Source organism: Prunus avium, chromosome 3, assembly GCF_965620075.1.
Source record: "Prunus avium chromosome 3, drPruAviu1.hap1.1, whole genome shotgun sequence".
Classification (NCBI taxonomy): domain Eukaryota; kingdom Viridiplantae; phylum Streptophyta; class Magnoliopsida; order Rosales; family Rosaceae; genus Prunus; species Prunus avium.
Window position 1 is genome coordinate 12,604,159 of NC_142286.1, and position 70,904 is coordinate 12,675,062.

Below are 70,904 nucleotides of genomic sequence, written 5' to 3' on the forward strand. Positions count from 1 at the left end.
CATCATTTCAGTCTTGAAATCAATCAGTAATTCTCTAGAACTTCCAGTGTAGATAATGTCATCTACATAGAGTGAAACAATAAGAATGCCACTCTTTGCAGATTTCACATATAGAGTTGCCTCACTAAGACTCCTTTTAAAACCAGCCTTGTCAAAATAGGAATTGATCTCTTCATACCAAGCTCTTGGAGCTTGTTTAAGGCCATACAAAGCCTTCTTCAGTCTGTAAACTCCATCTTCCTTGATTTTACTCACAAAGCCAGGTGGTTGGTCAACATAAACTTCTTCATGTAACACTCCATTCAAGAATGCTGATTTCACATCAAGCTGGAACAGCTTCCATCTTTTCTGTGCTGCCAAAGCCACCAAAATCCGAATTGTATCTAGCCTTGTCACTGGTGCAAAGGTCTCATTGAAGTCTATTCCAGGCTTTTGAGAGTAACCTTTTGCTACCAGTCGTGCTTTATTCTTCTGAACAGAACCATCCAAGTTCAACTTAGTTTTATACACCCACTTAACTCCAATAACTGGTTTATCAGAGGGCCTATCAACCAATTCCCAAGTGTTATTCTTCTCTATCATTTCAATCTCATTTTTCATTGCTTTCTTCCATGAGACATCCTTAACAGCTTCTTCAAATGACTCAGGCTCAATGATGCATACATTGCATCTTTCATAGACTTCAGCTATACTCTTGTATTTCCGAGGAGTATGATCAAGATCCTGTGGACCTGTGACAGTTTCAGAGTGTTCTTCTTCATTAATCTCTGACATTTCTGCTTGAGCCCCATGTGACTCATCAATCTGTTTTTCTTTCTTAGCAGCACCATCAGGAAATGAAACTGAAATGCTGCACTCTTGTTGTGCATTCCAATCCCAACTAGCCTCCTCCTTGAAAACAACATCTCTAGAGATGACCACTTTGCATGATTCAAGATTGTACACTCTGTAACCCTTTTCACAGCTGCCATATCCAAGAAATACACACCTGGTGCTAGTCTGATCAAGCTTCTGTCTCTGCTGCTCTGGAACTTGTGCATAACACAAGGAACCAAACACTCTTAGGTGCTTAATTCCTGGTTTTCTTCCACTATATGCTTCAAAAGGTGTTTTCTTCTCTAAAGCTTTAGTGGGGCATCTATTCAGAACATATACAGCAGTGTTAACTGCTTCAGCCCAAAATTCCAGAGGCATTTTCTTCTCAACCATCATACACTTTGCCATTTCAACAATTGATCTATTCTTCCTTTCAGCTACTCCGTTCTGCTGTGGAGAATAGGCAACTGTAAGCTGTCTTTCCATTCCCATTTCCTCACAAAATTTGCTAAATTCAGAAGATGTATACTCACCTCCTCTATCACTTCTCAACTTCTTCAGTTTATAGCCACTTTGCAATTCAACCATGGCTTTAAACTTTTTGAACACATTGAATACTTCAGACTTATACCTCAGAAAATAAATCCAACACATTCGAGTACTGTCATCTATGAAGGTAAGAAAATATTTATTTCCTGCTTTTGTAATAGTTTGCATTGGTCCACACACATCTGTGTGCACCAATTCAAGTGGAGTTGTAGCTCTGCTTGTTGCTTCTTTTGGAAAAGACCCCCTGCTATGCTTTCCAAAGATGCAGCCTTCACACACATCACTTGTGGCTTTAATATCTATCAGACCTATCACCATTCCCTCATCTTGCAGCAATCTCAAGCTTTTGAGATTTAAGTGTCCCAACCTCCTATGCCAAAGCAATGTTGATTGACACACACTTGCCTTTAATGCCAGATGTAAATCTGTATGAAGATTCAAGGGAAAACTTCTATTTCCTTTCATTTGCACTCTAGCCACCAGATTAGATAATGAGCAATTATCATAGATATCTGCTTTGTTGTCTCCAAAGATCAGAAAGTATCCATGCTCCATCATCTGTCCAACACTGAGTAAATTCTCCTTGAGACCAGCTACAAGCATCACTTCTTTGATGTATCTCTTTCCCAACTTTGTTTCAACTACCAAACTTCCTTTTCCTAGAACATTAGCCAACTGTCCTGTTCCCATTGCAACCTTTGCCGTTATGCTTCTGTCAATTTCAATCAAGACATCCTCCCTTCCAGTCATATGGTTACTACAGCCACTGTCCAGGTACCATACATCTTGCAGAGGTCTCTTATCAGTTGCACTGTTGACAAAGAACATGGTTGGTGTAATAGGAGTTTGAGTTGCATAGTTCAGCTGTTGTTGTGCAGGTTTCTTGCTGTAGCAGTCTTTTGCAATATGTCCAAATTTGTCACAGTTGTAACACTTTGGCTTGCCTTTAAATCGACATTCACCAAAATGTAGCTTTCCACAATGCTTACACGCATTCTTGGCACCATTAGTGGGTTTATTATCCCATTTCTTGTCATTTGTTTTCCAATCCTTTTGATCTTTAGCACCTTGCTTTCCAGTGAATTTATCTGTTTTGGAATTCACACTGAGACTAGCAAATGCTTTCTCAGTTTTAGGCTCAGTGTGTCTCTCCAACCTCTGTGCAAATCCTTTCAAGGAGGCAACAACCTCTTGAACCTCAATTTTGTCTATGTCCCTTGAATGCTCAATCACAGAACATATAGGATCATACATAGCAGGTAAGCTAATCAACAATTTCTGCACTACTTTTTCCTTAGGTAAATTTTCTCCATAACTTCTCATTTGATTTATAAGATCAAACAGTTTTGCAAGATAGGCAGATAAAGATTCATCATCTCTCATTTTAGTATATTCAAAATCCCTACGTAAGCTTTGTAATTTTACACTTCTCACCTGTTTGTCTCCATGAAATTCACTCATCAAGAGATTCCAGACTCCCTTTGATGTTTCTTCATGAGCGATCCTCGGAAAAATTTCCCCAGAGACTGCTCCCTGGATCAGCCCAAGAGCTTTAGCATCTTTCATCAATACCTCCGTGAGAGATATCTTCTCTGCCTCACTTGATTCCTCCTTGTCCTTCTTCTTTTTATCAGATTCATCGGCTCCCTTCAAAACTGAGTTCTGTACACCTTTTTCAACCAGATCCCACAATCCATGAGATCTGAAAATAGTTTTCATCCTTATACTCCAGAACTCATAGTTCTCGCCATTGAAGATCGGTGCTCGTAGCTCACCACCGCTTGATCCAGCCATATTAGACACAAATCGCAAGATTCCAAGCTCAACGTCAAGAACTTCAGCTCACGTAACTCACAGATTCAAGAACGCCCAGTAGAAGACAATCGAACCTGGCTCTGATACCATGTTGAAGTTTTCAGACTATGATCTGATTAGGTTTTGGATTATTGATGAAGGAGCTCAGAAATTAAAGAAAGGGGAAAGAACACAGAGAAATTAGAGAGAACAATCGCAGCAAGAATGAGTCTGTTATCTCACTCTTCTACCAAACACACGCACACCATGTGCTTGTTATTAAACCGTTAGGAATAAGAATATTCCTACTTACATCAGCTCAATCTAACCATCCATTCATCTATCCTATGAGATAGAGACACATGGCACAATCTTACATTTTTCCTACGATTACACCTTAGCTGTCCATTGGACTATAATCCAATGGCTCACATTTAACCATACAGAAAATACAATCTGAGCTGACTTAACAAATATTTCAGCTAACACTTATATTTCAACATTACTTCCTACCAGGTATTTATTAGCTAGAGGGCAATCCTTGTTTCAAACTAGGGAGAGTTTGAGGTTGTCTAAAGTTGAGCAACGATAAGCTGCTGTTGGTCTTGCTGTGGCAGTAAAACATAGCAAATCCATCTTTGCTTATGGCAGGTAACAGCTATGTCGCCTCCCAGCTTCTTCAATCATGGCAAGACTGTATAGTTGTGCACCACCTTTTACAAGTACCTTGGTAGAGACTGTTGGCAAGTCCTTAGTTAGGACTAGCAAAGGTGCCCGCGCTTTGCTGCGGGTTTTAAAGCATCTAAATAATGGCATAATGTTTTATTTAGCAAGTTTAAGTTACAAAAACTAGACTTATAATTGTCGTGTTAAAATATTGACCATATTTTAATAAACCAAGTAGTAATGAAAACATCAAAATAGCAGTAGTTTTGAGCTCTAATTGTTCAAAAGAGTTTGGAAGGGGATTCATTGTTTTGATATCTGTTGGAAGGGGATCTATCTCTTGCTGGCTCTATTGTAGAGGTGCGGCTTCTGTTTTTCCTTGTCCTCAGTAGGGATTTTAACTTTGTTGGTACAAATTTGCAAAATGACAAGTGTTAGTGTAGATAAATGGAAAATTTTGTGTGAAAACAGTAACTATTATCACATAATGAAGTTCAAAAATCCAACAGGACAAACAATAGTTTAGATACATCAGATCATAGAACCCAAAAGTAAGATTTCCCTCCCTGTTCATAGGAAAAGTTCCTTCAACTTTTAACTGTTCTTCAGTAACCCTTTTCAGTAGGTAGAAACAACGTAAGCAATTGCAGTCTCACCGATGTGGCCATGTTTTAGGCTAAAAGTTTAAGAAAGAATATCACAGAATTTACAGGGTAGCCAAGAAAGAAAAGAACAAAAGAGTAAGGACAAAATTCAAATCTGTGCTCACAAACACGTGATGCTAATTGGCATATATTTTTGCTATTATTAATAATTATTGTATAATTTATATTTCACAAAACTAAATAAAGATGTCGAATAATAATATCATTAAATAAATAAAAACAAATGCAAAGATGGATAGGACGATGTTTCACAAAAAATTTCCTCTATCTTGAAATCCAACACACCAAATTTGAAATTTAACTAAGGCTTCAGGTGGAGCATGTTATGATTTTTCCAATTTGAGAAATAACCTTGATCAAAGTGTTAATTTTTCTTTTTTTTTGGTCGAAAAGTTAATTTTTTTCAAAGTGTTAAATTTTTAGCCTTGATCAAATTTAAATGAGGTGGCGTGTGGAGAAGAGAAGTCAAGCAGATTATGACAGAGAAAAACCAAGTAGAGAACCCGGATCCCTATATAAGAGCATATATTGGTTAGAATAATTATAGTAGGCTAAGATTCTATCCTCTCCAATGTAACCAAATTGATTATAACGGCAAACTTATTGTCCTAAACAACAAAAGATGATAGACCTACACCTTCTATAAAATGTTTTACCACGGATAATCCCTCAATTATACGAAACTCATCATTTTGGTCCTTCAAATTGAGCAACGTAATGAATTTGACTTAATTGTTCTTTTAGTGAATTTGGGACGTGACACATTGGCTAGATATTGCACATAATTGAAACAACTATACCCAAAACACAAATTGCATCAATTCCAAAGGTCTCTTGGAGAAAAAAAGAGAAATATAAATAACTCAAAATGATTAATGGTTTTGAGTAAAACATGTTCGAATGATCGAACTAAGCTTCAATTTAATTTTGAAAATAAATGCATGGATTATGCTTCTATTTATATGATATGTATAGTACAGTTTGTCTTATTTGTAGTAGTAACCATGTTATAATAATTAGAAATTTTTATTAGTTTCCTCTTCAGATGATAGCTAATTATATTTAATTGGTGTTTAAACTCTAAATCTTCTTCTTTGGATGTTACAATATTATGGGAAGACATCCACGATGGGGACTACGCCTGCTTACCATCAGGAGCAATAAACATATACTCTGGAGAAGTTGATGGGTTCGTTGCAAGATTCCAAACAATTATTTGAATCCTCACAAATTCAACTCAGCCTGCTGACGCTGATGATGTAGAGTCAAAAGGTTATGTAACGCTTTTAATATAAAGTAGAAAGGCAGAATTCTCACCTTTGCTGTTTTACTCCAATTGACAGATAAAGAAGATGTGTAATCAAATAAGGGCTGCTGGCATTCTTTATACGCAAATCAAAGAGGCGCTGCAACTGCAACTGGATGTCGAGAGGCGTCTTTCGTGAACAATTACAGGTGCATAGATGAGATCCATCTCACTATCTCAGTGGTGTCTCAAGATTATATGATTTTATATATGCTAGATCCATTGAATTTCTTGTTTCCGCATTGTATTTTACTCTGCATTAGAGTCCTTGTTGGGCTTAATAACTGTAAACTGGTTTGCAACTCATAACATTAGCCAAATCAGTTATAGGAATTCTCAGGGCTTGTCTTTGTGCCAATAAAAAGAGATCTCTGAACTTGGAGGACTAATAGAAAACACAACGCCAAGTACCTCTGGTTACATTCTAATATTTCAATTTCACTTATTTACCTGCACCAACAGATTCAGCGAAATTTAAAGTTGCGAATTGATGAACAAGGGAAGCAGCTGAAGAAGATGTTTGATCTGCAACAACAAAAAAACAAGTAATAACCTGTTGAAGACTCATGCAGTTCTCTTTAGTCTTTGGTGATAAAAGAAAAGGTGGCAGATTTTAACCAAACCATTACAAAGAAAAAGAAAGATGTACAACAATCTCATGCAGTTGAAGCACTCATGTGAAGAGCTACTAAGGATGCATAAGATCCATCCGAGATATTCATCAAAGTATCATGCTTGCCTCTCTCTACGATAACCCCATTTTTTACCACTGCGATCACATCAGCATTCTTGATTGTGGATAGTCTATGGGCAACCACCACTGTGGTCCGGTTTACCATCACTCCATCTAATGCATCTTGAACCACTCTCTCAGATTCAGCATCGAGTGCACTTGTAGCTTCATCTAACAGTAATATCTTGGGGCTCTGGATTATAGCACGCGCAATGGCTATGCGTTGCTTCTGTCCCCCGGACAATTGCACTCCTCGTTCTCCTACTACGGTGTCAAACCCCTGCATAATGCATTTGGATTAATGTTGCAACTAAGATTAGTTGACTTGTACAGAATTACCCCAAAAAAATTATTATATGCATTAATGTTCTAACCTGTCCTAAGCTACTAATGAACCTGTAGGCATTGGCCAACTCTGATGCAGCTATAATTTCAGCCTCAGTTGCATCTCCTTCTTTTCCATATGCAATGTTGGCGCGGATGGTGTTGTTAAATAAAGCAGGTTCTTGGCTCACAAGCCCCATCTGTTGCCTTAACCATTTCAATTGGAATTTTCCAAGTTCAATTCCATCAAGTGTGATATGACCTGAATCCGGATCATAAAATCTTTGCAACAATGCTATTACTGAGGATTTTCCGCTCCCACTTTCTCCAACCAAGGCAACTGTCTGCAAAAGAGATTCACAAAAGAACCACTATATGAAGACCTAAACTTCATCATCATGTTATCAAACTAAAATATTATAAGATAATAAATTTATTTATTTATTTATTTTTAAAAAAAACAGAATTGAAATCCAAATCAATGATGAAATGCTTACATTGCCACAGTGAATAGTCAAACTTAAGTCTCGGAAAATCTGTATGTCTGGCCTAGATGGATATTTAAAGATTACATGGTGAAGCTCAATCTCTCCCTTTACGCTGTCCAATTTCACACCAGACTCGTCACTAGAGTCTATCTTTGACTTCCTGTCTATCATTGCAAATATGGAAGCAGCAGCATTCTTGGCTTTACTAGAATCAACAGCAAAGGAGCTCGACTGAGAAATTCCCATGGCTGCCATGGTTAAAGCATAGAAAACCTGCAGGCCAAATACACGTCTTAAAACCATCTGCATATGCTTTGGTCTTGTTTTTAAAAACTATTCGATTAATGGAGGGAATAATTACTTGGAAAACGTGTGGAAATGTTGTTTTTCCAGCCTCAACAAGTTTAGCTCCCGCATAGAAACAGGTTGCATAGACACAAAACAGAGAGAAGAAAGATATTCCAAATCCTATTCCGCTGATCAAGCCTTGTCTTTTCGCTGCCTCCGTAGGGCCTTCACATTTCCTTCTGTATAGGTCCATTACCTTTTCTTCAGCACAGAAAGAAGCAACTGTTCTTATGCTCCCAACTGCATCATTTGCAACTTGGCTTGCTTCCTCATACATCATCTGCAACCATTTAATTATACATCTTGATCGTTAGAAGAAAGAAGGGATTTGAATTTACAAATTGTGAAATGTTCTAATAATCCAGAATTGCCACTTGAAATTGTTAATGTGGACAAACTCTAACTGCATTTAAATGAGAAAGCTTTTACTTTTAGGGAGCTCTAGATCATACCTTTGCATCTGCACTGAATCCTTTCATGAACTTTGCTTGAACATATCCGTTAATTCCGATCAGAGGAATCAATGCGAGTAAAATGAATGCCAGCTGCCAACATGCAGTAAAACCAATGAACAAACCTGCAGCTGCAGTGGCAATGCTACCAACCATCTGAGCTAGTGTGTCTCCTACTAGGGCCCGCACTAGAGCGGCATCTGCTGAGAGCCTGGCACCAATTGCACCACTTGAGTTCTCAGCCTCATCAAACCACCCAACCTCCATGTGAACCACTCTCTCAAAACAAATCAATCTGATACGTTCAATTAACTTACTACCAGCCACAGAAAAGAAGTATTCTCTTGCTGGGATCACCAATAACGATGCCACACCAAGGGTCATAAACATAATTGCCCAAAACTCTGAATCTTTCTTTTGTTGAAGAGGTGGTTCATAGAAAGTCTTTACTACCTTGGACAAAAGCAAACCAAAAATTGGAATCATAACACCACTGATGATTGCAGCTACAGTTCCAATAAGAAGCACTGGAATCTCAGGCTTATTGAGGACAGCAAGACGGCGCAGTGAGATCTTTGGAGGTTGCTCTAATGGCAGCACAGGGGCTTCTGGGTCTGCCTGCAATGTATTGTTCTCACGCATGCTACCAACGGAGGAATTCCGACTTAAGGATCTTACTAACACCATCCTTTGACTCAACTGTCTAAAACATTTCGTAGTAATTTCAGATTTGTTTTGAGCTTCTGCTGTTTGTTCTGATCCCTTGTTTACTTCTTGCAAGCGTATAAGGTGAGAGTATGCTCCTTCAGGATCCTTGAGTAAGTCTGAGTGCGAGCCTGATCGGTTGACAAAAAGTTACTGTTAATTGATATATACAGAAAGTACTGATCAGAGCTAACAGCCTTTGTGTATATCTTTCCATTGTGAATATATACTGATGTTTATTGATATACACAGAAAGTACTGATTAGAGCTAACAGCCTTTGTGTATATCTTTCCATTGTGAATATATACTGATGTTTCTCTTCACCCTAGTAGATAAAAATATACCAGATCAACATAATAATTAACTGCAGCAGCAGTGGACTTCCTGTCGCCTTTCACATTATTTATAAGCCGTACGTCTGCACTCTAAGTGCCAATCCCCAACTAGTCTATCCACAGAAAAGATGTATAGATGGGAAAGAAGCAGGAAATGCATATTAGGCATGCAGTTTGATTTTGTATACAATCTTAAACAAAATGACAAAATGATTTTCTTTTGCAGTAAATTAATTCTTAGTTGTAGGTTAGTTATTAATCTGTTTGGCTCTATTTACATCATCCTCTAAGTTAATTGTGCAGAAATAATTATGACATAATGTGCATAAAACAGCAGAATTTAATTTGCTGCAATCTCCAAACAATGGGTGGGAGAATAAAAAGAATGTGCTATGAATGGCCTTACTAGATAGAATACCTCTTTCAACCATCTTTCCTTTATGAATGATAGCAATTGTATCTGCGTTCCTCACCGTGCTCAAACGATGAGCAACAATAACACTAGTTCGGTTGACCATAATCCTATCCAATGCTTCTTGAACTATCCTTTCAGATTCTGCATCAAGTGCACTTGTAGCTTCATCCAGAAGTAAAATTCGTGGATCTTTCAAAACTGCTCTTGCTATAGCAATTCTCTGCTTCTGCCCACCAGACAGCTGAGTTCCATGCTCACCCACCATGGTGTCAAACCCCTGAACACGAAATATATGCGCAATTCCAAAGTGAAGTAAGCCTATATTATATTCTTATGATGATCATGCGTGTATATATATATAGTTCAATCAAAATGAGCTAGCTAGAGCAAATAAATTAGAACCTGGGGCAGTTTATCAATAAATTTAGCAGCATTTGCAAGTTGAGCTGCTGCTTTTATCTCTTCAAGAGTAGCACCATCTTTTCCATAGGCAATATTTTCCTTAATGTTGGATGCAAACAGCACAGGTTCCTGGCTGACAAGACCAATTTTACTCCGAATCCATTTGAGCTGAAATTCTTTCAGGTTTATACCATCTATCAAAACTTCACCAGCTCTTGGATCATAAAACCGCTCTATCAGACTGATGACTGTTGACTTCCCACTTCCACTTTCTCCAACCAAAGCTGCGGTGGTGCCACTAGGGATATAAAGTGAGAACCCGTTGAATATTTGTTCATCTGGTCTGGCTGGATAACTGAAAAATACGTCTCTCAACTCTATATCTCCACGAATGTCATTCAATGTCTTTCCTTTTTTGTCATAGGCGTCAATCTCTGGCCTCCTACTGATAGTCTCAAACATCTTAAATGCTGCAACTTGACCAGCGGCGAATGCACTTAAGCACGTTGATGCCTGCCCCAGAGACCTAACTCATATCCCAAATATTTCCACAAGAACGAAAATTATCAAATTATTAAGGAAAAAAACAAATTAGAAAATAAAGGGAAGAAATTTGAAAGTTAAGAGTGTAGCTTACATGGATGCAGTCAAAACAGCAAGAATCACATTCAGCACATCACCCCCGGAATATCCTTTTTCCCTTATCATTCTTGAACCAAACCATACAGCCAAGGCATAAGAGAAGAACAGAACTAGCATAACCAAACCATAACCTATTCCAGCAGCCGAACCTTCATGAACACCTGATTTGTAAGCATCCACAAGATTTTTATTGTAACTTGTAATAGCTTTCTTCTCTCCAGTAAAGGATGCAACCTGGATATATAATATAGGAAACAACCAAATGAAAAACATTATCATATATATTCTTGGTTGGTCACACATAAATAAATAAAAAGAAATTAATTATTCCAATAGCTAGCTCTAAGGCGAATAAATGTACGTTATGTGACTACATACTGTTCTAATGGAGCCTATCGTCTGATCAAGAACGTTTGCTGCTTTTGCGTAAGCACTTTGTCCACGGGATCCCATCTTGGTTACAATGAAGGATATAGATGCACCAGCTGCCACAAGCACAGGAACACAGGATAACATGACAAGGGTAAGAAGCCGCACTTTGATGAATGCTATTATAAACCCTGCAATGAATGTTGAAAATAGCTGGACAAATTTCCCAACCTGCACCAACAAGTTGTTGTTACATTATAATAAGAAGAAGAACGCATTTCAAGGTTTCTATTCTTCCATTCCATTTCCAGGTGATTTTTTGTACTAGTACACGTACCTTCTCACCCATGGCATTTTGTATGAGAACAGTGTCGCTGGCCATTCTCCCAATGACCTCTCCACTGTTTGTTTCCATATCAAAGAAAGCAACATCTTGCCTCAATATTGTTTTCAAATACAAAGCCCTTATCCTTGCAGCTTGTCTTTCCCCTGTTACCATCCAGCAACCGACCTCTATCGAACAAAAAAAAAAAAAAAAAGAGGTTTATCAATCAGTTCAAATGCTCAATCAATATATAGAAAAAAGAATTTCTCCATGCATGATGCATTGCATTGTCAAAAACAAAAACTTATGATATGTACTTACGAAGAGTTGCAGCCACAGCTGCCCAGATAGCCAAATACACAAATTTTAGAGAGACCTACAATTTTCCAAGATAAGTAAGTGATCATCAAAATGTTCAACGAATCAATAGAGGAAGAGATCTTGTTATAATTATGATATGAATACCTTGAAACAAAATATATGTATAAAAAAACAACTGGGCTCCAGAAGCCAACAGGATTTTCTGGAACTTAAATATTTCACCTCATAAATTAAAAAGAAGTTGATAATGTAATTAAAACTAGACGTTTTTCCAGTGACGAAGGTTAAAACTCAGGTTGTAACTTGTATGTAGACTTGTGAAACATAAGTTTACCTTGGAAACAACACTAAGTCCTACGTGTGTTTTGTTTTGATTAGTTCCAAAAGAATCACTCATCTCCCCGACCAGTATCGTCATAATCGGCATACATGAACCGTTCCCCATTGCACCAATCGTGCCGACGAGCATCAACATAATATCAGTCTTATCTGCAAACGAAAATAACTTTATAAATGCAACTTTTTCAGTTTTCTCGTCTCCTCCATTGCTGCTCTTGTCATGATCCCTGTTCGTCATGCTAGACCTCCTCTCTTCTTCTTCTTCTTCTACTACTACTTGGTCTTTTGATGTTGTATTATTATTACCAACCAACCACCAGAATTTTGATGTCTCAGTAAGTAGGGGTATTGATTTTTTATTGTTACCAAATCAAGGATTTGATTTAATTAGCAGATTTTGTATATCACCATTCACTCAATTTCAGCTGTATATATATAGTTTCCTCATAAGTCCTGTAATATACATCACACTAATTATTGTATACAATACACTCTAATATTCATACTGCACAAATATATGAATTCCCTCTTTGAGAACTCAACCTAATTAAGTTAAAAACAGGAATTTAATTTCACATACCAACTACATCCATCTATCAATACATAGCATCACATTAATTCAAACTCAAAATTCTTCACCAAATGTGGTAATGCTATTCTTACCATATTCTCATACTGCCTTATGTGGCAGATATAGTGGACAATCACATCAATTAAAAAGTGTCAATAAATCATAAAAGAAAATGTTAAACTAATTTTAATTGATATGGATGTCCACTTCATCTGCCACATAAGTTGGTATTGGAATGTGGTATACAAATATAATAAGAGTAACATTATTCCAAAAGAAAAACAGCTAAAAAAGGAAAAGATTTTCTTTAATGAGAAAAAAGCATCGTTGCCCCTCCTCCCCCTCCTCTTTTCCTTTTAGGTTAATGAATAAGTCAACTGGGACGTTTTGAATAAAAAGCCCCTTGTGGTGGTTTCTTTTAAGCCAAGGTTAGATTGAAGTTCCCCATCACCCATTTTAGTCTATGTTCTCCACTATTGATAGGTGCAACTTATGTTCTATGTTAAGCTCATAATTTCATACATATACATGCCCAAATTTACTTACTTCTTTTGCTTAGTTTCCTATAATTTTGAGTTATTTGCCTCCCTTTGTGTGTTTTGTAGGCCAAAAGAGAAAGAGAGCATAATTCATGCAATTCAAGCATGTTTAGGCCTGATTTGGATGAACGGAAGAAGAGCTTAAAGACAAACTCATTGTGGCTACAGGCCCCTGCCAGTCCAGTTCCGTAGGTCATATTGCAAGCTTTGTTTCAGCAACCTACACAGCTCGGATGAGGCAGCATTCTTCATGAAAGTTGTTCCAATGGGTGTGTCCTATAACATATCCAAAATTCAGCCCCATTGGATAAATCTGGAGTCCGTTACCTAGCAAACACAGAACCATACTCAGGATGGATTTTGTCAGCGAGCAAAACGAGTTAGCAATTTGTTTTGGCCTTAACTTCTTCATCCGAGCTTGGATTGGGCCAATACTTGTGTGGTTGGATCAAACACATTCTGAACTTCACAATAGACATCTTAAAGTCATCATTTGATTCAGCCTAGCCCAATTCGTAAGCCCAAGAAGTTGCTGGTCATGCTGACATGAGGATGAGCTGGTTGGAAGCTTGGCCATGGTGACATGAAGATGAGCTAGGGCTGCTGGTGGGATTTATTGGTGAAGTGCATCAACCAATTCAGATTTTATAATGCAAGTGTTGTATGCATTAGTGAAGTGCATCAACCAATTCATCTTTTATAATGCAAGTGTTGTATGCATTAGCCATATTGAATTCAGATTTATCACTCCCCTCTCCCTATAAATACCACATCCATTCCACATTCAAGACACAACAAATCCTGGGATTCACAACCCCACAATTCACTCCAACCATCCTCAAACACTCTCACAATCCCAAACACTCCAACAATCACCAAAACAACTCCAGCAAACTTCTCTTCCATTTCCCTACGAATTTCATCTTCCTTAGCCATCACCACTCACTCAAACTCATCCCAAATAACCTCCATATCCTTCATACATCTTTCTAGAAGTGGGGAAGCTCTTGGAGAAGCATTAGAAGTGGAGAAGCACTTGGAGAAGCCTTGGACACCACAAGAACTTCAGAAAAAGGGTTTTTCTATTCTTATTGGATTCATTATGTTTTCTCATTTCTGTTCAAGTCTCTTTTCCATTATGAGTAGCTAAATCCATAACTAGGGCTTCGATGTAACCTAACATGAATATTCTGGGTTTATAAGTTTGGAGTTTCAAGTTTGATTCATGATTCATGTTCTTATTCATTATGCTTATAAGTTAACATGCTTGTTTGAATGATTGATCACCATTAGAACTTGTTTGTTAACTATCTTGGTTTGAATTAAGAGTATACACCATGCTTTAATTCGAATTGAACTATGAATAGGAAGAGTATGTATGGACATTCGACAACAGGGATTAGATACATACTTGGTTGTTTAAAATGTTCTTCTATGCTTAATGGGTTCCTAATGCTTAATTTTAGGTTAGACAACAAATGATCAAATTAGGGAATTAGGAACACAAGGTTAGGACCAAACACCATGGCCTAATCATACTTTAGCTAGAATCAATCTTTGAATCTGAATTAGACTTGTTACTTGAATCTTTATAACCCAGAATTGAATTGTTATGGTGATTCGAATGCCCTAGTCTCAAAATCTGTTTTCCAACTCTTAAAACCACTCTTTGTTACATTTGTTTACTTGTTTTTGTTTGCAATTTCATTTTGCTTCTTTTGTTCAACAATCACAACCACTCTTGTTTTAAATTCTGTTTTAGACATAACCTCCTACTTTCTTGAATTTGGTAATCTAAGTACATAACTAGTTTTAACTTCTCAGTCTTCGTGGGTACGACCTCGTACTTGTCTTGCTATACTACTAATTGCCCCGTACAATTGCGAGTTAACATAATATTAACAACATTCTACAAGCTAAAATATTGCACTATGCCAAGCTCTCCATTGGCAAATCTCTCTTTTTGAAATTGAGGATGATTCTCAATTGCTGATACAAATGAACCCCCTTTAGTCTATCTTCATTTGTATCATCAATTGAAAAATCATCCTCAATTTTAAGAAGAGAAATTTGCCGATGGAGAGCTTGGCATAGTGCAAAAGTTTCATCTTGTAGAACATAAGTTGCACCTATCGATAGTGGCAGAGCCATAATTTTGTATGTGGGGGATAAAAAAATATTTAAATTTATGTAATGAAGTTTTTAATACTTAATAAACAAAGGGTGGCAAATATAGGATTTGAAAGCTGATTTGGCAAAATTTACATGCTAAATTCCACGATACAAGTGAATTTCTTAAAATCAAAGTCCTAATTCATTTCAGCAATTTGTTGAAATACTCCCTGTGGTTTCCAAATTGTCTCAGTTTGCCCCCTGACGATTTAAATGACTCAATATCCCCTCTAAACTTCCATTCTGTTACCAAGGTTGCCCCATTCCGTTAATTTTTGGATGAAAATCGTTAATTTCGCTAACGTGGCATGGGTAGCTTTAAAATAAATATTTTTTCCTTGGGGAAATTATTTTAAATGTTTATGTTCCCCATCTAGCATGTGCTCATGACAGAACTTGTTAACAATGAAACAATCAGTCAGATTGATACGGAGATTAAGGACTTGCAGGAAAAACAGGTGAAGCTGATGTCAATTGATGTGGCCAAAGGTTCTAAAATTAGCAAGCTGCAATCAAAAGCAAATGCTATAACTGAAGGCATTCATAGCATCCATCGTGATTTTGAGAAATTAGCTGCTGCAGCATGGTGATTCTTATGGATGACTCAAAATTAGCTGCTGCAGCATGATGATTATGACTCTTCAGATTACCACTATTTTTGCTAACCTTTGCAGCATCATGATGGATGACCCTTCATATTACCCTTTTGAATGTAGTAATGAAAGTGATACCAAACTGTTATGTAGTACTTTTTTGTTATAACAGTCATTAGCCCTAGAATGCTGGTAACAATTATATGTACTACTATAAAACTTACCTGAAGCTACTTTGATCAGTAATCCACCTCTATATCCCAGACTTAATGCTGCCAGCTGTAAATAATTTTGATTTGCTTTTCCTCTTTCCTTCCGTACTATATACCTTGATCCACTTTGCCCCTTTGAACCAAACATCTTTATTAACTCAAAAACTTAATATTATCCATTTTATGAAAAAGGGTAATCTGCTGAATTGCCCCCTGAACTTGTACATAACTCTCAATTGACCACCTGACCTTTTTTTTTAGCGAATTAAGGGCTCAAATTAAAATTTATTATCAATGTTCCCCCCACCGTCAAAATTCGAACATTTCATCCATTATTCCGTCCATTTGACTCACGTTGACTCTTTTGTTAGGGTTATTTTCGTCATTCAGCGCGGATTCAATTACCAACCTCTCTCACACACTTTGCACATCGCTTTCACTTTGGTAGGGTTCGAAAGGGACTGAACTGAGGGCGCGAAAGGGGGCAAAATCGAAGGTTGGAGAGGGACGAAATTGAGGGAATCTGAAAGCTTTTTCATAAAGCTTCTTTTGGGTCCGTTGATTTAACGCAACATGACTCTGGATGTGTTGCCTCTGCAGGTGCGGAACAGAGGGCCTCCTCCCAAATACAGTAAGTAAACGCTTTTCCCAAGTTGAAATTGTTTAAGCTTGTGTGGTCCTTCGGTCCTTTGGTCCTTGGTCTGTCGGTGCTTTTGACATTTTGTGGTGTTGGGTGATATGCCTTTTTGAATATGAAATACATGTGGTCCCAAAGCATTTGTGTTGTTTTGTCTGCATAATAGTCGGTGGATCTGAGTCAATTTCAAGTTTAGAATGGTAGTTGAGCAATAAGGATAAGTTGGTGTGATAAAGTAGTGCTTTTATATATAATTTTTATTTTATTTTATAGGTGATCCAAATTTGTTCTCCCTAGAAATTCACCATGGAGGTTATATTTCAAAGGGGAAGGATGTTCGGGATAAGGTAACATGGGCAGACAACTGTAATGCTGACCACCTGTCAATGCTTGACCTGTATGATGTTGCTATATGTTTAGGATACGACCATAAAAAAATTCAGTACCACTACTGGAACAAAAGAAGGGGATTTGTTCCAATTGAAGTAGATGCCCATGTAGTTGAGTTTGTGGAGCATACACCTACCTCTAGAGTTCAACCTTTATATCTGTCATATAAGCATCAACCACATTTGTCAGAGAGCCAGGCATCTGCATCTGCATCTGCTCCACAGTTGGGGTTGGAAGTAGAAGTTGAAACTGAAACTGATGTTGGTGATTTGGGGAACCAGTTTGTAGAAGTGGATGTTGATTTAGATGATGATGGTGATGATGAGGCAGATAATGAAGGAGATAATGAGGCAGATGAATTTGAAGATGATGAGGCTGAAGATGATGATAGTGGGGAAGAGGCTGAAGATGATGATAGTGAGACAGACATTGAGTTGATTGACTCTGAGTTTGAGCAGTCAGATGAAGAAGGGTTCAAGACAGTCTTGGAAGAGGATGACAACTTGTTTGATAAACATGTAGTTGATGAAGAAAATGAAGAATACAATGAAGAACCTAGTGAGGTTGACAGTGAAGACTACAATACCGACGAACTTGTAAGTCTTGATGAAGAAGATGATGAGGATGAAGGTGTGAAAAACCGTAGCCGCAGAAGAAAAGCTCCTAGGTTTAAGCAGTTTAGGAGAGAATCTGATTTGCTGAAGCCAACATTTCATTTGGGAATGGAATTTACCAACATGGAGCAGTGTAGGGAAGCAATAAGGTATTATGCAGTTTCATGTGCAAGGCCATTGAAGTGGGTGAGGAATGATTCATATAGGGTGAGGCTAAAATGTGAAAGAGATAATAAACAAAAGGTTCCATGTCCATGGATGCTATATGCTTCTCATGTGGGGAAAGGTCCAACTACAAGGATTAAGACATATATTCCAAGGCATACATGTGGAAGGAGGCAAAGAACCAAGTATGCCACTTCATCATGGCTGTCTAAGAGGTTTGATGAGGAGTTAAGAGATAATCCCAAGATGAAAGTGACAGATTTCATGAAGATAATAAGGAAACATTATGCCATAGATGTAACTGAGGCTCAAGTTTATAAATCCAAGAGTTTTGCAAAAGCTAGAATTCAAGGTAGTATTGAAGAACAATATGGAAAGTTGTGGGATTATTGTGAGGAGTTAAAGAGCAATAACCCCGGAAGTACTGTCATTGTGAAAACTGAATTGCAGGGTGATAATCCTACTTTTAAGAGGATTTATATATGTTTTGGAGCACTTAAAAAGGGATTTGTGGAAGGATGTAGACCAGTGGTGGGTTTTGATGGGTGCCATGTTAAGGGTTGTCACCCAGGGCAGATTCTAAGTGCAGTTGGGGTTGATGGAAATAATGGGATGTATCCAATTGCTTTTGCTGTTGTTGAAGTTGAAAACACAGAGACTTGGAGTTGGTTTTTTGACATATTCTTTCAAGATGTAGGTATTCAAAATGGCCATGGCTGGGTTTTCATTACTGATAAGCAAAAGGGTTTAGGGAATGCCCTTCATGCTTTGATGCCCACTGCTGAGCACAGGCATTGTGTGAGGCACTTGCACAATAATTTCAAGCTTGCAGGCCATACTGGTAATGCTTTGAAGCAGAGGTTGTGGGCAGCAGCTAGGGCAACAACAATACCTCTATTTGAAGCTGAAATGGAGCAGATGTTGGGTCAATCTGAGGCAGCTTATAAGTGGCTTGAGGAGAGACCAGCTGCTTATTGGAGTAGATCACACTTTAGTACAGTCCCAAAGTGTGATATACTTCTAAACAACTTGTGTGAGTGTTTTAATGCTGCAATCCTAGAAGCAAGGGATAAGCCCATTGTTACTCTTTTGGAGAGAATTAGAACCTACTTGATGCTTAGAATGGCTAGACTTAGAGAGACAGTGTGGCCCCATGAGGTTGGTCCAAGAATATTTGCTATTGTGGAAAAGAATTCAATTGAAAGTGGCCACTGCATAGCTTCGTATGCTGGTGGGGGGAAGTATCAAGTAAATAGTATGTTGGGAGCTATGTTTGTTGTGGATTTAGAAAGGCATACATGCACCTGCAGAAAATGGGACTTAAGTGGAATCCCATGTCCACATGCCTTGGCTGCAGTAGCAAAGAGTGAGCACAGACCTCTGGATTTTGTGCATGCACTTTACAAAAGGCCGGCATATGATAGGGCTTATGAGGGCTATATATCTCCAATGCCTAGTCAATCATATTGGAGAAAAACAGGGCATGTACCTATCAAGCCACCTCTTTATCACATCCAACCAGGAAGGCCCAAACTTAGGAGAAATAAAGAACCTGATGAAATACCAAGAGGGGCAACAAAACTTAAGAGGTATGGCATTGTAATGACATGCCGCAACTGTGGACAAGAAGGTCACAATTTTGCAACTTGTTCCCAAAATGAACAGGTTAGATTTGTTTTTAATTTTTTTGTTTCCACATTTCATTTGCTGGAAATGGCTATGTTAACATGTGAATTGGAGTGTTTTTGCTATGTTCACATGTCATTTTTTGTTATTGGCAATAAAGGGGCAACCTAGAGGTGCTAGAGCAAGTGTCAACAGGAGGGGAAGAGGAGCTGTGAGGGCAAGAGGTGCAAGGGCAAGAGGAGCTGCAACTGGAGGTGTTGATACTGCTAGTGCTAATGCAAGTGGAACAACAACTGCAAGCGCAACAGTTGGTGTCAGGGGAAGAGGTGTTGTGAGAGGCAGAGGTGTTGTGAGTGAACAACAACAAACTCAGGCCAGACCAAAGTTTAATGTAAGTACTTGGATTAAACCTTGATGTTTTGAATCAATACTTGCATTATTGTGGTGTGTTTTGAAGGCTTAAGGGTCGTATGCTTGAAATAGGTGAAAAGAGGAGCCCATGCCCCCCATGTCATAAGGAAGACCAATCTATTTGCTGGTTGGCAACCTGGCCAAGGTTCAAGTTCCCAACCTCCTTCACAACCTACCCAAAGTTCACAAGCTCCTTCACAACCTGCCCAAAGTTTACAAGCTCATCAAGTTTCAAGTTCACAACCTCAACCAATGGTAACTTCTCCAAAAAAGCCTAGGTTAAAATCTCCAGCAAAACGAATAAGGCCATGGAGAGTTTAGTGACATATTTGAAGTGAATGGTTGAAGAATTGTGATGTTTATTTTGGTTTGCAATCTATTTGCTGGTATATTTTGAACTGATTTTGTACAAGCTAACTTGTAATGGTTAGTGATGAAGATGTATTTTTGAAACTGAATTTGGACAAGCTTTGATGGCAAAGCTATATGTTGTGGATGTGTATGTGTATGTGTATGTTTAAGGGATTTTGGACAAGACTGTTTAGGGGATGTGTCTGTGTATTTTCAAGTTCTATTAATGTAATGACATGTGAATTCAAATGTTGTATATTTTGGTATTTGCAGTGCAGTTCATATCTTTGGTGTGCCAGTTACTATTTCAATTGTCAAAATGAGAGCTTGCATTTTCATTCAACAAAACAACTCATACATTGATTACATTGGTCACAACACTCGAAATGAAGCCAATTACACACCCTTTCTGACCTTTACAACAAGCCAATCACCTATCCCTTTCTAACTATTACAAAATGTCAATTACCCATCCCTTTCTAACCGTTTCAAAATGCCAATTACCCATCCCTTTCTAACCCTTACAAAATGGCAACCACCCATCCCTTTCAAACCCTTACAAAATGCCAACTACCCATCCCTTTTTACAGCTGCTCATTAGTGCCTTTATCTTCATTCAAAATCAAGCATATAATAACCCCAAACATGCACAACGACACCCAAAACCATGGGTTTTTCAGCTTTGAATTCCCTTTCTTTTTTTCTGCTTCTAACTTGTTAATTCTCCTCAGCAGTCCTGGAATTATTTGCTTAGATCTATTGCACATAACAGGGTCACCCCACTCCCACATTTGACAACGATTCTGCAAAGACAGTTTTAAAACTTGGAAACTCAAAACTACAAATTAGAAACCCAAACTTCAAAATTCAACTTACCCGCGCACAAACATAAAATCTTCGTCCTGGATGTGAAGAGGTCCAAGAAGTCTGAATTTTCGCAACCTTCCCACAGTAGCAGACCCGTGATGGCAACATCCATGAATTGCCGTCTTCGAACTCTGAACTCCCTCTGTGTGACCCATCAACGCTGCCGGGTAAGTTCGTCCTCATCTCTCTCTCTCTCTCTCTCTAGATAGATAGCTGGAAATCACCAGAAACATGAACAAATGGAGGTGGAGCACGATGTATGTGGGAAGTGTGTGAAGGTTTGATTGGGTAAGGGTTTAATAGGCTGAAGATGACGAAAATAACCCTAAAAAAAGGGTCAAAATGAGTCAAATGGATGGAATAATGGATGAAATGTTCGAATTTTGACGGTGGGGGGAACATTGATAATAAATTTTAATTTGAGCCCTTAATTCGCTAAAAAAAAAGGTCAGGTGGTAAATTGAGAGTTATGTACAAGTTCATGGAGCATTTCAGTAGATTACCCTATGAAAAATGTTCATCAAGATTTAATTTCTAACCCGTAAATTTAAAAGAAGTTGGGTTAATTTTAATTTAATATCTAGAATTTTTCACTAAATAGCATGGTAATACGATGTTTTCAATTTGAATTGTCATTAGACTGATTATCAAGATGTTTTCAATTTGAATCGTCATTAGACTGATTATCAAGAAGAATTAATTAATGACAAATCTAACTAGGAACCCACCTGCCCTTTTTTTTTCTTTTCTTGTTTCCAAATTTTTGAATTAGGGTCGAAAATGAAAACGGTTCAAAAAAAATATCAAATTTACCCTTCCATCAAGTTTGTTAATTCTTTAAAAAAAAAGAGGCCATGAAATTCAGGGGCGTTCCGTCCATAGTTAATTCCACGAATTCTTCCCTTCAGACCTCATTTTCACTCATGAAATCCCCATTCTTTGACCATTTTCATTTTTTCTATGCTGATTCAAAATATGATTTGAAAGGAAGAATTGGTCAAGTTAATTAGGTTTAAGTTGGTCAAGTTAATTAGGTTTAAGTTGGTCAAACCAAAGCCTAAGTTTAAGAACATAAAAGAGAACACTTGCATGAGAATTGAAAGGGGAAGAGTTGAACTTCAAAGGGTCAATCCAATAATTCGAAAACAAGAAAGAAAAAAACCACCACGTATGGGTTCCTAGTTAGATTCATCATCAATTAATTCTTCTTGATAATCAGTCCAATGACAATTCAAATTGAAAACACTATATTACCATGCTGTTTAGTGAAAAATTCAGGATACTAATTTAAATTAGGGAGTTTCACTAAAACACCCAAAATGGGGGCTGAAATTATAAAAAAACCCAACACCCAAAACACTTTATAAACACACCCAAAACCCATCATTACACACACTCAAAACCCATTTATAAACACACCCAAAAAATATACAATTGTTTATTTTGGGTGTGTTTCTATGTTTAAATAGTGCGTGGGTTTTTTTATAAATACATGTCTATGATTGGGTTTATTTATAATAATCTATTTAAATTAACCCAACTTCTTTTAAATTTATGAGTTAGAAAGTAAAGTGGATCAAGGTATATAGTACAGAAGGGAAGAAGAAAAGCAAATCAAAATTACTTACAACTGGCAGCATTAAGTGGTCTAGGATACAGAGGTGGATTGCTGATCAGAGTAGCTTCAGGTAAGTTTTATAGTACAGATAATTGTTACCAGCATCGAGGGCTAATGGCTGTTATAACAAAAAAGCACTACAGAATAGTTTGGTATAACTTCCATTACTACATTCAAAAGGATAATTTGAATGATCATCCATCATGATGCTGCAAAGGTTAGCAAAAACAGCGGTAATCTAAAAAGTCATCCATCAGAATCATAAAAATCACCATGCTGCAGCAGCTAATTTCTCGAAATCACGATGGATGCTTTGAATGCCTTTAGTTATAGCATTTGCTTCTGATTCCAGCTTGCTAATTTCAGAACCTTTGGCCACATCAATTGACATCAACGTCACCCGTTTTTCCTGCCAGTCCTTAATATCCTTATCAATCCGACTGATTGTTTCATTGTTTCTGGTTCTGTCATGAGCACACGCTGTGATCTGAATGTCAACTTCTTGTGATCGGTTCTGAAGCTGCCCCAACTTAACTTTCATTTCAAGCAATTCCTTCAGACGATGCCGTACTGCTGTGACATCAAAGCCCAACATTTCCAAGTCAGCCAGTGCCTCCAAAATGCTATCAAATAATTCTCTAGGATCACCAACTTGCAACTTGGAAGTCTTCTCCACCAAAAAGGCAAAGTTTACCATCTTTCCAAGGGCTGATCCTTCACGACAGACCTCTTTACACTTCAATAGTGGATGAAAATGTGGCATTTGCGGAAATCTTTTGAATACATCCATGGATTCAATATTTTCCCATAATGGAGAACTTCTCACAAAAGGCAAATGTAGTTGCCCAACTTGTGTTCCTCCATCCTCATTTTGTTGCTTGGCAGTCCCAGCAGGGTTACCTAGAGAACACAATCATGATATTAGTCAAACTAACTACAGCCAAAGGAATCCATTGAAAATTTTCACAATAGCTTACTTGAGCACTCTATGGCTTTTATAGAATGCATTTCATCTATGCACAGTGATAAAGGTTGATCATGGGCAGATGCCATTGCAGATATTCCAGTCACAGCCACCTGAACGTCTTTTGTCAAGTAATCCATTGCAGAATCCACAGTTTCTGTCTCTCTCATCATTTCTTCAGAACCTGCGAATTTAAGAAAGATGAAATTTTAGACAACACAAGATATAAAAATGAATAGGATAAGCAAGTGCTTTGAAAGGGTATAAAACAAGAAAAAGGACAAGCATATCCCTATTAAGTCTAACATCTTTTTATACATCCATGGTTTCAATTTTTTTCCCAACTGGAGAACATTTCAGAACGGCAAAGTGGACTATCTTGTTGCTCAGTCTTACCAGTTACACCAGTTTCCACCTGTCTTCCTCCGACCTCATTTTGTTTGTTGGAAATGCCAGCAGGGTTACCTAGAACAAACCTTGATGTTAATCAAACGAACCAAAACCAAAACAATGCTTTGAAAACTTTCACAATAGCTTACTGGAGCCCTCTATTATTGTCTCAATATCCATTGCAGAAACTTCAACTTCTGCTTCGACCATTGCATCTTCATAACCTGTGATTTTAAGAGAGGTATGAATTTTGTACTACACGGGATAACAATAAATAGGATTAAACAAAAACTACCAACAGGGAAAATAGTGAGAAGGATAAGTAAAATCCCTTTTATTTCCTATTCACCTACCAATATGTTGTACATTTTCTTATAGACTAATTTTAACAATAGAAAAATATTAAGGGATTTTATTGTAGCTCCCTCACACCAAGGATGAAAATATCGGCAATACAGATATTATCGATGTCATTTGGAACTGTAGTTGTTGCTCAAGTTGAATTGACTAAGACTCAAGTTGTGAATGAGAATTGTATGGTACATCACAACCTGGAAAAACCTTTCGTTTATGTAAAAAGAATAAGAGGAACTCATGTGCAATTTAATTTGATGGCTCCTAGCCTCTTCTTCCACTAATATGTTTTTTTGTTGGTATTCTATATTTTTTTTGCGATGAACTCAGTTGCAGAATCTACACTCAGTAAAACCAAAAGTCTATTTTTTTAATGGCAAAATCATTGTTTCTTAATTATGTTTCACCACCTCTATTTACCGAGCCTTCCAAATTCATTTTCCTAAACACCCATCCAAATGTTGTAATTGACTTGTTTCTTTTTCATCACACAAAAATTATAGAATACCAATAAAAAGCATACCAGTGAAAGAAGAGGGTAGGAGGATTCAAATTAAATTGCACATAAGTTCCTATTATTCTTTATACATAAACGAAAGGTTTTTCGAGGTTGTGACGTACCATACCATTATCATTCACAACTTGAGTCTTAGTCAATTCAACTTGAGCAACAACTCCACTTCCATTGTGCTTCTCACATGCAAAAAAAATTAGAATTTATTGAGTTTATAAGTCTTCTATACCATTGTTCTTAATTCAGGTCGTTAGCCCCTCATACCTGTCAAATCAAACCTGGTTACTACAGGCAATTCAAATATATCATTCGTACAATCTGCAGCAAATGATCCAGCGCCATTATTGTGTAGCTTTGACACATTATACACAGCTGTTGCTGGATCTTTTGAGCGTTCAACATGAAATTCAGGCAGTTTTCCCTTCCCTTTTATTTCACTGCTCAGTCCATCTTCATTCTGTTCAACCTCCTGAATGAATTAATAAGAAATATCATCATCAATGAAATTGGGTTAGAGGGAAATAAATCTCAATAGGATGCCTCCAAATCCATACTTATTCCAGAGATTAAGTAAAGCCAAACACATTTTTTGAAATAATTTAGATAAAATAAAAATAAAAAATCATAGTTTATGATTAATAATTGTCTTTAAAAAGACAAATCCTCTAGTAACTAGAACTATAGGCATGCTCCATCTTGGTCCTTCCTTTCACTTTTACACCACCCTCTGAGGTAAAATTAAGCTCTCTTGTTTTATGTAACACTATTTTTAATATAAATTTATTATTTTGTATAAAAAAAAGAGGCCACTTTGTATTTCAACCATGACTACTTTAATCACCAAATTAGCATGTATCCAGTTAGCTAACAGGAGAATCATCCCTTATTCAACCATATTGGCCTTGCATTTGTTTGATAGAAAGCACACTGGTCTTGCAATTTTGACCCAAAGCTTAATGTAGACTGCAGTTTTGATACATAAAGAGATATAAAAGAAGCATAACGTACAAGCTTCAGATATACCTCCATGGGGAGCAGACATGATGTTCCAGCATGAGATCCCCCTTTTCGTTCAGAATCTGACATTATACCAGAAGATTCAATGTTGTCCAGTCCATTCACATCTTCAACATCTTCTTCATCAGCCTTTTCAACTTCACTGCCCTTCTTGACTGCAACAATTTATACACATTTGTTTTATGTGGATGACACAATAAATATGTCAATACAGAAATAATATCTCACTCTTGGCCAAGGGATATCACCTTGGGAATTTTGTGGTTTACCTTTTCGTTTATGAGAAATTATTGCTTGATTGTCCAGTTCTCCAACCTGCTGTTGCTCAGCCTTCTGCAAATGGAATAAAATGCATTCTAATCAGGACCATCAGGTATCAGAAGAAACAAAACCAGAGAAAAAAATTATGCATCTCTTTTCTTTTCTTTTTTCTTTTTTCTTTTTTATATATCACTTCTTACATTCAAATGGCAGTCTTCAGATGCCATCAACTTCTTGGAAAAACCTACAATTGTTGCATCATCGTTAGGTTTCTGATTAATTTTTTGTTTCTTTTTCGTCTTTCCATAAGGTGATTTATCAATGCAAGGCCGAATCTGTTTGCCACGTACAATCACTTTAACATCAGAGTTGTTTGAGCTCTTATATTGAACCAAGAAAGAGCTGTTCCCTAGTTCGCCAAGATAAATTGCTGGGAGCCAAGCACCGAATATATGTTCTTTGCTGAGATTCACTTCCACTGCTGTCCCAGGGCTGAAAACTGATCCCACCATCCTCTTTGAACAATCAGTGAGAAATATCAGTTTTCTTTCTATTAGAAGCACAGCATATAGAAATTTCTATCATCCCTAAAAAATACAAGGAATCCAGATATATTGCAAATGAACTGGAAAGGCATGAACTTGCAAACATACAAGTAAAGACCTCAATAAATCCAAACTTAAAACTCTATCAAATCACAAGATCCTACTTTGAGATACAAAAAACAAAGAGAAGACATGAAAGAAAGATCTTTTGAGTGCAACAACATAAAAAGATTATCTTTTCAAGAAAATAGAAATTTTTTTAAGGAAAAAAAGAAGAATCTAAAAGAAGAACAACAAGGGCAAGGCCAATGTACAATAAACAACCTGCATGTTCTTAAATCATGAAAACCAATGGTCAAGATCCAAAGAAAATTCATAAATAAACAAAAGAAAGCCCATGCAACTTGCAAGCATAAACCAAGTTCAAATCCTGTATTAAAAAAACATACCCACAAGCATAATAATTATTAAAATGTAGAACCCACTAGTACCTTCTTCCGGGGTCGAACCCATTTGCCGTCGAGAAAATCCCAATGAGGGCGCAGCTCAGAGCGCTTTAACTGAAGCAGATCAGGTGGGTTTAAGAAACCCACCGTATACTTGTCATCCTCACACCTCATTACAACCCCAACCCACCAAACATCAATGTAAGAGGCGTCTACGACGTCGGCAGGCTCAAAGGGCTGGTCTGGATTGTCAGTAGGAGGAGGCACTGGGCGGATGGAGCGCGCGTGAACGAGCTCAGTATGTGGCTTGTTTGGGTCATCGTCCGAGGCCAGAGTCTCGTACTGCACCAGAGCCTTCTTTATTTTCTTCTTGGTTGAGGGATCTGAGGGTTGTGGGTCAAGTATTTTGGCTGGGAACCATGCACCTCTGTAACCAGGGCCGGCCCTGAGCCTGGGCACCGAGGGCGACGGCCATGGGCCTCCAATTTTTGGGGCCTCAAAATTTTTTTTTAATATTACTGGAGCCCAAATTTAAATTTTTTTTTATTTATAAAAAACACATATTCTCTTTGCCCATAAAGAGCTTTTCTGCTTCCAAAAAGTTTGTCCCTTTCCCACCGTGTTCTCCTCTCTTTTTAGTTAATATATTCCCTCTCCCACGCTCTGTTCTTTGTCTTTGCCCATAAAAAGCATTTCTGCTTCCAAAAAAATTGTCCCTTTCCCACCGTGTTCTCCTCTCTTTTTATTTGTCAATATATAATATATTACCATTTTCTTTTCATTAAAAAAAATATATTACCCTTCTCCTCCCATGCTCTGTTCTCCCAAGTTATATTTTCCCTTCTCTTCTCCGAAGCTCTCTTCTTGTCTGTCTTTGACCCAAAAGAAAAGCTCTCTTAAATTTATTATTTCCAGTTTTTCTCTCATCCCTCTTTTATCTTTGTCTTTGAATTGATCTATCCAAAGAAATATTTGTAGATTTCTTTCTTCTACACTACAGACTCTAAAAGATTATATGAGTGAGTGAGGATGAGGTTCGTCAACAATAACCCCATATGTGAATTATTTCCATTATCTTTATACATATTTTTTATATAGATTTGAATTCTTTATACATGTCTTTATACATATTTGTTATATTATTGCAGATGTGCAAGTGCAATATAGATCAATTGAAGTGAAAGCTCTGCAAGAATGAAGCAGTTTAATACAACTTAAGCATAAACCAGGTTGTATTGCTTTTTTTTTTTTATTGCTTAAAATCAGTTTTTTTCCTTTGCTGGTTGAGTTTGGTTGCTTTGTTGGTTGTGTTTGGTTGGTTGCTTTGCTAGTTGTAGTAACAAAAATGGTTAGGAAACATGAATCTGGAAGTCAGAAAAGAAATAAAATGAGAAAAATAGAAAAAATTATTCAAACTCAAAAAGGAGCTCTTGATAAGTTTTTTAAAACTAGTTCTTCAATTGAAGATCCATCTGATGAATTAGTTAATGAATCTCAACAACCAATTAGTCAGGAAGAAGATATGATAGAAAATGAAGAGGTTGATGCCCTCATTGAGAATGAAAATAATCATGCTTTGAATATCTATGATCCAAGAATTTGGGATAACATTGATAACAAAACAAAGGATATTTTAATAGAAAAGGGTCCTGTAAGAGAAAGTAATCTAAAGTTTCCTGTTGATGGGCTCTCTAGGCATTTTTCATATTCTTATTTTACAAGAAAGTTATCAAATGGGGAGGGTCAGGATAGAAAATGGCTAGTGTACTCAAAAGATGTGGACAAAGTATATTGTTTTTGTTGTAAGTTATTTAAATCTGTGAAAATTAAAAGTTTGTTGGCAAATGAAGGGCTTAATGACTGGAAACGTTTAAGTGAGAGGCTTAAACAACATGAAACTAGTAGTGAGCATATCAATAACATGACAACTTGGATTGACATGCAAATTAGATTGAAAAAGAATGAAACAATTGATAAAGAGCTACAAGTGCAAATTAAAAAAGAGAAGGAACATTGGAAATTGGTTTTAGTAAGAATAATTTCTGTTGTGAAATGTCTTGCTAAAAGAAATTTAGCTTTTCGTGGAGAGAATGAGAAAATTTACCAAGATAACAATGCTAATTTTTTGGGGCTGCTTGAATTAATTGCGGAATTTGATTTGGTATTGCAAGAGCATTTTAGACGTATTCAGAATGATGAGATTCATTATCACTATCTTAGTCATAAAATTCAAAATGAGTTTATTGGTATGTTAGGCTCCAAGGTTAGAAGTGCTATCATTGAAAAAATCAATTGACACATAATAATGAATCTGATATTAATGCTGATGATTTGTTTTCTGAATTGGAAGTGTTACAAATGTATTTACCGAAAGAGACAAAGACAGCCATTGAAGTTCTTGAGTTTGTAAAAGTTGTGGATTGTTTTCCAAATGTCTCAATTGCTTATAGAATTATACTGACTCTGCCAGTAACTGTAGCATCTGCAGAAAGAAGTTTTTCAAAATTAAAATTACTAAAATCTTATTTGCGATCAATTATGTCACAAGAAAGGTTAAATGGATTGGCAATCTTATGTATTGAAAAGAATATGTTGGAAAATATTGATTTTGAAGAGGTTATTGATGATTTTGCTTCTCAAAATGCTAGAAGATCAAGAATTTTTAATGTTGGAAAATATTGATTTAATGTTACTGCTTTTGTGTTTTGATTTATAGATGATGGAGTGGAAGTCAAAGCAGCATTTTGTTTACAATTGAGCCATTTGAGAACTAAGCCCTATTGAAGAGCCACTAAGCCACTTGAGAAGCATTTTGTTGTTTATGGATCATGTACCTAAGCCACTTGAGAAGCATTTTGTTGTTTATGGATCATGTACTTTTGGTTTTTTTTCGTTAGTTGAATGAAATTATTATATTTAGCAACCTTAGTTGTTTTCGGATACTTTGCCCCCCTATTCATAAAAAGAAAAATGAATGAACACATTCAAGAAAAACATATATCTAAGGGCCTCATTTAATTTTTGGCCATGGGCCACCAAAATGTCAGGGCCGGCCCTGTCTGTAACCCTCTTGGTTGCTACAAACTTCCACCTTCGAATCCTTGCTCAGATGCGCTTCGCTCCTCCTCCGCTTCACCATCACTGTCTTACTTGTTTTCGCTCACTTTCTTTCTCTAGAGAAAAACACACTACTACTACTATATTTACTAATGTTTTAGTAGCAGAGCGGTCAAATTGCAGGACTCTCTCTCTCTCTCTCTCTCTTTCTCTCTGTGTCTCCTCAAATGTTGCATGTCTTATCTCTGGTGAATGACTGATGGTAAAAGTTGAACGATTTTTATTATTATTTTTGTCTGAATTTGAACGATTTGTCGTGTCAATCAAGTTTCCTTGGAAGCCACAGTACTGAGAGATTTATTGTTGGATTGGATGTTTTGGTTATCCCACAGATATACCCAAAGACCCAAAGATATACATTTTGTTGGGCCGGCCCACCTTTATACCAAAGAAAATATTTGAATAAATGCTTCCCCAACTACCAAATCCCCTTTTAAGATCTCTTCCCTCGATCAATTTACTACCTGCAATGCGCTCTATCCTATCAAATCTCAAATCCCATTCATATGAGATTGATCATATTCGTAGGCCATCATCATGGGTCACACTGTAAAAAATCAGATATTTTTTTGGGTTAATTGTTTACTTAGTCCCTGAATTTAGACCTAATTTGTATTTGAATATCTCAATTTCCAAAATGATTCTTGTGGTCCTTCAACTTCAATTCCGTTAGGACAAATAGTCCTTCCGTTAATTTTGTTAACTTTTCTATTAAATACAGGGGCAAAATGGTATTTTTGTATCAAAATTGATTAAAATATGAATAAAAAACTAAAAACCTAAAAAATTAAAATTAAACTATCTCTCTCCCCCTCTATCCCGATTTCTATTCCCCCCAAACTTTTTTTTTTTATTTTTTTTATTTTAAAGATATGATTTTTTATTCATTTTTTTTGTTTTAATATAAAAATACCATTTTGCCCCTGCATTTAACAGAAAAAGTTAACAAAATTGGCAAGACTATTTGTCCTAACGAAAGTAAAGTTAAAGGAACACGGGAACCATTTTGGAAATTGAGGTACTCAAATGCAAATCGGGTCTAAATTCAGGAACTAATAAACTGATTAACCCTATTTTTTTAAGAAGAAAATAATATTGAAAAATTTTAAATAGCACTTTCATTCCTAATCAAACTCTAATCAATTGATCAAAACACAAAATCCTAAAATCAATTAATCAAAAAATAAGCCTTAATCAATTAATGAAAGGAAAATGCTATCAATAAACTTTAATTAAAACACAAATCTCATCCAATAAAACAAACCATAATTTCACATATATTATCATCAATTGGCAATTAGGGTATAAAATTTAGGGAGCTTTCAATTTATTTTTTTTTAATCAAAGAGTAAGAAACTTTCATTCCAACCAATAAAGGTACAATTTGTAAACAAAACTGGATGCAAAAAGAAATGGCATCGTTAAAACCTTGTCATAAAAACTTTTAATGGAATAAATCCGGTCAAGAAAAAGAACCTACAGCATCCAAAAGCAATAAAACTACCCACCCTCTATGTAATGATCAACCGGAAACGGCTGAACACATCCTTCTCCTTTGCCCTTGGGTGGAGCCTATCTGGTTCGGATGCTCCCTCAACCTGCGTATAAATCGTCAGGTTGTGACATCTTTTGGCCAGTGGTTATGGAATGTTATTGAGGAAGGGAAGACCCTACAAGAGCGATCACGATGCCTAACTGTTATCGCATACCTCTGCTGGCAGATTTGGAAGGATCAGTGCAAAGCGGTGCTAGAACACATCTCCCTTTCACCAGCTAGAACAATTCATGCTGCCTCTATTGCCATCAATGAATTCCTTGGCTCCCTTGATCATGGCAAACATCAAACTGAGCCTCCTACCCTTTCTAATGACAACCAGCAACATCTTTGGAACCCCCCTGCCTCTCCTTTTGTCAAGGTTAACGTGGATGCATCCTGGAATCCAAACTCAAAGAGGGTTGGCATTGGAATCCTGATTAGGAACACCCATGGAGATTTTATCAAGGGTACATCCATCCCATCAGTGGCGAACTCTGCTATAGAGGCTGAGGCACTGGCTTGTCTTGAAGGTTGTAAACTCGCTGCTGAGATGGGTTATCGTCAAGTCACTTTTGAATCTGATTGTAAGGAAGTAATCTCTCCTTTGAAGGGCTCCTTATCCAAAGGAATGTGGGAAATCTATCCTATCCTAAGTAATGTTCGGGATGTTTTGAACTGCTTCCAGACCTACGTTTGGACATGGATTCCTAGAACCGCCAACTAGGCGGCATATCATTTGGCAATGCTTGCCAATTCGAGGATGAGCCCTAAAGGATGGGTCAACCGACCCCCATCCTCCCTAATGCATATCCTAAACAAGGATGGTTTACCATGCCCCCCAAGGAATGCCTAATGGTTGCGGCTGTGTGGACTTCTCGACGTAACTGTTTGTCTTATGACTACGTCTTCTGTAGTTGTCCTCCTTCTTTGTAGCTACGTTTTTATTATGTCTTGTTGTTCGCTGTGCTTTGCTGGCTTATGGGCTTTGTTCTTCTCTTGGCTGTTTGCCTGCTGTTTATGAAATTCCATCTTTCAGACCCAAAAAAAAAAAAAAAAACTACCCACCCTCCTTGTTTGTTACCAACACTGATACTAGCCAGTCATGAGCTAAACCATCCCAAAAAGATGGATGTTGTTCTTGCAATCCAAACTAAGCCATAGAATGGGCTACTCGATTCCCCAATCGCTGCTGAAAATGAACATCACCAACACGCAACTGCACCATCAACCTTCTAGTATTGTCCACAATATTTCCCAAATTACTCCATAGCTCACCATCACCCTTCAGTAAAGCCACCACTTTTTGCAGGTCAGATGCTACCAAAAAACTAGATAGTCCCAACTCAATAGCCTTCATCAAACCCCTGTGTATAACAACACATTCAGCAGCCAAAACATCCAAACATGCTGGATGATCAATGCATATTTATATATCATTTTGTACCCTTCTAACTTATGATTTGATTATGTTTTTTAGTTAAGCTTGTGCTTTTAATAAATTTTGTGTTTGTTTCAGTGTAATAAGCTTAAGACTCATTAAATACATTTTGGAGACAAGTTAGCTCAAAACAGTATCTTCAGATCAGTCAACTTCACGAATTGGACTGTACTTGCTTAGGATGAACCAGATGCTAAGCCCTATATCATTGGAAAGATGCAGAAGTCTAGTTTCTGGAGAATTTTACGGTTCATGATTCCGAGTCTTCTAGAGAAAGTTATACAAGTTTTGGCAACTTAAGGTCAAATTCGGCAGCATCTGTGTTACTGGGCCAAATATCACATTTGAAGGGCTTTCCGATTTGTCCTTGAGCTGGGCTGCATATGCTTTGAAAGATAATTCAAAGAGCTTCAAGATCCAGATTTTTCCAGATTTTTTAGGAGGGAAGATCAAGCCCAAAATAAGCCCACAAGCTGACGGCAATGAAGTCAATTCCAGTCTATTTTCGGCAGTCAACTTGCATGGCCCAAAACGTACACTTGTACTGCTCAGATGGGAATACATTCTTCATAAAGGTTGTTCCAATGGGTGTCTATTATGACATATCCAAATTTGAACCCCATTGGATACATATTGAAACCTCAGGCCTTCCTACACCAAACCTGGTTCAGAAGAATCGTTTTTTCCAACAACCAAAAGAAAACCCACATGGGTTGGCAGCAAAAGGCAGCCACAAATTGAACACCTTTGAAATCCCATGTGAAGAAAGCTTGAGGTGCAGCAAAAGAAGTATGGGATGGAATTGATTCCAACCACACTAACATAGACAAGATGAAGTGAGAGTTATGGGTTGTATTAAAAGAGGAATGGTGGTGTTGGAATTCATCATGATGTTCCTCCCTCTTAGCCCTATAAATAGAGAAGTCTTCAAGCTTCAAAACACACCCCCAAGGGGGGGAGCTCTCAAACACTTCTCTAGAGCTCCCCTTCCTTCTCTCCCTCACATTCTTTTAGTTTCCTTTCAAGTTGTCAATTGTTGTAACAAAATGATTTTACTAAATTTTCCTTCAAGTTTTCAAGCTCCACTTTAATTTTATTTGTAATGTACATTCTTTCTTAAGTATTCAAGTTTAATTAGTTTCCAAGTTTCAATTATGGTTTTTGTTCTTATTCATTATGCTTATAAGTTAATATGCTAGTTTGAATGATTGATCACTATTTAGGCTTGCATGTTAGCTATCTTGGTTTGAATTAAGAGTAGACACCATGCTTTAATTCGAATTGAACTATGGATAGGAAGAGTATGTATGGACATTCGACAACAGGGATTAGATACATACTTGGTTGTTTAAAATGTTCTTCTATGCTTAATGGGTTCCTAATGCTTAATTTAAGGTTAGACAACAAATGATCAAATTAGGAAATTAGGAACACAAGGTTAGGACCAAACACCATGGCTTAATCATACTTTAGCTAGAATCAATCCGTTAATCTAATTGAACTTGGGAACTTATCTACTTGAGTTATTTTATTTTCTTTCTTTCTTGTTTTATTTATTTTCTTTCTTGTTTTATTTATTTCCTTTCTTATTTTTCTGTTTTGTGTAGGAAAACTGAATTGGATTATTCAATCACCAATCCATGTGGAATCGACCTCGCACTTACATATGCTATACTACCGAACGGCTCGTGCACTTGCGAGTATCACAAGTTGAGAATGCAGCTGAATCCATTTTGGTGCAGCTGAATCGACGCAACACTGGACCCTTATCTGCAAACCCCCAAATAAAGTTACCCTCAAAGTCCCTTAAGACACCACCAACCCCTCTATTACAGCCTTCTTTTCCAAGAGCTCCATCACAATTCAATAACAAAATAGAAGAATGAGGTTAATCCACCTAATAAAACGTGGCACCCTTGCTGGCTTAGTGCGAGCATTATGAATTTTGAACTACTCCAAAAACTCGTGTAGATTTCCATAATTTCAATTTCTAGCAGTTGAAGATTTCAGTGTTCGGATTTATATATGTTGAATTTTGTAAATTGCACCATGGAAATTGTGAAATGACGCCTATTTTGGTGGAAATTAAACTTGGGAATTTGATGCCCCAATTTCCACGATTTTTTTCGCACATCATTTAATAAATTCCACGCTTAAGTTGCCAAACAAGGGAATTGTCAATTTCTCCTCTTAAATTCCCAACTTTTAGCTAAATTCTGAGTTATTTTCCCTCATCTAAACGAAGGGTAAATGCTTCTAATTTTTCAATTTATCCTATTGTACGCCCATATTAGTCCCTTTTCCTACAGTAGGAACATTTGGTTGCAATTTTTTTCCTGCTCTGTACTCAGTTTAAGTTTCATGCTTCATGATTGTAATTTTAAAAAAAAAAATTTATAAAGAAAAGCGATAATTTTCATTTTTTAGTTACATTGTTAGAATTTTGAACTATAATTATTTACTTCAATTTGGGTAATTGTCATCATAGACTTTGATTGGTTGTATTTTGAGGTTCGGTGATTATTTGGTTGTTGTCATTCTAATTACTTCTTCTTTTTTTCTTGCTGCTCAAATTTGTAGATTGTGTAATTTTACAATTTCTCATGCTTCTAATTTTTCCTATTGTAGGCACATAAATTGCAAGGAAGGTTCACAGTGGCATTGGTTACTTAAAATGAGTATGAATACATATAAAAAAAAAAAACAAATAGAGGAAATTTGTAATGGATAAGTTATCTTTGTGCCAAAATTATGAGTTGCTTGGGTGAATACAAATTTGTTATTATTATTTTTTTGTCTTTGAGGGGTGGTATCAAGTTTTGCGTTATTCAATGTGAAAGGAAAATCTATCTCAGAATCCAAAGTAATGTATTTTTTTTTTTTAATGTTCTTAATAATGGAAGCGAATTTAACCCTTTGATGAACCATAATTCTAATATATTTCTCCACCGTAACACTTGTGATGAGTTGGACATACCCTGATGCAAAACTTCCTTTTAGTTCCAGATTTCCTTTTGGCATCATTGTGGTTATTGATTACTTCCTCAGCATTGCGCAATGGGATTTTATATTTGGCAAGATTCATGTGAAATTGATGCTGTATGGGCTTTTTTCTTCCGGCAGCAGGTGGGCTGGGCTGATGAAGTTGTCCCCTTTGTCTGAGCTCGAAAATTAAGCCCCAAAATGCTTCGAAAGGGCAGCGAGGCCTTAGGAAGTATTTTGGTTATCTTCACCAACAAAAACAACAGCAAATTACAGATAATTTCTTCATGCTTACAGATAAACTTTCGGGCTTGGCTTGAAAGGCATGTGGTATGGGAGCAAAATTATCATGGGTTTAGCACTTTAGAGAGAGAGAGAGTTGTGGGTTCCTATGAAGGACAGAGGTCCTAATGGAAGGGAAGAGAGGTTCTAAGGAGGAGAGTTTTGGGTGATTTTCGTAGCTTCCGGCAGCTTGACAGTGACTCTGTCAAAGCTGTAGCAATCTGCCAAAGCAGGGGAGATGGGGGAAATGGGCAAGCAAAGCACGAAAATTTCTGGGTTTGTAAGTGAGAGGGAGAAAGCTTGCTCTCTGAATGTTGTGGGTTGTGTTGTGTTGGGTAGAAGAGGCCCTATTTATAATTGCTGGGGTTTGTTCTTCTCCAAGAAACCCTAATGGTTTCTTCCCAATCTAGCTAAGCTTTCCTCCTCCTTTCTTCTCCTCTTTCTTGACTTACTTCATGGTGGCAAAGTCAGCTCTGCCCAATCCCACAAAATCAAGGATTTTGGGTGCTCCAAGCTTCTTCCAGCAGCTGCCTCAGAGGGGAACTTCCCTTTCTCACCCATCTCTTTTCTCCTCTTTCTTCCTCTTTCCGTAGCCAAATCTGATGAAGGAAAGAAAGTGGGTGCACCTGCTGGTTTAAGGGATGACATCCTTCCTTGCGTGCTAATATCCATTGGTTCCTTGAAGGATTTTTGCTTGGAACTTGCTCCCAAGCCTCCCAGCAGCCCTTCACGTGTGGACTTCTCCAAGCTCCTTCGTGATTTTCTGTCCCAGCTGAGTGCCAAGACTTGTGCTGCCTTTTAATTCTAATTACATAGGCTTTTTAAGTCCACCACATGATTCATCCAATGGATGAGATAATCTGATCAAGTGTTGGGCCTTTTAGTTGGCTTATTCTAATTAGGGTAATGGGCTATTTTGGTTGGGCTATTTTAGTTGGAGTAATGAGGCTATTTTGGTTGGGCTATTCTAGTTGAGGCAATGGGCTACTTTCTCTCTTGTGCTTACCCACGTTTGGGCCTAAAAATGGGCTTGAGTCCCGAGGCCCCAAGTGACCCGAGACTTCCATTTCTCAATCCATCGATGGGCCCCATGACAATTTGTTACCATTCATACCACAACCCACTCAAGCAAGCCCCGGGCATTCGAGTGGCTTGGGCCCACTTAAGCTTGTAGTGCGATTGGGTGTGAAATAATAATTTCCCGCTTGGCATGGCATGTCGTTTGGCATGCTTTTAATTATGACGCTTGATAGGATAATTGGCATGGATTTGCATAGCTAAATGCATCTTTATAATTTTAATATCAATTTCTAGCATGACAGATTTTTATTTGGCATGGCATGCAGGGTGTGGCTTGTGCATGGCAGACTTTCGTGTACTCCAAATTGGGTCTTTTTCTAATAATATATTGTTTTGGGCTAGGAATTTATTCGGACCCAACCATGGATTTTTTGGGCCTCAACAGATGCCCATTGCACTCATTAAAAAGAAAGTCAGAGGCATCATAACACGTACAGTTGTTGTACTCGAAATCAAAACCAGAGCTATCTTCAGGTTTCTCCAGAAAAAGGGTTCTTGACACACAAGCATGGCGGCATTTGGCATGAGCAAAGTGAGCGACCGCACAGGGCTCCACTTTGAAGAAGGCCCTACATTAAATATTTATTTACATTAATATGTTGTTGTATCTTAGTAATGATATTAATTTAATAACATTAATATTCACTTTTCATTTATCTTTAGTACAAAATAAGGAAAGTTTGACTCATAATAAATATTATTTTATTGATGTGAGTTTATTATATTGGTATCAATTGCTTTGGCTTCTCCTATATTAATAGGATAATATTTATGTTGATTTTCCTATTCCTATTTAATATTGATTTTCATGTTGCCCAATATAAGAGGCTTCCAATATACGAGTTTGTATGCAATTTTGTTTTCCAGCCGCATGTATATTAACCTTCAACCACTCAACTCTCTCTCTCTCTCTCTCTCTCTCTCTCTCTCTCTCTCTCTCTCTCTCTCTCAAATTCTCAGATTTTGTTTTTCTTATATTTTGTATATTTTTTCTTTCTTGGTTATTGATAATTAGTAATTTGATGATCACAAGATTTTGATTATATAGTTTGATTTTTTTTATAATTTTTCGTTGAAGACTTTATTTTACGAGGCCCTCTTGTTGTTTTGGCATAGGGCCCTTAAAATCTTAGAGCTGCCATTGCACACGAGTTGGATTAGACGGTCGGACCAAAGGGTAGGACTCTGCTTGTGCAAAGTGCAGCTTAGCAAATTCATGGTCCGAAAGTAGACCATGCCAAGTCTTGCGTACACATTTGGAAATGAGAATGCTCCTAGTTGGTAGGTTTAGTAGAATAATGTAAAGAATAGACTTTGGAAGATCTAACATACAAGAACCCATTACTTGAATTTGTTCCTCTTTGTTGCCTATTTCTATGGCATTATCTGCTGGCTTTCTTTTCCTGTGCATTGCTATTCTCTGGGTCTGTGAAATGGACAAAAAAAATTGGATGAAAAGAAAACCATCGCTTATTTATAACCCTGAAATCATATTGTTTCAGAATCCCACATCTTACTCATCTAAATCGAGCCTATAATTTTTATTTTTTCTTAAGCATAATTACTGCTAAAGGAACAATGATATGCTATATTTATTTCATACGAACAGCGCTATAAAATATATATATCCCAACAAAATATTAGTTTTGCGCCTATTGACCTGCCTTGCACTTCAAGGCACCAATTTCCACTCTCCTTGTTTGAAATTTAAAAGGGAATCATCTTCAGTTTCCAGTATTTTCATTTAGACACAAATTGTTAATAGAACTTACCAATACTTTCATTTAGAGAAATTGTATATAAAGCTCAACAAGAAGGCATCCGATCCGAATAAGCGATCAAAACTATGTCGACCCTATTCCCAGCCTGATAACCCCCCACAAACAAATTCAATTTCAAACCTCAATTCCCAGCCCCATTTTTTATGTTTTTCTGATCTCTTTTGTATCCTGAGTGACTACCTTCATCCTGTGATTTGGCTTGAGCAAGTTTTGTTTCATATGCAGCTCTTGTTTGTTATCTGCAAGTTTGCCTCCTTTGAACCAAAAATAAATAAATGTCACACATACAATGCCCTACATACATACATTACAAGCATATGTGGGCCAAACATACAATGGACAATCGGATTTTATCCTTGCTAGCAGATGGGATTGAAAATATATCTATGAGAAGCGAATCAGTAAATTCCCCCTTTATCTTGACACCCGTAAAAATCAAGATTCGCCACTGCAAGAAATATTCCTAGATTCGCCACTGATCATACTCTCAACATGCCCCCGCACCTGTGGCAAACTTTCAACCTTAACACGTGGACAATACATATTGGGTGGTGTAGGAGCACGTGTGGCCGTTGGGCCCAACACGTGAAGCCTTGCTTTGATACCATAAAGGAAGTTGAGGTTCCACCCCAAAACCAATTGGCAATGGTGGGAGTAGCCCAACTCCTTATAAACTCAGGCTAGGTCCCTTAACTTTTCAACGTGGGACAAATACTCTCAACAAGATTCTCATAACCTAAACCTAAAGAAAGAAAAGAGAAAACATATGAAAAATGTCCAAAAGCTTACCATTCTTCTGGATGCGTGGACTGTGAAACCTCTACCAAGCAATCCCCTGAGAATCCAGAAGCTCACGTAGGTTAAAGCATCAAGAACACAAAAGATGGGTTTTTCGTAGTCCATTCGCGCTGTTTTCGATTTTGTTTTCATTTCCAGTTGTGGCTTCCAAGAAAAAAAGAGTTTCACAGGAAAAAGTTGTGTATTAATGAGTTTTGTTTAACCATAAAAGGAATTCTTATGCAAATTATATTAGTTTGACCAAATTATAGAACAAGGGCAAATATGAAACCAGCAGCCATGGTTTAAGAAGCAGGGGCAGAGCAGGCAGAGGCAAAGGCACCGCTACCTCTACAGCATTTGTTTTAAAACAAAGAACTCACAGCAGCCACCCAACACCGGCTGCAGCGCATGACCAGCGGCAAATTCCTTGGGGCAAAGGGGGGGATCTGAAAATTGGAAAATCCCCATGGAAGAGCTGGTTTTGATCCCCTTGGAGGTGTGGATTGAATGTTATTGTAATATAATGTGAATTGAATTGCCGTTTGAGTATAATGGTTTAGTTTCAGAATGATGATGACCATTTTTCTTACTCTGATTTTTATGGGTTTTGATGAGTTGCTGTGGGAGTTGAAGGAGAAGAGAAGAGAACTCATATCTGTATTCCACTCAAATTCACATAGAATTCTACATATTCACCTCCATGGAATACATAAACAGTACACAGTAGACTCAGTGTGATGATGAATATAAAACACCGAACTCAGTGATAAAACTAAACTAAAAAAAAAAGTACAAAATTAAAAAAAAAAAATATTTAAACAATCTGAATGAGATGAGATTAGCAGGGGATTTGGGAAGTGAACCACTCCATCACATGAATTGGGGCTTTGACCAACTCCAGAGCCAACTCCACGACCACCGTCACGCACAAACAGCACGGGCATATGCAAGTCAGCAACAATCTACACCCAAAAAAAAAATAAATTCCCCCAACCCAAAAATAAAAACAAAAAAACCAATCAGACCCCAACTTCAAAATCAACAAGCTCCAGGCACTACGAAATATCAGATTGCATAAAAATCGCATAATTTCACAAAACCCATATGATCAAATTGAATGAAACCGCATAACAAGTTAAGAACCAAGAAAATTAGAGATTGCCTAGATGACCCATATGCATGAAAATCAATTGAATTGAGAAAGGCAGAAGGAATTGTACCCGACGATCCAGATAACGATGCCGACGATGGAGAGTACGAGGGCGAGGAGAGCAAAAGGAAGGCCGAGCAGAAAGCCCAGAGGCCTGCAATCACCTTCTGAAGAGCACATTTTCTCTCACTTTCTTTCTTCTTCTTTTTTTCTGGGATTTTGGTTCTTCAGCAGCAACTGCTTGAGAGAGAAGAGAATGGAGAGAGACTTGTTTAGTAATGGGAGACGGCACACATTGTGTGTTGTATCGTTGGAAGTTTCTTGTGCTTTTCTATTTTCTTTTAACGCAACCGGTGGGATATATATGATTACGAAAAATCTGTGTTGGTTGTCAATTAAAAAATATTTAAATATATATATATTTTTTCTACTTTAATTTAAAAAACAAATTTTAAGCATCGAATCTTTTACCTTTTCTTTTCCTAACAGGAATCTTTTACATTTACCCTATATACTTTCTGAATAAAGTTTTACTAGCTAAACCATGTATTTTCCTAACAGGAATCTTTTATAAGCGATAGTCTAAACTACAAGAGGATAAAGGGTTTTTCACACATATTACTAAGGATGGCAAAAATCATTGTTGGGTCCCCGACCCTAACGGGGGAAGATTTTGGGGAAAAATTGGGGCCAGGTACGAAGGATCCCCGAATTTTAAAAATTCCCAATTAGGTATGGGCTTGAATGATATTGTTATCCCCATACCAAAATCCGGCTTGATAGTTGATATATTTATTTTTAAGTAATTTACATATAATATTACTATGTATGATTATAATATAATATTATCAATAAATATATAATATAGTATTTATTTAGTTTTCTAAAATTGAACTGAGATGATTGTGAGCCGTTTCGTTGAATTTTATAGGTCAATTAAATGTGATTGATAATTTAAGTTGAAATAAGTGTTATAATGTAGGATAAATATTTTTTTAAGAAAAAAAATATCTGGAATTCAGGGCAGGTTTGAGAGAAAGCCCCGAATTCCCCGAAAATTATTATTGGGGATGAGGCTGGGCACAGGGGTTTGTTGGGACGAGGATAGTATTGCCATTTTCGACCCCAACCGTTCCATTGTCATCCCTATTAAAGTATCATAATGTTTAAATTTAAGAACATTAATTTAAAAATTAAGGTCTTTTTTCACTAAGTTACATCCCGTCTTCGATATACGAAGTTAATAATGCGAACTTGGACTGTACAAGGGAACCAAATGGAAAATGGGGGTACCGCGCCTTACCCCTACTACAATCATCAAAAGCGAGAGAATCCGCGTGTTACTGTGGGTGCAAATAATTTGATGTGCCACGTGGACTGAAAGATGTCTACAGGGCTGCCACCTAGAAAAGTAAGTTGTAGTTAATACCTTTTTTTATTCTATTTTCATATTCTCAAATAGACATATTTTGTGTGGAGCCAAAGAAAAAGACTTGCATGAGATATTTTGTCAACAAAGCTCGTGTGGCGGTGAGCCCATGATTCCTTGGCGTGTTGTATTAAATGAATTCGGGCGGAACAGATGTGCAATGCAAGTTTGAGAACAGAAGTCACCTACGCCTACGCGTGTAGTGATGCGAGAGGTGACAACAGCTTACAAGAATTTGACAACAGCTTTTCTACTTGAATTTTTCTGTTGAGCAGAAAAAGGGTAAAGATAATAACTCAAAAGTATGTGCTGCACTTTTCTAGATCTTATGATGGCGCTTTCTCTCTCCTCTAAACATGCCAAATTAGGTGATGCCCTGAAGAAAAATCAGCAAGATAGGTAACTGAGTTGTAATGCTTCTTGCGAACACACAAGAAAGAAAGAGAGTGTGCAACCACATACGAGGATATGCTTCATACCAATTGCTTGGAGACGAAAACATTTGCTGAAGCAAAACAACTAAGGCCTGTTCAAACTTGAGTTCTCACTCTCCATGGAAATTATGGAAGCAAGCCTATCATAAACCTGAATAATCGTTGAGATGTTAAGAGTATCCATTTGCCAAAGGATAAAAGATAAATAACAAAGTTCTGAAATTAGTTTCACGGAGCATGTAATGCCAGGATCACATACCTCCGTAAGCTTCTCGGTTTTATCCTTTTTCTTATTATCCTGGTCATTTGTTGGTAAGTCATACCTGTAGAGGAGATGAAGCAAATTGTTATGATTCCATGAACATATATTTTTACACATGCAGACTGGAAAGAGAATTTAAGTCATTTTTCAAAAAGATAGAACAAAGTTGAACTTGATGTACAAAAGCTCTTCCTAATTAATACCAATCCAAAGAACTGCCAAGAAATACAATTTTCTCACCAATCACGAGGAATGCCAGCCTCATCACGAGCTGAATAATTGAAGGGCCCTCTCAACTCCACGTTATACTCTTTTAACAAGTCTGCATGGTTATAGGAAAAAGATCCATATAATGATCAACCTTGCTCTAAGAATGTAGTAGGACTATAGATGAGAATATACACAAATGAAATATGAAAGGGCAGCCAAACCTTTAAATGCGGAAGATGGGGTACAATCCATTTTCTGACAGACATCAACAAACCAATGGACTCCAACAGCCACATGTGCAACTTCTTCATCAGCAATTCTAGCTACAATGTCTGACGTCCTGAGATCTCCAAAGCCAACCAATTTTTGCACAAGTCGTGGTCCAGCATCTAGTCCTCGAGCTTCCTAAAACCATGGATTACAACTCATCAAATATAAGCTAAAGAGAATAAATCTGGACGAAACACAGATTAAATTGTTTTCTTTTCTTTTCTTTCATGCTTTCTCTTTGTCCTTTTTTTAATGCGTGTGGAGAATACACATGTACACATGTGTGCATTCTTTTCTTCCCTTTCTTACCAAGGAGTCTGCCCTTAAATTGGTAATAACAACATGCTAAAACGTTGGGGGGAAAAACTAATGTTTCTTAAGTCATCCATCCTCAAATTAACTATATATCCAGATGTTCATGGAGTGACTGATGAGGAATGTATCTTGCAATCTATCAACCATCTCCAATTTTTCATGGTATTATAAACAGCACCAAATCTTAGCTTTTAAAGAAGCAAATGCCCATCACTCTTAACGAGTTATCAATGTTAAAAAATAGCATCAAGAAGTACATGTCAGGTAAATTAATTGAAGGAAAACTAAGAGTTCAAGACAATGCCAATCCTGCCTGCAGTAAAGGCAAGTAGATGCAACACAGTTATGCGACATCAAACATTATTGCAAAATAATTTGTTTTTGTGTCCAATATGCATCACTAGAAATCTAAAATTTGGTCATAGTAGCTAAAGGTAGAACAAGAAGCAGAAGAGTTTATATAATATATCAGTCAACTGTTACAGAACTAATCTAGGCTTCTCACGCTTTCTTCCTATAGTTTAACTCAAAAATCCTCTAGACCTCAAGGAATGGTTCACCATAAGTTGACAAAAGTTCTACAGATTCAAAAAATTCATTATTCCAATTGTCCTTTTCAATTTTTGGAGCAGCCATTGTTCTAAAAACCACGAACTTTTACAACTTGATCCCATGTAGTATCAACCGTATAGGCTTATACTCCCTCAACATTCCATACAAATACATACAAAGGTCATAAAGCTCTCTTTATTTGGAGAAGGACATGATAATTTTGAGAGAAATTATACATAAAACATGTGAATATTATCGATAAATACATTCAAATAAAAGTTTTCAAATACTACATACATATATATATATATATATATATATATATATATATATATATATATATAGGATGATCTCTTTCCAGAATGTCCAGCAAATCAAGACTGCAGATTCAGACACAACTTAACCAATTAAACTATCCTGATTGATAGTCTGACAAGATAACAGCATGTTACACAACAAAGCAAGAGAAACTGATTACATATACATTGCACACATGTGAAGATTTTAAACTATGCAACACTGCAATTGGAGATGTTGCCAATCAGCACAGACAATAGTCAACACAAAACATTGGTATTGAGGGATGTCACAGATTGTTATCGCATGGAAAAAAAAAACATATTTTTTTCTTAAGAAGTTTTAATAAGGACATTTTTCTCAACCGACATTATATATGGATACCTAAGATGCAATGACATGCATCCCAGCTTGTTTATGTCTGATCTATTGGCTGAGAAAAATGTTGTTCTTTAAATATTAGAGATAACATAGGGTTTATGGATATTACCTGGACTAGAGGGATCACTGCCAAACGTGCAGCAACATTTTCAGATGATTTCTCACACTCCCTCCAAAGCAGATTATGAGCAGGCATGTCTCCATAACTTGTCACAAAAGCAAAGTTATAAGTCAACCTAAGAAACAACAACCAATTATGTACCCAAAGTAACTACTCTCCTCACTTGAAACCAAGTTCAGCAAGTCTCTGAGAACACCAAGCAAAATGGCGACTCTCATCGTCAGCGACATGAGCAAAGTCAGCGAAAAATCCCTCCCCTAGAGTCTCACTAAAAGGTGAAAAACGAACAACAGTATCCCAAGCCAAGTCAATCGCATTGAGCTCAACATGAGCAAGATTATGAAGCATATAAGCATTAAGAGGCAAACCCGAGTTCTTGGGAGCTGGAATTTCTTTCGGGGAAACCTGAATTCACAATGTACATGACGAAAATGAGTGCCCACAGATGTGCACAAGCATTGTATACATCTTTATAGTTTGTTCAGAAAAAATAAATATAAATTAAAACACTGGAAACAGGAAATTTCCATGAAAACAAACAAACAATAGGAAAATATGCAATACCAAATTCAAGGGTATATTAAAAATACCCTCAAATGCAACAAGTACAAAGCTTTATCATTATTTATAAATTTAAAAAAAAAATGTATTTTTAAGGAACAGGGAAACAAACCAGTTGAGGTTTGAGAGGGCGAGCGGGTCGAGGAGGGGGTTCACACGAGCCAATTGGAAGGTTCTCTAGGTGCCACCTGGAAAAAGCAAGATGGGAAAGCTTGGATTTGGCGAGAGGGTCACTGGTGGAGAGAACCAGAGCACCAAGCTCTGCAAGAGAGGAAGCTGATGACACCATTGGACTGTCATCGCTGTTAAGAGAAGACGGCTGTGACTGTAGCGGCTGAGGTTTTGGGCCTTTGGGTCCCCAGAAACGATTCTCGTTGAGTGGGGACTCTCTCCAGGTTTGCAGACCAGTCCAAGGTGAACATTGCAAGGAAGAAGAAGAAGAAGAAGAAGAAAAGAAGTTGATTTTGAGGCAGAATAAGAAAGGGGCATGGGAGCACAAGGAGCGTTGTAATGTTGGAGAAAGCATGGGTTTCAGTTTCAGACGCTGCATTTCATTTCATGTGAATGCCGCTGGTGCTGACCTCCAATTCTTGTTGATTCTTTTTTTATTTTTTGTTTTCCTGGTCCGTTCAATGCTCGTTGATAAACAAACCGTTTATGGTCTGTTTGTTTGGGCCTGGTTTTGGCATTTTTATTTGGATCGCAAATTTACTGGTTTTCTATCGCCCAAAGCCCATAATTGTTCAATTTTTGCGTTTCTCTAATTTAGTTAATGATGCAAAGTCACAACGTTATGAGCTTGTAGCTCAAGTTGTTAAGAGCTGTTACCACACTGCATCCAAGGTCCCATATTCCAATCACCAATCTCACTTGAGGTCCTGTATTCCAATCACCCACCCCTCAATATCACTCGAATTCATTAAAAAAAACATTGATGCAAAGTCACAGGAATTTTGTTTGCATTAGGGTTGGGCACGACGTCGTTTGGTTTAGTGTTGGGCCCAAACTCATCACAGAACCGACCATATTGACTATGAAGATCGCCGACCTGAGATGAGACGTCATCAAGCACGTCTATCCACCAAGATTTACAGCTTGGTTTGGTTTGTTTCAGTGATGCCAATGAGGTACGGGGCGAAGGAGCAGTGACCATTCACTGAGTCGACTGCAAGTCCTACAAGGTGGAGCTAGGACAGAGGCGAGATCAACGAGGAAGAAGGCCACCACGACGAAAAGCCTACGCAAATTGAGAGAGAGAGAGAGAGAGAGAGAGAGAGAGAGAGAGGAACAATTGTTTAAAATTGTTAGAAAAATTATTAGAAAAATTGTTTAAAATTAACAAATGTTTTATTGTTTAAATAAAAAATTCAAACATAAACTGAAAAACCACACCCTTCCCCACAAAAGTTTTGGTGGGGGGTGGGGGGGTGCGGGGAAAGGGGGAGTGGGGGTTGGTTTTCAATCTGAATTTTGGGTTTGTCTTGAAGGTCTCTGGTCCCTGATATTCGGACAATATTTCCATTTTTAAGACCTTTATTTCGTTGACCAAAAGAAGACCTTTATTTAAACTGATACTTTATTTTGGCTGTTGAAACAGTTTAGAGAAACCGTACTTAAAATAAAACCTGCTAACCCCAACATAGTAAACGATTGTACGGAGGTTTAAGCCAGCCTCACAATCAATACATACTTTAGTGACCTCTGCAATATAGCTGCATAACCAGGAACAATTCTTTCAAATCTTTTGATTTTTTTCCAACCAAAACAGAGCATAAAATCGAGTTCCGTCGCCGTCAATTCAGAGTACAATTATGCTGATCTTGTTGAGATTGAGACTACTACTACAACCACGCCGTAGTGCATACAAATCTACCAACATATTCATTTCATGAAAACACAAGAAAATTCATATGGAGCAATTTGACTCAATCAACTTGGATTACAGACTATCTATCTATTGTGTAAAACCAAAGCATCCTGAATCTGTCAGCACGAAACCGAAACCAAGTCACCGGAATTTAGACGGGTAGCAGTACTTAGCAAAATGTACACGTGCTATGAGAAACTAATTATCACCACATTCTACCAATATTATACAAATTCTGATTCTGACCAGACCAATGGGGGCCGCATGTAGGCATTGAGGAACCAATTAAAGTGACAACCCCAATCTATACTTGCAGGATGGTTGGAGCCCATGGAGAAAATTTCCACTATACACCAATTGTAGATTCAAATCCATCGTCTGAAAAGCTTCCAATCACCATGCAGCAAAATCACCATCTACCCTAATTTTCAGACATCTGCCATTTAAGAAAATCGTAATTAGCATTTGCGGATCATATCTAGTAAAAAAAAAGGAACCAGTCAATTACATAATTACTGTCATCAAATCATTCCAAATCCAAAGACTCATTATGACATAGCATACCCCAAGAGGGCAAGGGGGGGAACACATTTATTTAGCGACCCCTTAACATGGGAATTATTCTGTTCGAAAATTGAAATTTACTCATAGCAATCATTTGTGCTCCAACAGTTAGTAGGAAAGGAGGGAACCCACTAATAATGAAAAGAAAAGAAACAAATTCAGTTACACGCACCGATCTCATACATTCTTCAATAGTCATAAAAAACTTCATCACCACAACTTCAAACCACACTAGGATTTTAGCATTGACAGAGCATTATTCTAGCTCTTTCAGGAAATTTTGTTATGCACTATTTTCACAGGCTACACAGCACGGTACACTGGTCGGATTTAGGATTTGATTTACACCAAGCTGATTCTTACATAAGAAGAAAAAGCAGAACCAAACTGATTGAGAATGAAACTCTACTATCTTATGGACCAAAGCAGGTGAACATAAAGTCAAAACCAGTACTTTTATACTACTCTACATGGTGTGCCTTTATGGATGGCCAAAATGCCCTATTTTGGATTTGTCGATTCTGAATCAAATAGTCCAATAATTTTCCAGCATAAATAAACCTACCAGAAATATCTTATGGATGGCCAAAATGCCCTATTTTGGCTTTGTCGATTCTGAATCAAATAGTCCAGTAATTTTCCAGCATAAATAAACCTACCAGAAATATCTTAGTGGGGTTGCATGCAGAAAATCTACTAATAATTAACTAATCAGATCCCTGATCGTACAGGAACAAAACTGACTTGTATTCCACCTGAAAGATACCACATCTTCAAGTTCTATTCTCTGCACCTCAACAATGTAATTGTGTTCCCAGCCCTCCATCAATGCCCAAGCAAAAAGCAGGATAGCACTCCTTTCAACTAATTCAAGACGAAACAAATTTGCTTGAAGTATATATGTGCACTAAAACTAGAAGTATGCCCAAAGCCACAAATAAAGCCAAAACTTACTTCAGAAAAAGTATGGTTTCAAGATGGCCTTTATTTTATTGTCTTACGACATAAAGCCAAGTAAGGTATACACATGGACCGTAAAGTAAGAAATTTAAGCAACATGCAAGTATACTAAAGATTAGATGTGACCAAATTATCAAAGGCCAACAACATAATGGTCGTTAACTCTGACTTGCTCACTTAACTGACCAAATCCAAACACCCTCGCACTAGAAAGACAGGTTATTTTCTTACATGATTTGCTTTGAAATTCTTGCAAAGAAAGAAAGTATCAACAAAAATGAACAAAAAAAATGATAGATTAAACTGGCCTGAACCGAGTACACATGCGCTATACAAAGACAGGAAAACAGAAAACAAGAAACCAAGTCTCCAGTGAGAAACAAATCACTGCAATTCCATAATCCAACAACAGAAATCATTTGAAAGAAACATCCACTAGGCCTTTCCATCTTACTCACTTAAAATAATCCTTCCCTAACAGGAAAACAGGACCAACCACCATACTTTGGTGGCTGACACATTGGTCAGGCCACTCTACAATCAACATATCAAAGCCCCAATAATGGAACAGGATAGACAAAACAACCAAGGGATTTTCATAATTCAAGGCAAAATTGTTCAATAATTCCAGTCAACTTTGAATCGTATTGCACCAAATTCCAATGGAAACATTCTCACTGGCCAGATAATTTTTTTCCCGTTTGAAAAGGGAAAAAAGACAACTAGAAGAATCAGCGCCAAAAAATAAATTAAGTACCTAAAACATTATTACTGAGTAATATCCATACTTTTCCAGGGTTAAGGACTGTTATGATAAATCCCTTGAGATTCTTAGACAAGGAGAGGAAGGGGGAGAGAGGATAATAAAAAAGCAGGGGAATGGATGGATGACAACTTTGCCAAGATTGGTGAGTTATATGAAATGAACATTAACACCAGATTTGACAGGTTGTACAAAAATTAATAGTCAGTGGTAAAAATAAAAAGGAGTTGCTATCTTAAGAAGCTACAGCTACCTTAATACAGCAGGCTTGGCATGCGCCGCCAAGATGGACAAATTGTAGCCTGTGTTACGTGGGTTATGGTTATCAGATGTGGGTGCTGAGTCCAAGTGTTGGATTCACCAGTTTTCCTATAACTATCCACACTCTTGAAGTCTAAACAACCAAACCCTTACCCATATTATCATGTTTTGCCAATGGGTACAGAAGGCTAAAATGATACGGTCCATGTAAAGCATTATGTGACCAAATAACCTCCAAATATACCTATAAAGAAACCAGCATAGCATCACAACTATAACACCAACCAACAGCCTCATATAATAACAAGAAAATAATACACAACCCACTGCATAAGTTTCATTTTCTGCAGTATCTACAGTATTTTACAACAAATTTTCCACCATTCAAAGCTCTTCACCATAATCAATAATGAGTAACAAACTTGCCAAGGTTTGTCAAATAAACAGTGATAGTGGTTTACCGATAATTCTCATGACATCACATCTACTAGATGAATCATGCAACAACCTTCATAAAATAGTTTGGCTCGTAAGTAATGTAAGAACCTCAACATGTGTCTCCAAGGCAGACAATTTAAATTTTTTAGGGTGCTACCGCATTTCACTTGCAGATTATTTAATTCAAGTACGATATAATCCCAACTTAACACTAAAGAAGCACAAAAACTACAAAATGCTTGGAACAAGATCAAGTTGGCAGGGGACAAAATCATGTTGACGGATCTTACCTCAAAATTAAATCGTTAAGTCCTCGGCGACCCCACATCTGATCCAGATGCTGACGAACTATCACTATCTGAGTCTGCAGAAACACATATGTAAGAAAAAGAAAATGCCTGACTAAACAACATATTGCATCATTGAAATACTGCATGCCCAACAATCCATGAAAAAATTCATTATCCACAAACAGAGATATGTGTCACAGTACCACTTGAGGAAGATCCAGAATCACTGCTAGAGCTGCTTGAACTACTTGACCTACTCCTATTATCACCCTGGTTATCCCCTTGAATGGGTGTTGAAGAAGAAATAATCTTTTCATCTGCTCACATAAAGAACGAGTTTCAACTTATCAGTTTCTCCATGAAATCACTAATTTCAATGCCATCAAATCTCACATTCTGAAATACTAACCTGTTTTGGTTTCTTTGGGCACCTCTGCCACAATGGGGTCCTGGGTCTGTAAAGAAATAAAGAAGAAAAAATCAGTTACCAACAAAAGCCACCAAAAAAGCCAGATGTCATAAGGTATGAGTCAAAGCATTACCTGCTGCTGGACATTCTGCTCAGTTTCTGCTCTGGCTTGCATAGCCATTTCAGCTTTCCGCTTGTGTTTGCTCAAACTCTTCTTGTAGTTGGTTACAAACCTATCAAGCTCCCACAGGGTCTCAACATCAACGCTATCAATGTCCACTTCAATTTCATCATCATGCTGGAATAGGTCAGAATTCCTCCTCTTAATAATCTGTACAATGGAATCCAGCTTCTCTGAAGGTAGACTCTGGAGGCTTGTGCTAAGCTTTTGTTTTTCCTCATAAGACATGTCCCTTTTATGAGGATCCTTAGCCTTAGGCTTCTTTGGAGCGGGGGTTCTAGGAGTAATAGTGATGGGCTTTGGCTTGGGATCAACATGATGAGAGATAGACTCAGACCTGTCCAAAATCCTTCGCATGTCAAGAGGAGGTGGTGGCAGTGGAGGTGCCTTTCTTGATGTAGGTGTAGGAAGACTAGCCCCATAATCATATCCAAACCTCATCTCACGATTATAATCTGACTCTATGATAGCCCACCTGTCCTCAAATATCCTGGATAGCTGCTCTGCCATAACATGAACATCCTGCCCTTGTGGGTTATAAGTCATGGCATTGTGAAATGTAAGTCTCACATCCTCTGCAAATTCTTTCGGAGATTTGTACCAATTCTTGTTCAGCCTCGACTTAATGGTACCCAAGTCCATTGGGTGCTTGATAATGATATGATAATCGTGCAAACCAAGCTTGGCAGCATCAACAGGTTCATTAAACACCCAACCATGCTTGTGTTTCATCAATTTTTCAAGCAGAGAACTGCAACTCTTAAAAAACTTGCTTCCCATGCCATACCCTTGCCCTAAATCTCCTCCACCATGCTTCTTCCCATTCAATTTTGACTTCTTATTACTCTCAGCAGGTGGAAACTTATCCTTAGCCAGCAAAAACTCAGAATTATGATAGAACTGGTTCGCCTTGGGGGTTCTCTTCTCTTTCTCCACAATATCACTCATTCCCTGACTATTCTCCAACACTGATATACTCAGCTGATGCAAAGGCCTGGTAACTTCACGGGGAACACCAACAGAAGCAACCTCAGAGTGAACCCGTCTCAGCACTGCACCACTATTATTGACCCCCTCATTCGTTACAAGGGAGTGATTAAACCCACCAATCTGCCCCTGTTTGGCCTCAATCCTCTTCACCAAACTCCGCACCATATCAAGCTCACTCTCAAGCTTCCTCCGAAGCTCACGCATCTCCTGCTTCGACCTTGAAGCCAAATTAATCTTCATTCGGTTCTCCGGCCCCTCCTTCGCCAGCCCATTTTCCACAGGTGGGTCCCGACTTTCAGGTTCCACCACTGCCACGGCCACCTCTTGCCGGTTCAGGCTGGAGGAATCGCCAGAGGCGGCAGCATCAGACGGCGGAAGGAGCTGCTGCTGCTGAGCGGAATTCCCCTCAGACGCAATAGTCTGAGCCGGAGGAGGCTGGGACGAATTCTCATTCTCATCATTCTTCTTGTTGTTATCCTGCTTGTCGCTCTTGTTGTTGTCGTTCTGGTTGATGTTGTTGTCGTTCTGGTTGATGTTGTTGTCTTTCCGGTGGTTATCGTTCTTGTTGATGTTATTGTCGTCGGCGGTGGTGGTGGTTGTGGTGACGGAGGGGGCGGTTACGGCTGTGGTGGTTGTGGCGGTGGCGGTTGTGGCTGTTGGGTTGGCCTCTGTGGGTTTGGTGGTGTTGTTGTCGATGCTCTTCTTCTTGGGGCCTTTGAAAGCCTTTCGAGTATAGACCTTGCTCTCCGTGTACCTCTGCTTCTCTCTGGCTCCATCACCTTCTCCTACTATAGGCTCCGAAGCCATACATGTACCTCCCAAAACCCTAACCCCCACTTTTTCCCCTCTCGCAAAGATCCAAGATTCCTAGGGTTTTTTTTCCGCTTTCCCTCTCTCCACAAAAGAGAACAAAAAAAAAATTGACAAAACCCTAGTATTTCCCCCAATTCTCACACACCCACATACAGACACAAAAATCAAATTAGGGTTTCCCACCAAAAGACAACAAAACAGAGAGAGAAAGTTAGGGCTTACAACATCAACAACACCAACAACCAACAGTAGGGGGAAGCTTCGAGCTTTTTGAGCTTTTCGAGCTTCGTTTGCCTTTCTCTTCGACCAGATCTCGCACCTTCTCTCTCTAGTTTCTCTCTCTAAAACGCTTCACAGTCTCTCTCACCAAGTTTCTCTCTCTTCTCTCTCTCTCTGTATCCTTATCTTACAGGTGTACGGCGAGGGAGGGGTTCGTGAGGGAGCGGAGAAGTGGACGAAGCGTGTGGGTGCACCAAAAGAGTCGTGCCCGGGAAGTTTCATAGCAGGGGTGGGGGGGTGATTGACTCACGCGCCATGTTAGGGAGTGACGTCTTACGGACCAATGGGAAGGCGAGTATACTAGAGAGAGCGAGCGTGGGGTTCACGTGAGGGTGGAGCTTATGGTGGATTATGTGGCGGGGAGTAGGGTTTTGCGAATATTTGGAGAGATTCCACAGGCGATTAGAGGGCGCGTGTGGTTCAGTTTCGGATATTGTGGGGGATGTGTTTTTGATTTGGTGTGTTGGTGGAGTCTGTGTCCGGTCGGATGCCTCAAAGTTTTATATTATGTCGGTTGGTTCTCGTTGCTGGGATTTTGCCGTTTGCTTTGCTGGTTTGAGGTCCCAGCTAACTCTTAATGTGGGCTTTTAATGGGCTTCAGTCATTGAAAACCAGATTCAAGCCCAAATTCAATGAACTCAAATAACAGAGAGACTATAATGAGGCCATCTCCAATCATATTGGGGCTAAACTCAAATTTTCATCCTCCAAAATATATCTATTCATGTATTTTCAGGACTCAAAATTTTTTTTCCTCCAACCTTGCAGACTCATAATTTGAGTTCGCAACTTTATTAAATTGTTTAAGAATGATTAACTCATAAATTTTTTTTCTCGTTAATTTTTATTGACATTATTTTTGTTTCAACATTCATGATTTAATTTTCTAAACATTTTAACCTAAAAAAATTAAAATTCCAAAACATAATAGAATTTCACTTAAAAATAAAAACAAGTTCAACAACATAAATAAAGATAAACAACAATTACAAATAAACATAAATTAATAACCACTATGTGGAGGGCTTGGATATAGTCTCCAGAGTTGTCTTCTGGATTGTAGAGGGAACTTGTATTCATCTGGGCCTCAATAATTTCGTCTTGCTTATTCCCCAAATACTTCTTCTTTCTTAGAGTAAATTTAGATAGGTCCATGGACATTATCCTCTGTTCATTGGCCTCCTTATCTCGTTGGATTTGATAGGCATGTTACTCTTGTAGGAACTCTAACTTTCGCCTCTTATCCCCCTTTGCCTTATTTCCTTGTTGAACCAATTCAGACAAGAACTTTCCACTTTGGTTGAGATAACCTTCAACACCTTTCCCCTTTTTTTTTTTTTTTTTTCTTCATCTTTCTTTTTATCTCTTCCCAATGACCTTGGAGTGGGCATGACTATATCATCTTCATCTTCCTCCAAATTGACTATATTGCCATTATGAGAAGAATCTTTGAATGTTTGTGTGGGAGATTCACATAGGTCGTTCCATTTTGGGCAATCTTTTAAGATTTGTCAAGCATTATACAACTTGAAAGGCCTATTCGAAGATTTATTATCATTTAAGAAAATTGTTTTTGCATTCATAGAACCCATGAAATAAAATAAAAATCAAGTTAATAATTGAAAAGAATTAGAATTATAAATTTAAGCATTGAAAAAAATGGGTACTCACCACATCTTCAAGATTGGAGCCACTCACATGTCTTGTATTGACCTTTGTCATACATGCCTTCCATAGAGAACATTGTTGGTTGATTATCTTGAACTGAGAAGCAATAGCTTGCGGTGATCGTACCTCGACTCTGCTCATGCCCGGATCATTTTCCAAAAACTTTTGGTACACACGCAACCAAAATGAATCGTTTGGTTGATTCGTGCCAATAGCCCCATCTTCAAAGATAGAAACCCACCCTTTGCACAATGCCTCATCTTCTTGTTGTTTCTAATTCACACATTTTTGGGGTTTTGGGGCCATTCTCAACAAGAATGAAAGTAGAATAAAAAAATATAACAAATGGAGAAAGGAAAACAAAGGGAGAAAGGAAAAAAATGATTTTTGGTGGATTATTTACCAAATGAATGGCTATTTATAAGAGTTTGGAATAAGTTTTGGGGTTGGATCTGATTTAGATTAATTATAAATATTATTTTAACTGTTGGATTTAAATTTGAGCTGTTGGATGTGAAATTTTACCGTTCAAATTGCCTAAAATTAATCCTGATCGTTGATTACAAATATAGTTGTTGGAATTAAAATATTAAAAATAAAAAAAAACAACACAGCCCAACTTTTGAAAATATAGCAGTTGGAATGGAATCCAATGTCATGCGGGCCAGCTGTTTTGCACAAGTTGTTGACCAAACAACAAATGTCAGCGGGGCCTAGCAATTTTTGGTCAGCACGTGGGCTTCCAAGCCAGAAAAAACAAAAGCAGAGTTTGGGCCCACATAAAATATCAGTCCATGCAATACTTAGACTGGAATTCCACCCCAAATTTGAGATTTCTCAAATTTCCACCCCCCAAAATACATGGGTTGGAGAAGATTTTTGGACTCAAAACTTATAATTTGGGTTTCCACTCCTTGGGTTGGAGATGGCACGAGGAGTAAAAGTAAGGAGTTATAATGAGCAGTTTCTTAATAATTGTCCGATTTAGTGTAGATTTATTAGTGGACTGCTGGATTAGACCCCTCACTGTAACCCCTCTACATAGCCCCTCATTAGAGAAGCCATCCTAAAAATATAAAAAGGCTTTACTGGTTAATTAGTTACTGTTTGTTCTATATAACATCTAATATAAATAAAGACAGATGGCATATATGGGCTCAGCCAAGTTGGCTAGAGCGGATGTGCTCCCCACTCTACACCCGAGTTTGAATTCCCCTCCTCATAGTTTAGAGTAGAATATCGCTCGTGTGTATATATATACCCGAGTTCGAAGTCCCCTTCTATTGAGGGATCTCTCAAATCATTTTATTTGAGGGACACCCTTTAGAGTACCCTACAATTTTTTTTTCAATGATCCAAACCATCTATTTTTTTAGGTCTTCATTAATAGATCATCCTTGCAAAAAATTAGACAAATCGGAAACCGTTTAGACATCTAATTGTGTCATACAAAATCAATGAACACGCTGCTTCAAATGATTTCGGATTCAAATTATTTTTTTATAGAGATGATCTTTGAATGAATATCTACAAAATAGATGGTTTGGATTAGTGAAATACAATGCGGAGTATGCCTTAGGGCCAATTTGGCATTGCTGTGCTGTGAAAATAATCGCTGTCAGATTTGCTGTGAGAGAAATCAGCTGTGAGAGAAAACAGTTTGGCGTTTGGTAAACTTTTTGTTATAAGTGTTGTTTGTACAATAATCAGTTTCTGAGTGTTTGGTAAATTTGTTTGTAAAAGTGCTGTGAGCTGTGTATAATGACTAAAAAGGGCATTATGCTGAAATGACTTTTTTGTTCAAGTGTTTGGTAAAAGGAAAAGCACTTTCACTTTAGCTTATATAATATTTTTTTATTAAATATGTTTCCATCACACCCTAAAAATTATTTTAATTATAAAATAAATAAAGTATTCCATTAAAAATAAATATATTGTCAGTAATATAGTTATAACAAAAATTAAACTAGTCCTAAACAAGCAATCATATACATTTCTAAGCAGATGAACTCACTAAACTTGTGGCTATATTATTTCTCAATGCCTCCATTTCTTGTGTTACAGAACCATCTTCTTGTTGTGCATCAACCTCTCTCTCAATCTCTTCATCTTGAGTACCATTTAGGTCATCTTCACTTTCATCAAAATGACAATCACGTTTGGCATGTCTTCTTATATAGTTATGAAGTGCCATGGTTGCAATAACTATTTTGACTTGTTTTGCAAAAGGATAACTAGGCATGTCTCGTAAAATACTCCATCTCTTTTTCATATCGTGAAATATGTAGGAATTTTAGGAATCACAATCTTGAATTACTCATGAGATAGACCCTATCATATAATTAAAGTAAAAATTGGGTAAACCACATTGTCAAAAGAAATCTTACAATAAACTGACAAGTAAATGTATTCCAGCAATAAAAGTTCCCAAAACAGTGACCACATTTTGGAAAGCATGCTCTGTGTGAAACGGCGCACTGATATAAATTATAATCCAAAAGTCTCATACTCTCCTTCAATCATTTTGTTTTTTAGGATACGAAATACAGAGTATTTCATAAATATCCAAGTTCTTATTTACACTGCTAGTGGAAACTAGGCCCCTAAAACAAGAAACAACACCGAATAAAGTCACTACCATTTTACGGTTTAGGGTTGAAAGTCACTATGATTTGAAATGCCACCAAAACTGTCCAAAGTTGAACTATACGCCTCAAATAATCCCAGCCCCAAACTACCACTTACTGTTCAAAGGCTTTGTCATTCAACTCTACAAAATAAACCAAAAGGTTGCCATCACAATAAAATTTCATAACACAGCTTTCTTCCCTCCTCAGACACACATGAAAATAAAACAAGCTTTCCTCAACAGTTTCAACGATATGATCAAAGCACATTAACTATTAATGACCCAAATATCTTTCAATCAAATATTATATATAACGTATAGGGAAATGTTTGGGATAGAAATATTTCAATTGTTCAGGCTTGCAAAGCTGATATTCACTAGGAAGGTTTGTATGGACCCCTCTATTAACTAAGGTACATGAATTAGTTTAGAAATACCAAAACTCTTATATAATTAACAGTATTAACCAGAAATAGAAAGCCTCTTGAACTGTGGCAACACTTGACTTTCTTTATCTCTATCCCTAAACTAATAAAAAGAATTCACCTAACCAACTTGCAACTCAATAAGATACCAAATAACAGTGGCTCACTACTGATATAAAAATTCATCTAGAACCCAAAATTCCAAAATGAAAACATAACCAATGAATCAATGATAGTTTTTCAGCATACATATATTAGGAAGACAAACAAAACAAGACCATAACAAAATCTGTCATATTAACACGAATGCAAGCATTTCAGGACCATTACAGTGAAATATAAAAAGATTTAAAACCACTAAAAGGGGTTTAGAGCTTTATTCTTTGGAGGTTATGACCAAGATAATATAGAAAATTCCAAGAAAAAAATACTGATGGCCAAGATAATATAGAAAATTCCAAGTAAAAATTAGAGCTTTATGCTTTGGAGGTTTGACCCCCTCGAAATCTATTTGCCCATAACCAAATAAAGAGAAACAGCAAGAGAGAGAGTGAGTAAGTGAGGAAGGCTGGGATATTTTTTGCAAGCGAGACAAATAGTAATAGAGCAACAGACAAAGACAATAGGGATATTTTTTGCAAATCGGGCAGGACTGACTTTCTAATCTAAGCCCATTTTCTTGGGTCAGTGGTGATGTGCGTTTTTGCTGTTGGTTTTCTATATCACGTATTGGCATGAGAATGACATTTTTTCATTTGGGAAGATAGTTAAAACCCTAGAAATTAAAGAGAAAGAGGGAAGATTGAAATTGAAAAAAAAATAAACATAATATGCGTCTCTTACCTGAGTCTTGTGGCTCAGCAATGAGCTTCAATGGATCCAACAACAAAAAACCGTAGGCAGAATGGAAGAGAAGGAGAAGAGTGGGCTCTGTGAAGAGATTGTGTGAAGAAGCAACGTGATGTGAGGGAAGGAGGAAGAGAGAGCGTGAAAATAGATTGGGGTATTTTCGGAAGTTGTAAAATTCATTAAAACTCAGCGCTCCCTCAAATCTGATTACCGTATAATCAGAAAATGAAAGCAGGTCATCAGCTGCTTTCATTTATTGCTTTCTCTCACAGCAATTTTTAACAATAAGTGATTTTCTCATAGGTTACCAAACGGGCTGGGCTTCCCGAAATTTTTTAAAAATCACTTATTACCCCAAATAAGCAATGCCAAACAGGTACTTACAAGGGTGTCCCTAAAATAGGATCTCTCAATGGAAGCTATATATATATATATATATATATACATATCAGTCCCCTTCTATTGAGGGATCCCTCAAATAAACACCCTTTAGGTTCCCCTAGGATTTTTTTTTTTTTTTCCAAAAATCCAAACAATCTATATTTTAAGTGTACATTCATAGATCATCCTTACAAAAAATTAGACAAATCGGAGACCGTTTCAACATCCAATTGTGTCATACAAAATCAATGAACATGATACTTCAAGAAAGTATTAAAATTTCAATAATTCAAATGAGTGATAAAATGATTTCGGATTCAAGTGATTTTCAGTTTGAAATAAAGAGATACCTTGGTATATGAAATTGTCATTATTGTTGGGTTTTTTTTAATAATTTTTTTACAAGCTTGTTTGTTGTCATTAGATTAAGGTGGCGTTTAGGAGTGCGGTGCTTAAAAAATAAGTTGCTTTAAAAATCATTTTTGCAATTGAAAGTGTTTGGTGAAAGAAATCAAGTAAGCTTATATTAAAATCTCAGGTCATTCAAAGAAGTTTTTCAAAGTAGGTTGGACCCAGCTTCTCAAAGCTGCTTTGAAAAAAAACAGCCGGCTCCTTTTAATGATTTTTTCATTTTTCCCATAACACCCTTACTAATTTTTCAAAATGACAGCCCATATCCCTCCCATTCCAAAATGGGGTTCGTCTCCCCTCAGCACCCATCACACTCTTCTTCTTCCTTCTTCTCATTGCAAGTTGGGTTAGTTATTGCTAGCCATAATAATCGCTGCAATTTCACCAGCAATCAGTCTGAATTAAATTGAATTTCATGTGTTGATTCGTAAATTTCAATAAATTGAATAAAAATAGAGTAAAAAACCCTAAGATTTGTATTTGGGCAATGGGTATGGCTTAGTGGATCTGGGCAGTGGGTAAGGCTTAGTGGATTTGCGGGGTGTGGGGGATCAAGTAGAGAAACGGTGGAGGCTTGGGTGGAGAGAGAGAGAGAGAGAGAGAGAGAGGTGGTGGTTGGGTTGGGTGAGGTTTGTTCTGTGGGACTGGCGTGAGGGAAGGGTTGGGTGTGGTGATATGGTATCGAGGTCGGGTTAGGTGGGGTTGTTGGAGGGGCCTGGCCTGGTGATTCTGCGAGGGGGGGATTGGTTCCTAATAGGGAAGGAGAGGAGGGAGGGGGTGAGAGTTTGTGGTGGTGATGGGAAAAGGGCTACAAAGAAAAGATGGGAAGGGCTACTGTGCTGCTGAGAGGGTTTTTTTTTTTTTTTTTTTTTTTGGTTTTTGGGTTGAGACTTTTTTGTGTTTTTAGACTATTTAAAATTTTTAAAGATTATATCCAATTTATTATTAAGTTTTTTTATATTAACATTTAATGGCTCATTTTCAACTAATTTTTTTATATCTTGTGACTTTTTTGGTCATTATACATACTCAAAGTGCTTCTGTATAAAAGTTTACCAAACACTTTGATTACTCACAACACTTTTTCAATTATGGTTTACCAAACGCCTAACTAATTTTTTTCACAGCTGATTATTCTCGCAGCACAGCAAAAGCAGTTTTTTTTCAAAGCATAACAATGCCAAAATAGCCCTAAGATGGCTTATGAAATATGTTACAAATATCAACAGATTGTAATGGGGGTTTGGTTCTCTTCCCAGAAAAGTACTATGCCTATACCACAGGTTTCCTCTCCACAAATAGGTAGCATTATCATACTATGCATATACCACAGGTTTTCTCCCCTGAAAAGTACATAGATATCGCATCTGTATCTGATTATACCTGTCGAATATATTTGTCACAAAAATACCTAAAGTAAAAAGTACCTAGGTAGAAACATATGAGATGAAGTTTTCTTCTACGCTAAGAATGTGATACCTGTATCATAGGTAACTGAGGAAAAAAGAAGAAGAGATCTTTATGACAAAAAATTTTTGTACAAAATATTAGGGTTGAATAGATTCCCTTTCAATGTAAATGCTTTAGTGGTTGGATGCAGTCAAGGGTGCTTCTGACTTAATTGAGGAAGAACCTTCCTTTCACATTTGAACCTTCTCCTTTGAAAAAACCCATGAGTTTGAATGTAGATCTTAAATTAAACAAAACAAAGTTGTAATTTTTAATCCATAAATAATAAAAAATAATTTGGAATTGTTTTTATGGAAATGATTCGTTTTCCGTAAACATGTACCTATTGTGTAAGTAGCATTAGCATACTATGCCTATACCACATGTTTTTCCCCCATAAAAGTACATAGATTCCACATCTGTCATTTAATTATACCTGGAAAATAGGTAGATGCTGAAAAATAACTGTAGTAAAAAATACCTAGGTAGAAACATATGAGATGAAGTTTTCTTTAACGCTAAGGATGTGATACTTGTATCAAAGGTAATTGATTCATATTGTACCTCTACCACAAGATGGTAGTAAATGTAAACAAAGGTACAACAGATACCTGTGTAATAGGTAGCTTATTAGCATTATACCTATATCACACATTTCATAGGCTTAATTATACCCAGAAATGTTAGCCACAACCCATGCTAAATGACAACACGTATTACCAAAAAAACAACAGTTATATTATCTCGTTTGATGAAAAATTTCAGTGCTAGAAGAAATTCCAGTAATTGACAAAACAAAATAACCATGAACTAAACCACGACAAACACAGTTGTCGTGAATTTAGTAAACAATGTAACCATTAAAGAAATAGCAGTCTAATTAATCTTGTATACGCATCCTAGGAACATTCGTCATCATTTATGAACCTCCGAAGCACATGTGCTCTCATATTTTTCATTGCTCCTGGAAGGAACACAGGATCCAATGCCTTTCCTTCAGATAACGTCTTCATTATGTACATCATAGCTATCCTACAATTAAAACTGTAAAATTTCAAAACAATTAGTGAAATTGAAGCTAATATATGTAACATATTACGGAAAAAATTGGGAACAAACCTGCGAGGATCTTTTTGTGGGCAATTTATGCTTGACCTAAAAGGATAATCAACACAATTCGACCTAAGCCACATGAGAAGGTCTCGATCACATGCAGAAGGATTGCACTGTTGTGTCACCACTTCACCCCTCCTCATAACATATTTTCATATTTCATTTGTTTGCAACATGCTATCCACACTGGATTTGGTATAGTAATTTGTAATCTCAACATGCTACCAAAAAAAAAAGTGAATCACGAAGTGGTGCAAGTGTAAAGTGAATGCTAATGTTGCAAGAGATACTTACCAATTTAAATGCTTCAAATACGTAAGGGTCTGCAACGTGTACCGCATTTTGGTTGTAAAATGTTGTAAATTCCCACCAACCACTTTCTTTTTTCAAGACTAACAAAGTAAAATGTTCTTGTTTGACATGAATGATAGGGAAAAACACAAGATCGTTGTACCGCATTTTTTTCAAAAGATCCTGTAGATATACAGCTTTTTTGCCGAATGTGTTGCCACAATTGACAAGTTCCTAAAACAGAAATTTGTTAGATTCATAAGCAAGTAGTTATCACATGTGCACACTAATGATAGTCAATGGAGTTGTGAAAACTGAAAACCAATGTATTGGACATACCCAACCAAATGTGGGCATGAAACAAGATTTCAGGCGGCCCCTTGGGAGATCCATTTGATCACCATTTAGAATCTAAGATTCCATTGCCTGAATATGAAAATAGAAAACAGATTAAGAAAGTGTCATAGTTGTTTGCGGGTTAATAATAGTAAAAACATTAACAAGGGTAACCTATATACTGTTATATTCTTCATGCAAGAGCTCTAAAGCATCTTTACAGTACAATGCAGAACATATACCTTGCCATAATGCATCCCTAAAATGGACAGAACAAAACACAAACATCATACAATTAGGGACAATAGTAACTATAGAGAAAACATGGAAATTACCTATGAACAAGATAATGTTAGTCTTACAAAGGACTGTTGGCATCAAGATATTTTTTAAGTATGTTGGCGTCATGGAGTGATAGACATTTGCCAACCCTCAATCTTCTTACAACTACTGTTTGAACAGTGTGGCAAACATCTTTCTTTGGTTGTACTTTTTTGGGTTGATGTTCCACATTATTGATGTGTCCATCATCAACTTTAAGCTTTTTGCATTTAGCCTTGCCCTTAATGTCTTCATAGTCGTATTCTGGCTAAATCAAAGCCTGGCTTGTCCTTGCTTTCATCCTGACAATCAGGCTACGTTGTTATGGTGATTTGTCATTTTTGTTTCCTTTTTTAAACAAGTTCAGTTCTGTTTTCAGTTTCAAATTCTCCATAGAAAGAACCTGATTTCGTGACTGTTCAGCATCCAGCATTGCATTGAGCTCTTTGAGTCTTCTTTCCATGTCATAAATATTGACCTTACTATTTGAAGGGCCTTATTGGTTGCAATCCATCAATTGTGTTGGTAGCAATTGAAACATCTTACTAGGATCAAACTTAGCCACAGAAGTTTTGTGGGACTCGACTGTCTTCCCATCACTGCTTGTCCCTATTTCCACAGTTTGATTCCCTTTGGTAGGCGTCTTTGGACTGCAATTTGCGTAGGTAACAATTGAAACATCTTACTATGATCAAACTTATTCACTGAAGTTTTGTGTGGCTCAACTCTCTTCCCACCACTGTTCGTCTTTATTTCCACACTTTGATTCACTTTGATAGGCGTCTTTGGACTGGTTTCCTTGTTTTGCTCCATTGACTTCATAATAGACAATAGGACAGAACATGAGTAAAGTGTATAAAGACAAAACTAAAGCACCAATACTCTATACATATTATATGTACCTTTAATGCATGAAGTGGCTGGGTTTTCATTCTTGCATGTAGCTCCAACAAATTCCATTTAATAAAATTTGGGAAACTTTGCTCTCTTCCATTAATTGGGTTAATCAATTGTACCCCAAAACTGCACACAGAAATAGTTAAATAGAGACATTATTTAACATATACTAAATAAGAACCTATGGATTATTTCTTTGAAAAAGGAAAAAAAAAAAGAACAATATCAAAGAAGAGACAATGGACTTACCAATAAGCTAACCACGCAGCCGCATGCACTCTCCATAGAGTTCATGTTTGTTGAGACCCAAAAAAAATCCATGGCTAGGCCTGAATAAATTCCTAAACCAAGCCGACATATTATTGGAAAAGGGCCTAATTTGAAGTACACAGAAGTTCGCCGCGCGCGAGCCATATCCTACATGCCATGCCAAATAAAAATCTATCGTGCTAGAAACTGAAATAAAATCATAAGGATGCATTTAGCTTCGCAAATCCATGCCAATTATCCTATTAAGCGTTATACTCAAAAGCATGCCAAGCAACACGCCGTGCCAAGCGGGAAATTATTATCCCACAACAAGCTTAAGTGGGCCCAAGCCACTCAAATGCCCGGGGCTTGCTTGAGTGGGTTGTGGTATGGATGGTAACGAGTTGTCATGGGGCCCATTGATGGGTTAAGAAATGGAAGTCTCGGGTCACTTGGGGGCCTAGGGACTCAAGCCCATTTTCTTAGGCCCAAACATGGGTAAGCACAAGAGAGGAGATGGACCATTGCTTCAACTAGAGTAACCCAGCCAAAGTAGCCCATCACTTTAGTAAAAAGGACCCATTATCTTAGATAGCCCATAAAGCCCAAATGTTTGGTAAACCTAACCCACTTATTAGATGGCTTGGCTTTCTATATTAAAAGGCCCAAACCATTTGAATAAGAGGAAGTCAAAGCCCTCAGCATTTGGCTGAAGCATAAGACCACGAAGAGGCCAAAGATTCACGTGCGAGGGGCTGCTGAGAGGCTAAGGAACAAGTTCCAAGTGCAAGAATTCAAGATACCAAGGGATTTTGACACGCAAGGGAGGATGCCATCCCTTAAACCAGCAGGCGCACCCATTCTCTTGCCTTCATCAGATTTGGTCATGAAAAGGGGAGGAAAGAAGAGAAAGAAGATGGGTGAAAATGGAAGCTCCCCTATGAAGCAGCCGCAGGAAGAAGCATTGAGCTCCCAAAAATCTCTGATTTTGTGGGATTGGGCAGAGCTGACTTTGCCACCATGCAGTAAGTCAAGAAAGAGGAGAAGAAAGGAAGAGGAAAGCTTAGCTAGATCAGGAAGAAACCATTAGGGTTTCTTGGAGAAGAACAAACCCCAGCAACTATAAATAGGGCCTCCTCTATCCAACACAACACAACCCACAACCTTCAGAGAGCAAGCTTCCTCTCTTGCATGCAAAACCCAGCAATTTTCGTGCTATTCTTGCCCATTTTCCCTTATTTCCCCTGTTTTGGCAGATTGACAGAAGCTTTGACAAAGTCACTGTCAAGCTGCCAGAAGCTATGAAAATTACCCAAAACTCTCCACCAATCCTCCTTAGAACCTCTCTTCCCTTCCATTAGAACCTCTGACCTTCATAGGAACCCACAACTCTCTCTCTCTCTCTCTCTCTCATAAAGTGCTAAACCCATGATAATTTTGCTCCCATGCCACATGCCTCTCATGCCAAGCCCAAAAGTTTATCTACAAGCATGAAGAAGTTATCTGTAAGTGGCTGCTATTCTAGTTGGTGAAGGTAACCAAAATACTTCCTAAGGCCTTGCTACCCTTTCGAAGCATTTTGGGGCTTAATTTTCGAACTCAGACAAAGGGGACAATTTCATCAGCCCAGCCCACTTGCTGCCGGAAGAAAAAGGCCCCTACAATGTTTAACAAGGAGTTTTGCAAATATTCTTTTGTAGCAATTACCTATGCATATGTAGGCATCTTGTCCAAATCCTCTACATATCCAATCATATTTTTCATAAGATTATTTCCACTATTACAAAAGAATAGTGTCACACAAAAATAAAAACACACCAATCGTACAAAATCAATTTCTTCAACACTCCCATGCAAATTGACCATTTTCAGTATATGATCTTCTAAAAGCCTTTTGTTAATAGTTTTTGTAACCACCAAGTAGCCTCTCAACGAAACCATTGCCTAATTTGTTTTTCTTCTGGTGCAAGTTGATTAATTTCCCATCACATGGCAGCCCAAACAATTTTGATATGTCAGTTTATGTTATTTGTGCAGTTATCTCACCGAAAACAAATGCATTTTCTCCTTTGTCAAAACATTTTAAGACAAACACAATAACAATATCAGATTTTCTGTGAGCATCTTCAATAATTAGACCACCACGGCATGAACTGAACAACCCCCAAAACGGTGTTCGCCGAAAGAGCTCAACATGTGACTCCCTCACATTTTCTCTTATTCGCTCCATTACAGGATGAAACTTCAACACGTATACCTGTACTCCATGTTTGCAAACTCTTTCCTAGCCATGAGGATACTACAAAGAACAACGAAAAATTCATATCAACTACCTAATAAACACAATTACAATGTAAATACGGAAAAGTAGAAAATTCAAACCGTCAAACCAAACGAAATCTATCTATGACACAACCAATATATCTTTGGTAGAACCAATATATTCCATGACAAAACCAATATATCTACACTGTAGGCATGTACCAAATCAACCAATATATCTACATAATAGGTAAGTTCACGCATACATAGAAAACAAACGTAAAAACACCATATAACACACCAGATTATGCTTCTAATGGTTTTGCTTTGCTATATTTTGCTCAGGGTTGTTAGATTTGTCTAAAAAATAACTTTCTTCATAAGATACAGAGGAAAGTATAAACCAGAAATGACATGGGCATGGTTGAAATTTCTGTTTGAAGTTTGACATTGTTCTTTGTGTTCCCAATTTCAGAGACCCAATTCATATTTGTCGACAATAAGTCAAATGACCACTTCATAGCAAACCAAATGCAAAAACAACACACAAAGCACATTGTTTCAATTGAATCATGGAATATTGATTTGGTACAACCAATATATCTTTGGCAAAACCTATATATCACAGGACAAAATCTATATATTTATATTGTAGGCATGAAGTGAACCAAATCAACCAATTAATGTATCTCCACAATAGGTAAGTTCATGCCTACATAGAAAACAAAACGAAATATATCTCCTCAATTGCTCAACTTGCCATCAGGCTTGCTTAGAAACCCAGAAAGCATTAGTTTAGGTAAGCATTTCCCAGCTATTATGAAACCTAGAAACTCAGAAAGTATGAAACCCAGAAAATATATCTCCTCAATTTCTTAATTCACCACGTCTGATACCCAATCTCTGTTTGACGTTTGACAATTGTGTGCCCAATGTCAGAGACCCAATTCATATTTGTCGACAATAGGTAAAATGACGACTTCATACCAAACCAAATGCAAAAAAAACACCACACAAAAGCAAATTGTTGAAAGGCTTATTTACTGTAGTGCCCGCTGAAACTTTGGTCAAATCTCACTTTGCCCCTTGAAAGTTAAAATGACCCACATTGCACCCTTGACCAAGGTTTGGTGTCCCACGTTGCCCCCCCGATGATAACTCCATCCAAAAGTCAGTTAAGTTTGATGACGTGGCAAGGGTATATTTGTAATTTCTTACACATTGATCATTTACCACCAATCTGAGTGGGCGACATGGCAAAGTGGAGCCCACTCCACTATGAACAAAATGTTAATAAAAAATCTTTTACATTTAAATACTTTTAAAAAATAGAAATTAATTAAACAACACAATAAAATAACATAAAATTGAAAAGAAAAAAAAAAAAAAAAACCCTAAACCCACCTAAATAACTGTGGCCAAAGAGTAAAATCTTTGAGACATTGCTCCCACTCTCCCCAACCGCCTCCATACCCATCCACCCACTTTCCAAATATAGTACGTGAAATCTTTGATTTTGTTGAAAGTAATTTTTGTTCTTTTGTAATTTCTATCCAAATGGTAATGCATATTGATCGTGACATTAAAATAACCTTGGCCGCGACTCTATTTTTTCCGAGATTTCGTTGGCGAGCTTCCGGCGATGGATGATGGAGCTTCATACTGGCATAAGGCACCACCCATCAATACCCGCGACCCAACCCCAAAGCTCCCCTACCCTCTCTCTCTCTCTCTCTCTCTCTCGCAGACTAGCCCCCCAAGACCCAAACCCTCTCTGTATATGTTTCTCTTTACCTTTGTGTGTCTTTCTCTCTTGCACACCCAGCCCCCCACGACCCAAACCCTCTCTATATATGTTTCTCTTTCCCTTTGTGTCTCTCCCTTGCATAGTGCTCGCAAAGTAGGGAGCCAGATCTGCTCGCGGTGGTGCGCGGGCTAGGTGGAAGATCTGGGTTGGCTAAGTGGAGATTTGGGATGGGTTTTCTGGAGAGATAAAGTGGTGATGTGGGCTGGGAATGGTGGTGGTGGTGCTGTGGAGAAGATGATGACTCTTGTTTTTGTTTTTGTCTTTTTAAATTTTTTTTTCCAATAATGTTGTTTTTCTATATTTTCATTCGTATTTTTTTTGTTGGGATTGTAATTATTTTTAGTTCTAGGAGGAGATCTAGCCCAGATCATATGGGATGGTGGGGTGGTGCAAGATTGTATTTTAATTATTTTTAGAAATTAAGAATTAAAATATACTAAGAATATCCTATCATGTTTTTGGTTTATGTGAGGTGGCTTCCAGTTTGCCATGTCATCCACTTAAATTGGTGTGTAAATAATTCATGTGTAGAAAATTACAAATATACCCTTGCCACGTCATCAAACTTAACGGACTTTTGGATGGAGTTGACGACGGGGGGCAACGTGGTACACCAAACCTTGGTCAATGGTGCAAAGTAGGTCATTTTAACTTTCAGGGGGCAAAGTGAGATTTGACCAAAGTTTCAGGGGGCACTACAGTAAATAAGCCTTGTTGAAATTGAAATACAGAAATTAAAAATACATGTACGTGAGGAATTGCAGCAACCTAATGTCAGAAGACCTAATCCCTATTTTGTCGACAATTGATTTCTTGCTTTTGAACATCAGGTTCCTATAATTTTCATACCCAAAAAACTCTACGTTATTGGGCAAAGAAATCTGCAGCGACTGGATGGAAATCTGGAGCGAATCTAGTTGATTTGAAAACTTACTTGATTATCTGGGACTTTAGATTTATTTTTGTTAAATATGGATGGAGAATTTGGATATAATATGTAGCAACTATTTGGAGTAGTACTAGTGGGTTTTGCTTTAGTATTTTGGGTTATAGAATTTTTATCAACTATTTGGGGAACTGAAATTTAGTTTGATTTGTGGGACCTGAAACTTAGGTTTTGAGAAATTTGTGCTATGTCTGTGTAAAGAAAGAAAATAAAATTACACATTAGAATTCTTATCGGGGGATAAGGGTGGAGACGGGGATGGTATTGTCATACCTGGTTTCAAACCGGTCCATCACCATTCCTAGCTAATACTAGCTTGTAGCTGTATCCACTCGTTTGCAGATAAAGTGTTTGTTTTCCCATCAAATCACCCTGGCCGCATCCGCATTCATGCAAATTAAAAAGCTGATGGGTGGAGCCCACCCCGTGTGAGAGGGTTTCTAAAAGCCCTTCCTTTCTCTCATTGTACTAGTGTGCTTGCAGTTCTATGGTTTCCTCTCCCTCATTTTCAAGCCTGCACCCACCCGAAAAAGAAAGATAAAAAGGAACCAATTTCTCAACTAGCATATTTATCATTTTGAAGGAACATTAACGTTCTCTTCTCAACTTGAGGTTTAGTGGTCACATAAGGTTTTTTTTTTATATATCTGTGTGTTTGACTTTCGTACTAGGTTTTGATCTATGTGTTTTAAAGCACATAAACTAGAACATAAATCTCAACCACTTTGCTCCAACATTTACTAAGGGAAGACATGTCTCGTTGATTAAGGCTTGTGGAACCAACTAGGTTGATATATTTTCTTTAGCCACCTTTTATGCATATG

At 37.5% G+C, this 70,904-nt stretch overlaps 6 protein-coding genes and 1 long non-coding RNA gene across 8 annotated transcripts; 2 read left to right on the forward strand and 5 right to left on the reverse strand.

Moving 5' to 3' along the window:
* Positions 1-6,357: 6,357 nt before the first annotated feature.
* LOC110769075 (ABC transporter B family member 11-like) lies at positions 6,358-12,233 on the reverse strand. Its single transcript, XM_021972976.2, has 12 exons — positions 11,991-12,233; positions 11,657-11,711; positions 11,348-11,523; positions 11,020-11,241; positions 10,637-10,875; positions 10,000-10,525; positions 9,601-9,874; positions 8,142-8,977; positions 7,703-7,969; positions 7,351-7,614; positions 6,904-7,197; positions 6,358-6,809 (listed from the first exon to the last, which is right to left on the reverse strand). The coding sequence occupies exons 1-12, from the start codon at positions 12,231-12,233 to the stop codon at positions 6,453-6,455; spliced, it is 3,753 nt and encodes a 1,250-aa protein (XP_021828668.2). The 3' UTR covers positions 6,358-6,452.
* Positions 12,234-17,141: 4,908 nt separating this feature from the next.
* On the forward strand, positions 17,142-20,494 carry LOC148295654 (uncharacterized). Its single transcript, XM_088251043.1, has 3 exons — positions 17,142-19,553; positions 19,675-19,905; positions 19,998-20,494. The coding sequence occupies exons 1-3, from the start codon at positions 17,832-17,834 to the stop codon at positions 20,244-20,246; spliced, it is 2,202 nt and encodes a 733-aa protein (XP_088107169.1). The 5' UTR covers positions 17,142-17,831; the 3' UTR covers positions 20,247-20,494.
* A 2,250-nt stretch (positions 20,495-22,744) lies between these two features.
* Positions 22,745-27,829, reverse strand: LOC110769064 (DUF724 domain-containing protein 7-like). The gene is made up of 10 exons (XM_088250555.1): positions 27,826-27,829; positions 27,298-27,731; positions 26,462-26,776; positions 26,270-26,333; positions 25,992-26,155; positions 25,248-25,452; positions 24,265-24,339; positions 24,122-24,190; positions 23,739-23,909; positions 22,745-23,661 (listed from the first exon to the last, which is right to left on the reverse strand). The coding sequence occupies exons 1-10, from the start codon at positions 27,827-27,829 to the stop codon at positions 23,030-23,032; spliced, it is 2,133 nt and encodes a 710-aa protein (XP_088106681.1). The 3' UTR covers positions 22,745-23,029.
* Positions 27,830-27,904: 75 nt separating this feature from the next.
* LOC148295655 (uncharacterized) lies at positions 27,905-30,175 on the forward strand. Its single transcript, XR_015834317.1, has 3 exons — positions 27,905-28,286; positions 28,401-28,481; positions 29,969-30,175. It is a non-coding gene; the product is annotated as an uncharacterized LOC148295655 (long non-coding RNA).
* A 10,714-nt stretch (positions 30,176-40,889) lies between these two features.
* Positions 40,890-41,714, reverse strand: LOC110769074 (signaling peptide TAXIMIN 1). Its single transcript, XM_021972975.2, has 2 exons — positions 41,470-41,714; positions 40,890-41,211 (listed from the first exon to the last, which is right to left on the reverse strand). Exons 1-2 carry the CDS (start codon positions 41,577-41,579, stop codon positions 41,088-41,090), a joined length of 234 nt encoding a protein of 77 aa, XP_021828667.1. The 5' UTR covers positions 41,580-41,714; the 3' UTR covers positions 40,890-41,087.
* A 1,101-nt stretch (positions 41,715-42,815) lies between these two features.
* On the reverse strand, positions 42,816-46,865 carry LOC110769060 (diiron containing four-helix bundle family ferritin protein, putative (Protein of unknown function DUF455)). 2 transcript variants are annotated; one of them, XM_021972959.2, is made up of 8 exons: positions 46,344-46,864; positions 45,834-46,075; positions 45,659-45,755; positions 43,956-44,139; positions 43,765-43,846; positions 43,522-43,585; positions 43,308-43,413; positions 42,816-43,204 (listed from the first exon to the last, which is right to left on the reverse strand). In XM_021972959.2, exons 1-7 carry the CDS (start codon positions 46,779-46,781, stop codon positions 43,348-43,350), a joined length of 1,173 nt encoding a protein of 390 aa, XP_021828651.2. In that variant the 5' UTR covers positions 46,782-46,864; the 3' UTR covers positions 42,816-43,204; positions 43,308-43,347. The 2 variants fall into 2 exon arrangements, 1 of the variants encoding a protein (XP_021828651.2); XR_015834334.1 differs by having other exon boundaries at positions 42,905-43,204; positions 43,291-43,413; positions 46,344-46,865.
* A 1,224-nt stretch (positions 46,866-48,089) lies between these two features.
* On the reverse strand, positions 48,090-54,526 carry GTE4 (global transcription factor group E4). The gene is made up of 5 exons (XM_021972962.2): positions 51,917-54,526; positions 51,784-51,829; positions 51,578-51,691; positions 51,375-51,448; positions 48,090-48,534 (listed from the first exon to the last, which is right to left on the reverse strand). Exons 1-4 carry the CDS (start codon positions 53,759-53,761, stop codon positions 51,390-51,392), a joined length of 2,064 nt encoding a protein of 687 aa, XP_021828654.1. The 5' UTR covers positions 53,762-54,526; the 3' UTR covers positions 48,090-48,534; positions 51,375-51,389.
* Between the last annotated feature and the right edge of the window lie 16,378 nt (positions 54,527-70,904).

Bases quoted from the DNA above. Each gene is read 5' to 3' on its own strand.
- GTE4 (XM_021972962.2), bottom strand. From the start codon at position 53,761: ATGGCTTCGGAGCCTATAGTAGGAGAAGGTGATGGAGCCAGAGAGAAG. The intron at 51,830-51,916 runs GTAATGCTTTGA...ATTTCTTTACAG, and splicing joins AGCAGAATGTCCAGCAGCAG to ACCCAGGACCCCATTGTGGC. The intron at 51,692-51,783 runs GTTAGTATTTCA...TTATGTGAGCAG, and splicing joins GCCCAAAGAAACCAAAACAG to ATGAAAAGATTATTTCTTCT.
- LOC110769064 (XM_088250555.1), bottom strand. The intron at 26,334-26,461 runs GTAAGAAGTGAT...TTCCATTTGCAG, and splicing joins CTGAAGACTGCCATTTGAAT to AAGGCTGAGCAACAGCAGGT. The intron at 24,191-24,264 runs GTAAGCTATTGT...GGTTTGTTCTAG, and splicing joins GACAATAATAGAGGGCTCCA to GTAACCCTGCTGGCATTTCC.
- LOC110769075 (XM_021972976.2), bottom strand. From the start codon at position 12,233: ATGACGAACAGGGATCATGACAAGAGCAGCAATGGAGGAGACGAGAAA. The intron at 10,876-11,019 runs GTATGTAGTCAC...TTATATATCCAG, and splicing joins CGATAGGCTCCATTAGAACA to GTTGCATCCTTTACTGGAGA. The intron at 7,615-7,702 runs GTAATTATTCCC...TTTGGCCTGCAG, and splicing joins CATTTCCACACGTTTTCCAA to GTTTTCTATGCTTTAACCAT.
- LOC148295654 (XM_088251043.1), top strand. From the start codon at position 17,832: ATGGAATTTACCAACATGGAGCAGTGTAGGGAAGCAATAAGGTATTAT. The intron at 19,554-19,674 runs GTTAGATTTGTT...TTGGCAATAAAG, and splicing joins CTTGTTCCCAAAATGAACAG to GGGCAACCTAGAGGTGCTAG. The intron at 19,906-19,997 runs GTAAGTACTTGG...TGCTTGAAATAG, and splicing joins AGGCCAGACCAAAGTTTAAT to GTGAAAAGAGGAGCCCATGC.
- LOC110769060 (XM_021972959.2), bottom strand. From the start codon at position 46,781: ATGCAGCGTCTGAAACTGAAACCCATGCTTTCTCCAACATTACAACGC. The intron at 43,586-43,764 runs GTGAGAAAATTG...TCTCCTCTACAG, and splicing joins GCTGGCATTCCTCGTGATTG to GTATGACTTACCAACAAATG. The intron at 43,414-43,521 runs GTATGTGATCCT...ACGATTATTCAG, and splicing joins AAACCGAGAAGCTTACGGAG to GTTTATGATAGGCTTGCTTC.
- LOC110769074 (XM_021972975.2), bottom strand. From the start codon at position 41,579: ATGTGCTCTTCAGAAGGTGATTGCAGGCCTCTGGGCTTTCTGCTCGGC. The intron at 41,212-41,469 runs GTACAATTCCTT...TTTTGGGTGTAG, and splicing joins ATCGTTATCTGGATCGTCGG to ATTGTTGCTGACTTGCATAT.